At 38.0% G+C, this 69146-nt stretch overlaps 8 protein-coding genes across 10 annotated transcripts in view; 4 read left to right on the top strand and 4 right to left on the bottom strand.

The window, feature by feature from the left end:
- Window positions 1–1186, bottom strand: part of LOC133731191 (alpha-glucosidase-like) — a 10264-nt gene extending 9078 nt beyond the window's left edge. Inside the window, exon 1 of the mRNA XM_062158624.1 lies at window positions 1046–1186. Coding sequence (XP_062014608.1) covers window positions 1046–1186 — 141 coding nt within the window. The remainder of the gene's footprint in view (window positions 1–1045) is intronic.
- Window positions 1187–6791: 5605 nt separating this feature from the next.
- LOC133732682 (vacuolar protein sorting-associated protein 2 homolog 2) lies at window positions 6792–11677 on the top strand. The gene is made up of 11 exons (XM_062160258.1): window positions 6792–6977; window positions 7273–7317; window positions 7747–7781; window positions 7868–7918; window positions 9760–9864; window positions 9948–10019; window positions 10182–10253; window positions 10415–10495; window positions 10586–10621; window positions 10728–10813; window positions 11359–11677. The coding sequence occupies exons 1-11, from the start codon at window positions 6938–6940 to the stop codon at window positions 11417–11419; spliced, it is 684 nt and encodes a 227-aa protein (XP_062016242.1). The 5' UTR covers window positions 6792–6937; the 3' UTR covers window positions 11420–11677.
- A 943-nt stretch (window positions 11678–12620) lies between these two features.
- LOC133728999 (beta-amyrin 28-monooxygenase-like) lies at window positions 12621–14482 on the bottom strand. Its single transcript, XM_062156471.1, has 3 exons — window positions 13471–14482; window positions 13172–13359; window positions 12621–13081 (listed from the first exon to the last, which is right to left on the bottom strand). The coding sequence occupies exons 1-3, from the start codon at window positions 14411–14413 to the stop codon at window positions 12785–12787; spliced, it is 1428 nt and encodes a 475-aa protein (XP_062012455.1). The 5' UTR covers window positions 14414–14482; the 3' UTR covers window positions 12621–12784.
- Window positions 14483–34805: 20323 nt separating this feature from the next.
- LOC133729001 (uncharacterized) lies at window positions 34806–43050 on the bottom strand. Of its 2 annotated transcripts, none has more exons than XM_062156473.1 (4): window positions 42682–43050; window positions 40687–41353; window positions 35419–35537; window positions 34806–35285 (listed from the first exon to the last, which is right to left on the bottom strand). In XM_062156473.1, exons 2-4 carry the CDS (start codon window positions 40739–40741, stop codon window positions 34980–34982), a joined length of 480 nt encoding a protein of 159 aa, XP_062012457.1. In that variant the 5' UTR covers window positions 40742–41353; window positions 42682–43050; the 3' UTR covers window positions 34806–34979. The 2 variants fall into 2 exon arrangements, with proteins under 2 accessions (XP_062012457.1, XP_062012458.1); XM_062156474.1 differs by having other exon boundaries at window positions 40687–41359.
- A 1551-nt stretch (window positions 43051–44601) lies between these two features.
- Window positions 44602–46466, top strand: LOC133729003 (beta-amyrin 28-monooxygenase-like). The gene is made up of 3 exons (XM_062156475.1): window positions 44602–45622; window positions 45720–45907; window positions 46008–46466. Exons 1-3 carry the CDS (start codon window positions 44680–44682, stop codon window positions 46302–46304), a joined length of 1428 nt encoding a protein of 475 aa, XP_062012459.1. The 5' UTR covers window positions 44602–44679; the 3' UTR covers window positions 46305–46466.
- A 1665-nt stretch (window positions 46467–48131) lies between these two features.
- On the bottom strand, window positions 48132–52168 carry LOC133732685 (probable ribose-5-phosphate isomerase 4, chloroplastic). 2 transcript variants are annotated; one of them, XM_062160266.1, is made up of 9 exons: window positions 51937–52168; window positions 51299–51426; window positions 51013–51082; window positions 50556–50660; window positions 50291–50386; window positions 50145–50201; window positions 49381–49498; window positions 49227–49293; window positions 48132–48603 (listed from the first exon to the last, which is right to left on the bottom strand). In XM_062160266.1, the coding sequence occupies exons 1-9, from the start codon at window positions 52129–52131 to the stop codon at window positions 48525–48527; spliced, it is 915 nt and encodes a 304-aa protein (XP_062016250.1). In that variant the 5' UTR covers window positions 52132–52168; the 3' UTR covers window positions 48132–48524. The 2 variants fall into 2 exon arrangements, with proteins under 2 accessions (XP_062016250.1, XP_062016249.1); XM_062160265.1 differs by having other exon boundaries at window positions 51013–51085.
- A 2566-nt stretch (window positions 52169–54734) lies between these two features.
- LOC133729004 (subtilisin-like protease SBT2.3) lies at window positions 54735–60885 on the top strand. The gene is made up of 10 exons (XM_062156476.1): window positions 54735–55320; window positions 55924–56083; window positions 56321–56718; window positions 56952–57047; window positions 57235–57307; window positions 57468–57750; window positions 58951–59282; window positions 59446–59716; window positions 59864–60145; window positions 60274–60885. Exons 1-10 carry the CDS (start codon window positions 55106–55108, stop codon window positions 60702–60704), a joined length of 2541 nt encoding a protein of 846 aa, XP_062012460.1. The 5' UTR covers window positions 54735–55105; the 3' UTR covers window positions 60705–60885.
- A 3771-nt stretch (window positions 60886–64656) lies between these two features.
- Window positions 64657–68741, top strand: LOC133729005 (gamma-soluble NSF attachment protein). The gene is made up of 9 exons (XM_062156477.1): window positions 64657–64822; window positions 65325–65392; window positions 65470–65554; window positions 65636–65794; window positions 66211–66348; window positions 66738–66816; window positions 67617–67696; window positions 68050–68179; window positions 68377–68741. The coding sequence occupies exons 1-9, from the start codon at window positions 64776–64778 to the stop codon at window positions 68479–68481; spliced, it is 891 nt and encodes a 296-aa protein (XP_062012461.1). The 5' UTR covers window positions 64657–64775; the 3' UTR covers window positions 68482–68741.
- The last annotated feature ends 405 nt before the right edge of the window (window positions 68742–69146 follow it).

Here is a 69146-nt window from a genome sequence, read left to right on the forward strand (position 1 = left end):
AGAGAGGCTGAGAATCGAGGGCCCGTGCCAGAGAAAGAGAGAGAGAGAGAGAGAGACGACGTTTCTTTGAAGAGTTTGAGAGGCTCAGAGAAGAGGAGAAGAAGAAGAGAGAGTCCAGAAAGAAGAAAGAAGAAAGAGGAGAGAAGAAGAAGAAAGAGTCCAGAAAGAAGAAGAGAAGAATAAAAAACTAGAAGAAAGTAGAAAGAGAAAGAAGTGAGCGTCCGGAAAGAAGAAGAGAAGAATAAAAAACTAGAAGAAAGAAGAAAGAGAAAGAAGTGAGCGTCCGGAAAGAAGAAGAGAAGAATAAAAAACTAGAAGAAAGAGGAAAGAGAAGAGAGAAAAAGAATAAAAAACTAGAAGAAAGAGGAAAGAGAAGAGAGAAGAAGAAGTGAGCGTCAGAAAGCAGAAGAGAGAAGAATAAAAAACTAGAAGAAAGAAGAAAGAGAAGAGAGGGTCCAGAAAGAAGAAGAGAGAAGAATAAAAAATTAAAAAAATATGAGTAATTAATTAATTATACATGAGTTCGGTACGGTACGGTATACCATGTATATACAAAAATTGAAACCAGTACCGTACCGTGTATGTGGAGTCGGTACGGTTGTACCGTACCAAGAGTTCGGTTACCGACAGTGTCGGTTACCAACTTCTTTGGTTCGGCTCGGATTCGGTTGGTTGGTTTGTCTCGGTTGAAAATGTCAGCCCTATTGGTAGATATGCTGATTGTTTAATTTCATTAGGTGTGACTCTTGTCAAATCTTGTTTTTAGTTTCTTACGATGAAGTTGCCTTGTCATAAACCTTTTGCAAGAGATCATAAGGTCTTAGTTCTCTCTTCTTACTATCAATTAATTTTAGAAGGCATGCATAATCAGCAAAATCATACATGACGATTTACCCACGTTGGGCTTACAAAAAAATCATTACATAAACGATTCCACCTTTTCATAAAACAATTAAGCACATATAAAAAAGTTCTAGTTCATCCATGAAAAATCAAGAGGCACAGATGAAGAGAACGCCACTAGCATCATATCTCAAGCATTAACTAAGGGAGGTGCATTTTTCAAAAGCAAAAGGTCACCACCCTCGGCTATTTCCTCCATAGCATTATTCGTCATTACTCCTACCTCGACTGCATCCTCAATCGCCATTGCAACTTCAACCATAGTCAACTCCTCATTCACCATGACTTCCCCAGTCACTTTAGGAAACCTAGTCTTCCTAAGCTTAGGCCCCTAAGTCTTGTATTTTTTCTTACTGCCTTTTGGTCTACCCCGCTTCTTAATTGGAGAGATACGAATTACTCCATTCACATTTGGCAAATCAAAGTCATCATCAACCACCAATGGCGTGTCACTCTGCATGATATCTAGCTTAGTTCTTTTCCTGGCTTTGATAAGCTTCAATAGAGGCTCTTGCCTCACACCTAGAATACTTGGAACAGGTTCCACAAGTTTCATAGCTTGTGTAGTTGATTCCTCTACAGAGGGTTCCCAACTTGGGATGGCTTGTAGGTCAGATAACGAGTACCGTACCATTTTGAATAATAAAGTCAGAGCAGGAGAAGCAGCATCACCTATACTTGGAATATGTTAGGACCTCAGGGATCCAAGCCCAGAAACGACATCGTTGCAAAAAGGAAAGAAAGGAAAACTAAGAGAAACAAATGAAATAAATTGATTCAATAATTCTTTGATGATTGCCTTCAAGTACATCTCAGTAGCTATATAAGATGGTCATAAAGTCTAATAAGCCAACAATTTATACAATATGGCCCCTAAAACATGTAAGAGTTTGACCTATAAGACAAACGGATCCTAATAATTCCGCCCCCTTAACTCAAGGCATGTCCTCATGCCGTGTAAACTCTCTGCGGAAGTAGTGAGAGAAGTTCCAAGAGAAAAATCAACTTTGCTGATCAGCTGGAAAGCCATCGTATTGTCAAAATTAGCCCCCAATTTGTTATACAAGAAGCAACCATAAATGGAGATAGTAGAGACAAACTCAAGGTAGAAGATGAACAATGTGATACCCCATTGCAGAAGGCCAGAAGATGATGAAAGGAGCCTTGAACCAGTCTATTCTTATACGGAACCCATGATACCATGACATCTTTTATCTTGAAAATAACATCATGCGCCCCAGCTCTATACATTGTACCAACAGAACTCGATCGCTAAACCAAGAACAAGTCTAGCAATACCACAGAAATCTTCTAGAGAGTCATTGCAGTTCTCATTTGACAGCTCCGCACTTGTACTTGTTATCTGCTAGGTGGCCAAAAGTAGAGAAACTATCCAAATTATCAGGAGCCACATAAATGATCTCACTTATCACATATAATAATGTCTTAATTATGTCACCAAGCAAGTCCCTTTCCGATGTCTTAATTATGGCACCATCTTGATAGTGCTCAAAGTTTTGGACCACCATTTCTAAATATTTGTAAACTTCAAGCATGTACCTTGCAAAAACAGAGCCATTTGAATAGGCAAGTGTGTCCAGACTTGAACAATTGATTTTTCTATAGCTATAGGATTGAACAGTAGCTATAGGATTTGCCATAAGACTTACTTCTGCGGATTGGTTTTTAAACATCTGGATCTTGGACTGAGACATATTGGCTTCACCTTCAACAGGCATACTTGTAATCATTGGGTTGCCGCTGCTGACATCCAATCCAAGGCTAGCTTCCCAATCATGCATATCAGAACAGACAACAGTGCCTCCATTTAAATGACAGGAAAATGTTCAAATTCTCATTGAAAATAGCTTGTTTGACAACATTTTCCTTATCACCAAACCCATCACTATGCTCCTTAACATCAAATTCGCCACATCCTTTGGCACAGACACCCAACATACTTGACAAAGAATCTGCACACTCTGTTTGTCCCATCAAAGAATACACACCACACATAATGCATGCAAAATTTTGTGTAATAAATTTATTGACCGCATCATTTAAAGCACCAGAAACGATGGACACAGCATGATAAGGGAGTATGAGCTGCTAATAAAATTCCTCAGAGTTCACATGATATGCACAAAGTGGTTGTTCAATTGTAGCAACCAGATATTTGTAATCAAACATCATTTTCACAATTTTGTCCATTTTCCCCAACTTATCAGTAAGAGGCAAACTCATTTCTCTAATTTATTCTCAAGAGGTAAGCAAAGAGTATTACCATTCAACAAGGCATTCAAAGTAGTTACAATACCAACATTGCCTTGTCGAAGAACCTCCACTCCCAACCTATACCAGTAATCTTGTTCATCAATTGCTGTAGCAAATTCAACAACAATTTGAACATTTCCACTCCCTAATGCCAGATTTAATTGAGTTTTTTTTCATCTTTCACAAAATGGAGAGCAACTTTGGGGAACCCCTTTTGTTGCATATAAACTATCATCGCCTGCCCACAGAGATGTGAGTTTCTTATCATGATCATAACATTGTCATATTTCTTCTGCAACTGGGCCTATTTCTGACGGGTTATGGTGGTGGTATATCTGGCGAGTATTATTGCGATGCGTCTTATCATCTTCAAGGTAACTTTTATACCCAAGCTCATAGAGTGACAAACTTCACACAACCAAACCTTTACCCACCACCACAACAGAACCCTTCTGCAACCATCATTAATGGCCACTTACTCCCTCATTAATTTCCATCAGTCCCTACTTACCAGTCACCTCATTCTAACCCAAATCCCTGGATCTATCCTCTGATTTCACAAAGCCATCCCTATGAACCATCAGTTACCAGTGTTCATTCTCAGTTCATCTTCACCAAAACTATGACTACACCACCTATTTACCATTTTGATCCTTCCCCTCCCGCTTGTGAGCAACCACATACAATTTCATGTCCAAATCCATTCTGTCCCATACCTGAGTACGGCCCTTCACGACTTTCTCTTCAAAATGACTGGATACATAATTGGGAGGTCCCAATTGTTGATTCTGGCGGCTACTCTTTCACACCAGAGCCTATGGTCAAGCTTAAGGGGGCTGAGAAACCACATACACCACCACAAGGTTCCGACGAATTGCAAGTTCACAAACTTCAATATTCTTCAATGATCGTCTTCCAATACATCTCAGTAGCTATATAAGATGGTCATAAAGTCTAATAAACCCACAATATAATATGGCCCATAAAACATGTAAGAGTTTAGTGAAGGAATTGTGTCCTAAAACAATCATTTTGATGTAATTATTATTGTAATTATTATTATTCAAAAGGGCAAGTTTATTGTTCATTGCTTATATTTAATATTTGATTGAACAAGGTCCAAGGAATATGAGTTAAAGAGAAAGTAATCTAAAGAGTTAGATGTGTGAGACCTTTACTCTTTCACACTCTTATCCTAAAAGGTTCCTAGTCATAGGATTATCACTTGGACATTGATAATCCGGAAAGACTAGCACATACTATGTATGCTCAATATGGAGGATGATATGTCTCTTGTCATTTGTGTAGAGACACTAATACAAGTATGTGGGTGCTCTTAACTTAAAGAGTACACTGAACGCGATCGTTAGAGTTCTTGTATGGAGTCTTACTTACATGTCAAACTTGAACTCTAAATTGCAATAATACAAATTAGTCCTTTGACCTGAGACACCATAGTTGTCTTATGAGTGAATGGATTATCTCTTGATGATGCAATAACATTGTGTCCCTTAATGGATATAATAGATGCATTCATTGGTATAATCAATTCGGTCATGGAGACATGTGAGTGTACAATAAGGAATCTCTATCCTTAAGTAAATAAGGTGTATGTTCAAAGATGTGATTCAATGAGTCTTTGGCCAAAGCATTGAATGGGATTAAAAAGGAGTTTTTAATCACATTCTAAGAATCACATAAGAATGAAAATCACATTAGGGGATTGACATATCAATTCCATACCCCGATGATGTGATTTAGAACATAGTGTTAGAGAAGGACCGTATTGTATTGTAATTCCAATTGAATAGGTTTTTTGTCATTCTACATTAACTAGGGTAGTCATGATATGTTGCAAGACGTCACTCATGACTTGTGAAGTCCCCGAGGATTAATAAACATTTATAATCCTAATAACAAGGGAGAATCAAAAATGGAGTTTTTGATTCGTAAACAAAATAGAATGGTTTCTATAAACTTCACTGCCTTGTTAATTAGAACCTAAGAGATCGCACACCATATAAGTGGATCCTTGAGATTGTATATGAAGAAGATTAAACAAGAGTTGGTTATGACCAAATAATTAATTAGATTTATTATTTGGACATAATTAGGTTTTTCGGGTAAAACCGAACCTATTGGGCCTAAACGATTGTCGGGCTTTTCGTGTGGACTTGGGCTTCACTAAATGAGATTTAAATGAAAGCCCAAGACACATTTTTAGTGCCCAATAACAAGTATGGACCAGCCAAAATATTGGCTTTATGAAAGTCAATATTTTCTTTTAGTAATTGGAGTTATTTCCTATTATATAAAAGTGAAAGCATGGACAAAGAGAATAAGTGTGTCTCCACACTATTATTTTCAGATTTGAGATTAGAGAGAGAGAAAGAGAGTTCTCTCTTGGTCCATTTTTCAGAAATTAAAGGAAAGAACAACACTTGCATAATTTCTTCTTTTCTTTCATCTTTCTTCATCTCTTGATTCACTTGGTGAAGTTCCTTAGAGGCCATATATTTTTGTGGCTCTACTTGTTACATCAAGGAGAATATTACAAGCACAAGGAGTACAAGAAGGAGCTCTTAATTCAAGGTGCTTCAAGGTGGAGGAAACACACACAAGGAGAGATCAAGGAGAGGAACTTTGGTGGTTCACTTGGATCGGATTAAAATCACGCTCCAAGGGTGAGTAGAACATAAACTCCCTCTTTGTTCTTCCTTACTATGCATGCTATGTTTATATACATATCACAATAAGCCAAGATCATGGGTTAAAGGAATGGATTTTATGTTTAGTTAGTAGTTTAATGGTTAAACTAATTCCGCACTAATTAAAAAGTTTTGAAATTCATCCATTCCTTCATTTAGCCCATAAGACAAACGGATCCTAACAGAATAATACCCATAGTTATTGAGAGAGTCTCCGCCCTAGAGTTAGGGTTTGCATTTGGGTGCAGTTCTAGACCCGTTCGGATATGGACAACCCCGACCTGCTTCAATTTCCACTTCGACATCCCCACTGCCAGAGAAGTCACTGGCTCCAGAGTCATCAACCCAACCTGTCGTCTTCCCTACAACATCTCCAGTACCCTAAGAGTTGTTGTAACCCTGGCAAGCAGTGAAACCCAAGAAGGCTCTGAAACCCTAGGGCTACTAGAAAGTAGAAACCCTAGGAGCTTTGAGAAGAGCAGTGAACCATGGAGAGACTCCGGTTCCATCATGCTTAAATCTTGATTCTTCATGTGATTTTGAATTACATGCTTATATTTTCATAACAATATGATCTCTCATGAAAAATAAAATATAAGAAATCTAAATCTTATATAAATCATATAATTTCAATCAATTTAAGTCGGATTGTCTCATTTACTCTTGTATCTAATTTATTTTTATTTTGTTCTTCTTATCGTATGTAGTCCAAAAATATGATGGTAAGTATGAATCTTCGAAGCTAAGCTAGGATTATCTTGGATGAAAAAAGGATCCATTACTATATTGGAAGGGCGACCAGATTATCCCAATAAATTTAATTAAGGAAGGGCAATCCAGTCAAAGGCCGAACTCATAACGGCTAGTTGGAAATTTTGCCGTTGTTGGCACGTGCGAACCGGAAACAAAGCAGCACGCTCAACGCAACTCACACTCACACTCACTTTCTGTGTCTCTTTCCTTTGGAAGAAGAAGAAGAAGAAGAACCGAAGACACTGGTTTTGTCTCCTCAGACTCTGAAAGCTTCAACTTTTGAGAGATTCTCAGTCACCATGAACCTGAACATCTTCAAGAAGAAGACCTCCCCTAAAGGTTCAATCTTTTCCTTCTCCTTAGGGTTTTCTGCATTTGGGTTTGTTCTAACTTTACTCAATAGGTCGAGGAACTGTTGAAAAACAAATGGGTTTGTTTCAATTGTTAAAGGGTACACTTTAAGAGTGAAAAGTTGATTCCTTTTGTGATATTTCTCAAAACCCAATGTTTAGAGTTCTTTTTAATCCTCAAATTGAATTGTAAGGTTAATGATTTCCCAGATTTTGAAGCTGTGTGGGTTACCTGTTTGATGAATTGTGAATGAGATTGTTAAATTGGTTGTTTGCTTGAACAGAGGCTCTGAGGTCCAGCAAAAGAGACATGGCTGTTGCTACCAGAGGTATGTGTATGCTCTATAGCATTGAGTGCATTCTTTGGAGAAGTTATTTTCTTTTATCTTGCTTGAACTTGGTTTGGTATGGCTGATGCCTACTAGGTATGTGTACATGAGCACGCTGCTTCGTTTTCGCTTATGGTTTTTTGATATTGCGCATTTTGCATCTTCTTTACTTTTGCCAATTTGATTTCCTGTCATTTCTTTGCTAATGTGACATATCTACACAAATAAACATGTTAGTCCGTTACTTTGATTTGAAGCTTTCGGTTTGCTTCTTTGCTTGTTGAAAATGGTTTAGAACTAAAGAATCAATAATCCAAAGTTCCACATTGTGCTGCTTACTGCTACTAAGATTATATTGCATCTGTTTGCAACTACAATTTTGGGTGTTTAACCTTCCTATTTGTTTTTATGCTCTCTCCCCTTTTGCAGGCATTGAACGCGAGATTTCGTCTCTTCAGTTGGAGGTATATGTACCATTCCAGGAAACCTTTCTGATTGATTATGTTTTCAGGTGCCTTTTTCAATTGTTCTCATTGTTTGTGCATTTCAGGAAAAGAAACTGGTGGCAGAGATCAAGAAAACAGCTAAAACTGGAAATGAGGCAAGTTATTACCTGCTTAAATTTGTTTCCTGTTATAATTCATATGTGCATTAGTTATTACCTGATGGTCAATGCAATAAAGGTAATAATGTTCTGCTACACAGAAAGACTTAATGGCACAGTACCTAATAATGGACACAGACCTTTCTTAGTGTTTGGAAAGGTGTTTAGGTTTTTGATATTCTGAAATTTACAGCAAACAGAAGGTATTCTGCTCTAGTAGTAAGATTTAATGATGGCATGCATACCACATGAGTGGGGAGAGCCAGCATGGAAAAGGAAAATGAACTCTCAAGAAAACATGATAATTGATATCCAACTTTACTTTGTTTCTGCTTTAGTGATTTCATGTGTAGGTTTACCTTACCATGTTTATCTAATTGCAATTTTCTTTTTTTGCAACCACCAGTTGTGAAGACGATTACATGCACATAGGGAAGTCATGTCATGTTTCATTTGAAGTATTACTGGGATTTAGAAGATGAAAATTAGTCAGTCACGGTACCACAGGAAGAGCTAGGCTTGTTTCTTAGTGTGTGATTGAATGATTCTTCAGATATTATGGAAACATAGGAGGAAATTACATATTCCATTACGGTTCACCCTTCTAGGCATGTCATGTTTCATTTGAAGTATTAGTTTAATTTAGAAGATGAAAGCTGGTACCACACCACGGGAAGAGCTAGGCCTGTCTCTTAGTGTATGAGTGAATTATTCTTCAGATATGATGTATTCCATTATGGTTCACCCTTCTAGGCATGTCATGTTTCATTTAAAGTATTAGCTTAATTTAGAAGATGAAAATGAGCTGGTTACTGCACCACGGGAAGAGCTAGGCCTGTTTCATAGTGTATGAGTGAATTATTCGTTAGATTTTATGTATTCCATTATGGTTCACCCTTCTAGGCATGTCATGTTTCATTTAAAGTATTAGCTTAATTTAGAAGATGAAAATGAGCTGGTTACTGCACCACGGGAAGAGCTAGGCCTGTTTCATAGTGTATGAGTGAATTATTCTTTAGATTTTATGTATTCCATTATGGTTCACCCTTCTAGGCATGTCATGTTTCATTTAAAGTATTAGCTTAATTTAGAAGATGAAAATGAGCTGGTTACTGCACCACGGGAAGAGCTAGGCCTGTTTCATAGTGTATGAGTGAATTATTCTTCAGATATTATGTATTCCATTATGGTTCACCCTTCTAGGCATGTCATGTTTCATTTAAAGTATTAGCTTAATTTAGAAGATGAAAATGAGCTGGTTACTGCACCATGGGAAGAGCTAGGCCTGTTTGTTGTTAGTGTGGGAGTGAAAGATCTTCCGATACTATGGAAACATAGGAGGAAGTAACATATTCCATTACTGATAGGTTACTGAATAGAGCTGACTTGTTTTCTACTGGTAATGAAAATGAGCTGGTTACTGCACCATGGGAAGAGCTAGGCCTGTTTGTTGTTAGTGTGGGAGTGAAAGATCTTCAGATACTATGAAAACATAGGAGGAAGTAACATATTCCATTACTGATAGGTTACTGAATAGAGCTGACTTGTTTTCTACTGGTAATGTTTTGAAATTCAATAACTTAAGATGGTGCTTCTTTAACAAATAGACTATAGAAGATATGCAAAAGATTACTCCAAATGTATAAGTTATTTATGTTGGACAAAACATTATGTGTGGTATGATGGATGATTGTTACATTCACATATTGTTTGGCCATATTGTATGGTTTATGTATTAATATAAGCAAACTTTATAGGGTTTCAATCATGTCGCTGAATCCAATTACTTTGTCCTAATATTCTTTATTAGAAATGACATTTCTATATGCTCTATCCAGGCTGCCACAAAAATCCTGGCTCGCCAACTTGTTAGGCTACGTCAACAGATTACCAACTTGCAAGGAAGCCGTGCCCAAATAAGAGGCGTAGCTACTCATACACAGGTTACCATCTTATGCGTTGAAATTCAGTTGAAGGATTATGATAGTATGTGCCTGCAGCTAATTGACTGTTCATCTATTTGCAGGCATTATATGCAAGCACTTCAATTTCCACAGGCATGAAAGGTGCAACTAAAGCAATGGTGGCAATGAACAAGGTATGCATATGAAGAGGATATTTTGGAAGATAAATGTTGGTCAGCTTTACTATTTATTAATACATGATCAATAATGGACCTGTATAGCCATCAAATTTATTATTTCCATCATGGTCCTTGATCGATAAAGTGCTTATTATCATTATCTGTTTTTCATTTCAGGAAATGCAACCTGCAAAACAAATTAAAGTGATCAGAGAATTCCAGAAGCAGTCAGCACAAATGGACATGACGGTAATACCAGAGTTTTTCAAAATAATTTCCATGTCATAAATTTTCATATTCGTTATTCGCATGCTGGTTTATTTTATTCAAATGAACACTTACAATACGAACTAAGACCAAGGGATAGTAATAATCTCATCAAATTTGTACTCATATTATTCTCTATGCAGATTGAAATGATGTCAGAGTCCATTGATGAGACCTTAGACAAAGATGAGGCTGAAGAGGAAACAGAGGAGCTCACTAACCAGGTGGATAGCAGCCTGATTGTACTTTTGTTTTCTTGTATAGGTTGACGCCCTTATCTTATTTGTCTATAATTTGCATGTTTCATTTCTCAGGTTCTCGATGAGATTGGTGTTGATATTGCATCCCAGGTTGGTGTCTTTAAGATAGCTCCTATGAGTTTGCTTGGTTGGTTATTTTTTTTTTCTCCTTTTGAATTAACTATATTTTAATTCTGGTTCTTGTTGTTCCCAACAGTTATCTTCAGCTCCAAAAGGCAAGATTGGATCAAGAAATGGTGAAAATGTTGCACCAAGGAACGCTGCAAATGTTGTTCCCAAGAGGTACGTGCATGATGAAAGGTTTATGGGGCTAAAGCCTTTTTGGAATTGTCTGATTACTAATGCTAACTAATGTAGCAATAACGAATAGTTTTTCCTTGTTTAACCCAAGAACCTCTGGCATGATCACCATTAACTGTAATCTGTTCTGTATTAAAAAATCATGAATAGCCAACATGCTATACGAAACTGTTGCCACGATAAACTAGAATTCTTTGAGTTTTGAGTATAATTTAAAGAACAATTGCTCATGAAGCATGTCACATTAAATTCTTTCACGGAAAGATATAACCTGAGTTACATACACACGATAAACTAGAATTCTTTGAGTTTTGAGTATAATTTAAAGAACAATTGCTCATGAAGCATGTCACATTAAATTCTTTCACGGAAAGATATAACCTGAGTTACATACAATTAACTTTTTTCTCGTTCTGATCTGTGAAGAACCTTGCTCAAGTTTTCCACAAAGAACGTCTTTACTTTTTTCATGTCTCACATCTGTTTACTACTGTATTGGTTCTAACAACTATTTCAACTGTATGCAGTTCTGAATCTCCTGATGTTGAGGATCTTGAGAAGAGATTGGCCTCTCTGCGACGCATATGATCAATCCTATCATGCATGTGGCACATCCTAGTACGCTGTTCATGTAAATTTGTCAAATCAAAGCAAATAACATAAAGAAGAGTATTGTAATAGTAGGGTTCATATATCTGTTTCTAGTACTTGAAGAGTCTGCCTTTTAGTAACCCAGTTAGTAGAGCTTGTGGACGTAATGCTTTTTTCTTAATATTACTAATTAGTTGAAATATAATCCTAGTAACAAAGTTGGTTGTTATTTGAGAACATGCGCCTCCTACCTTTTCTAGTACTAACTGTATTTGAGGGAGTGAACTGTTACTTGATCTCTGAAAATAGCTTTCGCAGAACTTCTGTAAGCGTAAGTTCCTTAAGGCATGAAAAACACAAAACTTTTAGCTTGAAACTTCTTTGGTTTTCGGAAGTGAGGACGGCTTAGACTATCATGTTGGTTTTGGCTTAGACTATCATGTTGGTTTTTCTATATGCAGGATTATAGTGACTTGAAAACACGAAAATTGTAGAATGAAATTTCTTTGATTATTAAACTAAAAAAATAACCAAATTCTTTAATACAGTTTCTTCTGCTTCTCAAATTCGGAGATGACTTTAGATTATTAAACTAAAAAAATCAAATTTGTAATCGAGGGTTCTCGTGATAATCATCACCAAGTTCTTTAGTACACAGTTTCCTCTGTTTCTCATTTTGATTTGTTGGAGAAAAATTGTCCTAGGCTTTGTCATCTAGTTTGTTTCTTTCATCATAAAGATGAACAAGAAAAATCACCAATTTCTTTAAGTTAGGAAATGTTAGTCTTTATACGTGCAGGATATAATTAGCCCCAAAAAAATATATATGCAGATCATAGTGTTGATTCCCAAGTCCCAAAGTGTGAATAATTGGGGTGGTACCATTTGTTCTCTTTCTATTGCTTTCCTCGGCCAGTCGGCCAGTCCTATATTAAAATTATGAGATGGTCAATAAGTGAGCTGACAGTCAACCTTAGTAGGCCCTGGGAGTCAATATCAGCAGGCCAACCTTAGCAACTAGCCAACTACAATTGTTTGGGATGTTTTTACCTTTTAGGACTAGATTGTGAGTTTGTTGCAGAAAAGTTGAAGATACAGTACTAGTGTATCTATGAGATTTGGTTGTAATGAATTTCTGCAGATAGCAATGGCCAACTGAACCATATAATTTCAGTGGAGGAAAAAAAAAGAATACAAATATAAAAAAGGGCTATATAATTTGCTTATGAGGTAATCACATGATATTGCAATTTCATTACTACACCAAAAAAGAAAAAGAAACAAATAAAAAGGCTTTCTGGTGTCACCAGCCACTTATGCTGTGGTAAGCAGTGGAAGCTCAGAACAGAGAAAATTTGATGCCTAGTGACGTGTAAGACGAATGGGAAGTCCTTTTTCTGGTGTTGGCATCATATCACCCGTGATCTTTTCTTTGGGAAATACCACTTCCCACTTGAACCTCTTGACCACATTGTGAACAAAAGTGAGTATTGCAAGCCTAGCGTACTCTTTTCCAGGGCACATTCTTGGTCCTCCTCCAAATGGAACAAATGTGTATGGTGGGAATGTGCTTACATCATCGTATCTCGAGGGGTCGAACTTTTCCGGGTTGGGGAAGTAGTCCGGGTTCATGTTTGTTGTGCTAACAGTCCAATACACCTGCAACAAAAATCGAGACTTACTTAGCTACTTAAGTCGGAAATGAAGGTGATCATGAACAACATTTACTCGTCTGATGTGTATATGTACCTTCCAGCCCTTAGGAATGGTGTAACCGGCATATTCAAAATCCGTCAAGGCCTCTCGGAATGTTCCCTGAAGTGGCGGGGTGAACCTCATCACCTCATATATGACATTCCAGGAGTACTTCATCTTGTTCAAGTCATCCCATTCCAAAAGTTGTCCTGGCTTCTTTGACTCTGCCACCTCCATTTGTTCTGTTTTCATAATCACAACACAAAACCCCAATAAGCATATCGTTGAGGAAAAAAAACAAAAAAAGTATATCAATATGATGAACTGGGTTATGAAGTTGTGAAGGGAATTACCTGCTAGGACCTTGGCATAGATATCAGGCCTCTCTCCTACATATTTCATGAAGAAAGTCATGGCAGTAGCCACAGTACTATACCCAGCAGTCAATAAACCCATCATCTTATCAGCAATCTCAGCCTCAGGCATGTGTTGCCCAGATGGATCACTAGCCACAATCATATGTGTCAGAATATCCATCATGGGAGCTCCTGATGCCATTGCAGCCTTCTTCTCCTGAATCACAGTCTTCAACTCCTTCCTGATTGCATCAGCTGCTTTTGTTGCCTTGTGGAAAATGGTTCCCGGGAAGTTCACAATAAGCGAGTGCATCCCCACAGTCACATCATCAAAGTTCTCCACAAGCCTAGCGATCCTCTCCGGCTCATCAATCCCCAAGAAGAATCTACAGGCAAGACTCAGCGTCAGAGTCTTGGCCAGAGGGTAAGCCAAGACCTGGTTCTTGCCTTCCCAGTAGACCTTCATTTGTTCTTGCGTGATCGAGTCCATTTTCCCCAAGTACCTCATCAATGCTTCCGGCTTAAGAAAACCCGGTGACCTTAGTACTTTCGCCTCTTCGTCGCGAGCAGGCTGTTTCGGAGCAGGAGCAGCAGCTGCAGCAGCCTTGTATGACCTGAACATCTTCTGCATGGAGTGTGGTCGAAATGCAGTGAAGTATTTTTGCTCATTGGTGAAGAGAAATTTGTGTCCATTCGGTCCACAAATGACAGCGGTTTTCTCCCCAAGAATCTTGGTCTTGAAGATGTCAGGGGAGTACCTCTTCATCCTCTTGAACACAAAGTTTTCCGGCTTGCCAAAAAGAAACTCAAGAGTTTCTCCCACAATAGGCCACCCCATGCTTCCTGGTGGGAGGTTCTTGCCATCTTCGGATTTGAATGCGAAGAGGGCAAAGGCGAAGAGTGCAGCACCTAAAGATAGAACAAGGTAAAGGGTCTCCATGGTTGGTGCTTGAATCAGATTTAATTGCTAGCTGAGGCTGAGAAAAGCAGATGGTTAGGCAGCTTGGGTAACTGGGGTTTATAAAGGGTTAAATCCCGGATGGTAGCACGCCAAAACTTAAAGTCGTCAATGTTGAATTTTCAGAAGTGGGGATCAGTTTTCTCATAAAATATTACAAGTTGTAGATACCACGGTTTTGGCTTGTGCTTGTAATCTTATTACTGCACTGCAAACTGATCAATATTGAAAATTGACACTATCTCCGATTTTGAAAATTTATGGGACTCTCGGCTATTGAAACTTCAGAATTAGTTTTATCAAATCGATAACAGAATGTTCAGATCATACTATCATCTCTCCACGCAACGGAATGAGTTACTAGTAGAAGTAGAGAGCCGTGTTATAGTTTTATAGGTGATCTTATTGCACCGTTCGTAACAAATTATTTACACCGAATTTCTCCGTTTCTCTTAACATATAAGCTAATCTAACAACGCTTATCAAGAACTTGTAGAACCTATTGAGAAACAATAAGAGGAAAAAGAAACATGCAATGAAGAACTTGTAGAGTCTATTATACCTATTTAATAGCATAAACCCTGAAAAATTACAAAACAAATATCTCTTCGTCAGGAAGACACATCTATTGAATAGGTAGCAAACACAATGCTCATCAACTGTGCCAATCAGATTTAAGGGATATGCAGTTAAACAAAGGCAACCCACCAACCTCTGATTGTGCGATCCATTTATATCACAATCACAATTTGAAATCAAAAACATAATCGCATGATTGTGGAGATATTGATACCGGCTTTAAATGTAGAGATTAGGCTTTTGAATATGGAGATTACATAACCTCCAACCCAGAGGAAAGTTTTCAATTGTTGGAATCAAGGGTTGAGTAATTCCGGGCAACGTCTATGGGCAGCTATTTCATGACTTCCATCGGCAACAAGACTGGATTTTAATATTAATCCTATTTAATAGGTGAATGGAGAATTTGATAGTGGCAGCTTTAGTAATTTTCAACAACATTGGATTTTAATATTTATCCTATTTAATAGGTTTTTTTTATTTTGAATAAACCTAATTAATTGATTTGGGTGTATATTAAAACACTCTTATATATGAGTTTATTTTAAAATGGGTGTGTGAATTTGGGTGTAGAATCAAATTTCCCGATTTTTTTAGTAATAATGCTGCCATAAAATCTGAAACTCTGTTGAATTTGTTTTGATAATTACTAGGTTTTGATATTTACCCGACAGATGTGGACCTGCTCCAACATTAGTTGATGCCAAGGTTTGTCTTGATCTTATTCGAAGGCGTGTGATTCTCCTCACCCACCAAGTCACAAGTCACACTAATGACCATCAGTATCTTGAAAGTGTTGGGGCTCCTCTCCACACATGTGCTGCCAAATTTTACCATCTTTTTATAGAGATAAACGTAACATCATGATGTTACCAATAATGCTTTCCTTTTAATGTTGATACCATGATGAGTTGTGCCAAATAGTGGAATCTGCCGGTAAAGGACGCAAAATCTGAGAAAATCACATATAAGTGCATATTTGAATGTTTTTTTAGTCATAAGGTCACGTACTAGTTTTTTCCCTCATAAGACTACTAGATTAAAAATTGTGTTATATTTTGGATATTAAAAACTAATATATTTACAGAAATGCCACTAGAGTACAAAATCAACATTCATTCTCTCTCCTCTCCGGCGAGGTCTCTGGTCAACTCCGGCGGGTCTCCGGCGAGGTCACAAAAGTTACTATCACTAACAACAAAAGCTATTGTAGCTAGCAACAAAAGCTACTGTAGCTAGCAACAAAAGCTACGCTCCCCAAAATCAAAAGTTACTATCCCCACCAACAACTATTCGACACCAAAATCTACTCTCATCAATAACAAAAGCTACTCCGGTAAGTTCTCTGGCAAGGAAACAAAAGCTACTGTCAACAACACTAAAATCTACTCTCATCAACACCAAAAGCTACTCCAGTGAGTTCTCCGGTGAGGTAACAAAAGCTACTGTCACCAACACCAAAAGCTACTCTTACCAATAACAAAATCTATTCCGGTTAGGTTTCCAGCGAGATCACAAAAGGTACTGTCACCCACACTAAAAGTTACTGTCACCAACGGAAAAATGTATTCTCACTAACAAGAAAAACTACTGTCACCAACAGCAAAAGCTACACTCACCAACAAGAAAAGATACTGTCCAGATTACTACTATCACCAACAACAAAAGCCACTATAATCAATACCAAAAACTACTCTTACCAGCACCAAAAGGTACTACCAAACTGAACAAAATTACACCCGAAGACTGAGAAAACTATTATTCCTGATTTCAACAAACACAAATCCAAATGCAAATTTTGCCAAATCGTCCGAAATCAATAACAAACCAGTCAATAGATATTCACATGCCACACTCCACAACACCTACTAACTAAGAAAATAACATTATAGGCTCAAGGTGAATTCTTTGATTAAGCCATGTCTTGGGCTCAAAACTTGAATCCAAATATCAAACTGACAAATTAACACAAATACCATAGCATCCAAATTGAACAATGAGGCATACAATTAAGATTCAATTTCATTCAAAAGAAGTCTGATAACACACTAAATTATGTCTACAGTAGCATCATATTATAAACTCTCAATTGCTCAACATGTTTTGAAATGGTACTGTACTTGCAGATTATAAAGCAACTGTAGTCCTCGGTGTAGACAGATATAAACAATTTCAGCCTCTCTCTATTCTCCAGCATCTGATAGTTCTATTCCACCTCATGGTCTTAGAACTTAAGAAACTAATCCATTAAAATCACAAAATTAACTAATGATCCTAGACATATTAAGAGAACAAATGCACAAATCAAACGTCTACTGAAATCGTAATTCTGGAATTGGTGCTCTGTTACCGTCCATCTCTTTCTCCGACACTGTCGCTTCGTCCGAGCACAATTGCATGTCGGAACTGAGTGAAAGGAGCTCTTGCAACTTTCTAATCGGAGAGATATAAGTAGAGTAGGGAATCAGATAAGAGTACAGATCTGAGTTCGCCTCTATTAAGGTAGCTCCCAATCCGAGCTTCTTCGTCGCCGTCGTCTTCTGTATGACCTGAAATTCAGCGGTGGAGCAGAGTCCTTTTGAGGCCAAATTGTTCGAAATAACCCAATCCAATTCCGGTCGCTGGAGCTGCGTCCTCCCGGTCATCAATCGACATAAGGCGGTGGAATTAGAGTGGAGCAGCACCATCACGCCGGCGCCACGAAGATCCGTGATCGATGAAAGTGAGAGATAGAGAGCACCGCGTCGGTCGTCTCCGGAATTGGAGGTGCATACCAAGATGTGATCTGTGATAGAGGAGAGAGAGGGACCGAGAGAGCGTCGTGCCGGTGGTCGCTGGAATCGGAGGCGGAGATTGAAGAGAGAGAGAGAGACTGTGATCGAGGGGGGAGAGAGAGAGATGGATTTGTGATCGATGTAAAACTGATGGGACTGGGCTTAGATAGAAGGGTAAAATTGTCAGAAATGAAGTAATTTGTGAATGCAAGTGGCTTTATGTGTACAAAAAAAATTAGGTGGCCTTATGGCTAATTAAAGTTTCAAAATGACACTTGTGTGTAATTTTCTAAAAAACAAATTACTTATTTTGTTCGGTAATATTTAACTATCTAAGCCCCCTGCATTTGTATCAAGGAATAAAATTTCAAAAATATCAGCGATATTATCGCCGGTATTTTCGTTTTTGGGAGGGTCCGAAATTATCGTGATATACCGGCTACATTTCGGTCGATATTTGCGGAATTTCTCGAAATATCGAGATTTTCCCAATATTTTGGTGAAATCAGAGATGATTCTGGAAAATTCCAACAGCCTCTCTCACATGTAGAGTCAAGGAAATGACCCCCACCATGTGCTGACTAATTCAATCAAAAAGCCACAAAGTCACCAAGGTACGAACCTTGGTCACCAAGTTGCCATTTGAGAGCCTTAGCCAACTATGCTGCACACTTATATGCGTAATGGTTCCGACATTGTAATATATATTTCATTTTGGCTACGAATCTGAAACTTTGGTCCATATCCAATCAATAACTAACTTTGAATAATCATTTACATATTGAATAAATTTTACCAAATGTTCAAAAAAATTTACACCACCATTTCAAATTTTAATCTTATAAATAGTTCAAAATTCCCTTCACTCTTTGCACCAAAGGAAACTACAAGTTTCTTTCTTTACTTCTTTCTCCTACTACTTCTTCACTCTAAAATTTTGATAAGTATAACTTAAGTATAGATGTTTATTTCTAAAATTTTCAGAGTTGTCGACGATTCAGCATTTACCATTTCATCTTAGATTATTACAAATTACTATATAACAATGTTTATTCAAGGTTTTCTTTTCATATATAGTAGACAATTGATTAAATAAACATATCTAAAAGTTTCATTTAAAATTTCCATGTTTTTCTTCAAATTTCCATCATTTTTCTTGATTATTTACCGAAATCGATGTATCCTCGATATTTCCGTCGAAATTTCCATTTCCGGTACCATCGATATTTTCTCGAAACTCGATATTTTGGTCATTGCTTTGTATACCTCATTCTCATGCTTTCCCATATGGAGGCCTAGACATACCGAAGTTTAGGCCAACCGAGGCCAAGTTAGACACCGAGGTGGGTTGACACCCCAGAAGTTAGGGCATAATGAGGTGACACGTACCCTAGATCTTGGGGTTAAAGCTAGGATTAGGAGATCGAGCTTGATCTCCCCTCGCATTTCTATAAACACTAGCCTTCACCATGGTTGAAGGTAAGCACTATTCTTTTCTTCAAAACTCCATTCAACTGCTCAAACAGTCTTCTAATTAACTCATACATTTAAGCTAGCGTGTTTGCCGACATTCCGCCTAGCACTCTGAAAACCTCTCGATCTGTTTCTTACTCTTGTAGGTTGTTGCCATGAAACCTCTCCGGTTTGAGGAAGAAGATCACCGAGGTCAGACTCCCAGTCTCACTCAAGCAGAAAATGCGTAGCTCCACACCACAAGCTTTACACAGCACATGATCCATCATTGACTGATTGATGCCGAAATTTTTCATCACCTCTTGAAACAAATGTTTAAAGGCCAGGGCATTTTTATACGTGAAAGAGCTTGGCCACCAAAAGATAGAAATCCGCCAAAGCATGGAACTAGATTAAACCCTCAACGAGAAGCTTTCAAGTCACCTTCTATATAGAATTCGGAGAAACCATTTGCAAAAGCAAGAGAGAACTACCATTCTATTGGAAGTACTTCGACGTCTTCCATCATTTTTATTGTACAAATAAAGAATGCTTGATCGCCTTGTGAAGCATGCCTAACAAAGAAGAAATGTTTAGGTACATATCCATCAAATGAAGTAATCTCACTTCTATTATACACATCAAATCAGCAAGAGATTTCGAGGTTAATTATTTGTTTAAGTGAAGAGTGGAACACGCCCCCTATTTTCTATGGCATGGTCAAAAAACAAAAGGCTAGGAAAGAAAGTGAAAGGATTTCGAAGTTTGGACTCACGTAGATATATGCCTAAAAAAAATATAAAGAAACGAGTAGTTGAGGTAGTCCTGCAGCTAAATTGGATTCAAGTAGTATTTAAACTTTTAAAGAGCTTATTATTTACTCGATGAAAATTTGATGAATAAAACTATATGGTGGGAATCTATGGAATTTGTTGTACTATATAGAAAGCATACCATTAGGACCTAAAACACGAGAAATTATTTTCTTTAAGTAAAATATTTCATACGATTCCATTTGTTAGTAACTTAATTTCTCAAATTACAAACTCACATAAAATTAATATGCATGCATATAAGTTGCATACGTACATATATTGTATTGTCAAACATTTAACATGTTATGTTGTTTCAAATAGGGAAAATTTCGCAAACAGTACACCAAGTAAAGGCTACTAATAATTCTTATACATAATGTTTGGCTCCAATTTTGTTGTAGCTGGTCAACAGTCTCTTTTCTGCGCGGGCGTGCCAGCACCGTTCGGGTGCGGTCGTCGGGGGTGTCCCTTGACCTGACTTCTTTCAAGCAATTGTAGACGAGGAGAGCACCAACCTTGTCGTGGGATTCTTTATGCCTCGTGGTGAGGACTTTTGCTGAGCTTCTTGAAAATCACAATCGATACTCGATGTTGTAGATCGAGCAGAGCGAGAACCACTGGGAAGTAGAGAGAACTTGCTAAAGCGTGACTTTAGCTTGGCTGGTTTGCGAGGGCGTTACCTTTGCTTGGCTGGTTCCATAACCGTTGTGGTCGTGGTACTACAATCGGCTCCCGAGGAGACTAGGACCGAAGTACGTTGACAGAGGGTTTGGTGGCACTGAAAGTCGGCTTCTGAGAAGACTAGGACTAGGAGTGTGATCACCGGTAAGAGAAAGAGAAGGAGAGGAGTTGCTCTTAGAGAGATTTGCTCTAGAGAGAACTTAGATCATCTTAGAGATGTTTGTAGAGTGAATTGTGTTGTTGTTTAAGTGTTTCATTGTAACCTCTATTTATAGGCTACCATGCCAAGGTGTTTAGCATTAAACAAATGATAGTGGAGCATTAATTGGAGATAAGAAATGATGAATTTTAGAGATAAGGAAGCATAATTGGAGAATGATGAATTTCGGAGATAAGGAGATAAGGAGGCATAATTGGAGATAAGGAATGATGAATTTTGGAGATAAGGAAGCACTTTCTGCTCCTTTATTCCTTCAATTTTATCTCCATCAAGCACTCAGATTTTGACCATGACTTCTTCATAAGAAATGTTCCACTATGAGTGTAGATCACCCTGGTAAAATTTCAGAGCTTTTTATATAGTGGTTGGGCCGAAAACACTGCTGGACCTCTTACAGGTCCAGTTTTCCAAGCCTTTCTAGACAAGGAAATTGGACTGATTGTTTGAAGGCCTTCCACTCAAAACTAGCTCTGGAACTTTGCATAAGAAATGATCCTTGGGCTTTCTAGATTTAATCTGGAAAGTTTCAGCTCATTTGAATTTCGTTTGGTTAGTCTGCCGCCCCTCCTTCCTTGTTTAGCTCGGTTTCTCCTAACCGAAGTAGGAAAATGTGCTAAAGTTGACTTTTCATGCTTTCATGCTTCCATACTTCCATAGTAGGCTTTATTTAGCCTCTAAATATATATTTCGAACTTGTCGACAATATATAGCTTGAGCCACTGACATTGGCTCAATTTCTCCAAGATGTGCCTTGTCAGGCCAAAATGCTCATTTTGGGTCCAAAACATAAAGTTCCAAACCAAACATTTCGGTACACGAAATCTGAAACTCGACCCACTATCAGTACACGACGTCAATTTTTGACACCAAAATGTCCATTATGCCCTCAGTTTTTTTTTTTAATAATTTTTTTTTCTGTTATTTTTTTCTATTATTTTTTTCCTTCTTTTTTTCTGTTATTTTTTTTCCTTGGTTTTTTCTGTTATTTTTTTCTATTATTTTTTTTCCTTCTTTTTTTTTCTGTTATTTTTTTTTCCTTCGTTTTTTCTGTTATTTTTTTTCCTTCGTTTTTATCTCTTTCTTCTTCCTTCTTCCGGGCTCACTCCCTCGCTTCCAACGCCGCCTTCCTCACCTCCACCCTCACTCCTTCGCTTCCAACGCTGCCCTTGCCCTCCAATTGGTGAGATTTATGGTCCTACAACTTATATTTGTAACTCAGCCAATATTTAGTTATGTGAAAAGAAAGAAAGAGATAAAAACGAAGGAAAAAAAATGATGGAAAAAAAAAATAACAGAAAAAATGAAGGAAAAAAATAATAGAAAAAAATAACAGAAAAAACGAAGGAAAAAAAAAATAACAGAAAAAAAGAAGGAAAAAAAATAATAGAAAAAAATAACAGAAAAAATGAAGGAAAAAAAAAATAACAGAAAAAACGAAGGAAAAAAAAAAGATTAAATTATGTTTAGTCCCTGTACTAAGACTATTTTTTCGTTTCAGTCCCTGACATTCTCAATTAATCTGAAAAGTCCCTAACGTCAAAATTTTCGTCTGATTGGTCCATCCTGCGTCAAATTAGGAGTTGACCTTAGGTGAAATGTCCAATATACCCCTATGTTATTTCTTTTTCCTTTTTTTTATTTCTTTTTCTCCTTTTTTTCTTTTTCCTTTTTAATTTCTTTTTTTCCTTTTTTTCTTTTTTCTTTTTCCTTTTTAATTTCTTTTTTCCTTTTTTATTTTTCATTTTTCCTTTTTAATTTCTTTTTTTTCCTTTTTTCTTTTTCCTCTTTAATGACCATCGTATCCTGCTGCATCGGTAGCGCCACGTCGGCGAACCAATCCAGATCGACCCGAAACCCCAATTCTTGTTCTCCACGCCGGTGGCCCTTTTTTTTTTCTTTTTCCTTTTCCTTTTTTCTTTTTCTTTTTTCTTTTTCCTTTTCCTTTTTTATTTTTCTTTTTTCCTTTTTAATTTCTTTTTTCCTTTTTCTTTTCTTTTTTCTTTTTTCTTTTTCCTTTTTAATGGTCATCGTATCCTGCTGCATCGGTAGCGCCACGTCGGCGAACCAATCCAGATCGACCCGAAACCCCAATTATTGTTCTCCACGCCAGCGGCCATTTTTCTTTTCCATCACTATTCTTCTTCTTCACTTCTGGTTTTGGTCAACTTGGCTATCAAAAACCATCATTTCAACCAGACCCAAAATCCAAATCACCATTTTGAGCAAGACCCAAAAACCTTAAGATCTGAAAAAATGGTAGTTTTCAGTGAAAAATTTCCAAATTGAGGTTTGATGTGGAGAGAGAAAGTGAGATTTGAGTGGGAGAGAGAGAAGTAGGCTGTGAAAACAAGAGGGGAGTGGTTTAGCGGCGAATTTCCGAGCTGATTGGGATCTGCTTGTGTTTGGGAGATGGAGGCGAGGGCGGATCCCAACAAAGGGAGATGGCTTCAGAGAAGGTGAAGAAGTGATCGATCAGCTCCTAACCTCTTGCTTTTGCTCGATGTCCATCTCTGCACCGCCAAGCTAGGTCTTTGCTGGGTTTGGTTTCAATTTGGGGAGAGAAACAGATGAGTTGTGGAGTTTGATCGGAATGGGATTAGTGGGTTGAGGAAGGAGAAAGTAGGCAAAACGAAAAAAAAAAAAAAGGAAAAAAAGAAATTAAAAAGGAACAAGAAAAAAAGAAGAAAAAGCAAAAAAGAAATTAAAAAGAAAAAAGAAAAAAAGAAGAAAAAGCAAAAAAGAAATTAAAAAAGAAAAAAAGAAAAAAAAGGAAAAAAATTAAAAAGGAACAAGAAAAAAAGAAGAAAAAGAAATTAAAAAGAAAAAAGAAAAAAAGGAAAAAAAGAAATTAAAAAGGAAAAAGAAAAGAAAAGGAGAAAAAGAAATTAAAAAGGAAAAAAAAATAACAGAGGGGTATATTGGACATTTCACCTAAGGCCAACTCCTAATTTGACGAGGGAGGGACCAATCAGACAGAAATTTTGACGTTAGGGACTTTTCAGATTAATTGAGAATGTCAGGGACTGAAACGAAAAAAGGGTCATAGTACAGGGACTAAACATAATTTAATCCATAACAGAAAAAAAAATTTATTAAAAAAAAAAAGAACTGAGGGCATAATGGACATTTTGGTGTCAAAAATTGACGTCGTGTACTGATAGTGGGTCGAGTTTCAGATTTCGTGTACCGAAATGTTTGGTTTGGAACTTTATGTATAAGAATTATTAGTGGCTTTTACTTGGTGTATTGTTTGCGAAATTTTCCCTTTCAAATATAATATATAGTCTAAATTAGAAACAGGCATGCACAATAACATAATACATCACACTATTCAATTTACTATTATTTTCCATTTTTCTTGCATTTCAATGCTCCAAAATTTGTACATCTTCCTGGTGTCTTACTCATATTCTCGCTAAAATGTGCATGCTTGAATCAGATTTTGTAGTTTCTATATCAATAAATCGATCCTATTTAAGATATGAGAGTAGTCCAAGGCTTTGAGCTATGAAGTTCAGCATATGTTACACGATGAACACATTTTAGATCTGTTGTAACGGGTAGGTAGGTACGAAACAAAATAGGTACGTATGTAAACGCAAACAAATTACGAAAGCAAACGCATTATTCCCAGGTCACTAGTTGTTAACTTAATGAGTAAACCAAGATCGTTTCACAAAATGCATAAACACAACCAAATGATCAATACAATAAGAACTAGAATACAACAAGAGGAGATGCATCACCTGCTTCATGCACAACAGCCATTCCTTCAAAAGCAGTAGCAGCAACACAGCTATTCAACACAAATAATCTGAGCTCCAAAACTTCAAGCAGCCACACGCAAGAAATCTTCTACTCAACTATGTGTTTAACTTCTCTCTATGGGGCAGGACTGAATGTTTTGTCACACAGTGAATAGGGTCTTCAAGCACGATATGTCTTCCCATAAAAGAATCCTTGATTCTAGCCAATGAGTTATCTAAGGATGCTATAATTATCATATCAACTAATCAGATATTTATCTTTATCAAAATGGATTCCTAACCATATGAGTGACATACCAAAGCTCATTAGGTGTCTAGGTAGATAATTCATATATTTCCTATTTATTGTAATAAGCTTAATCAATAATGAGTTGACAATTCTCTCAAAAAAAAAAATTTGTTATTTACTTAATGTAGATAATATTAGGTCCAAATAATATTTTACACTTGTCACTACCCCACAACGCCTTTTTTTTCTACAATGCAACGATCTGTACGTATGGTAGAATTTTCCTTATATATTATTGTGTTTTAACTTTGCAATCATGAAGCACATATATATATATATATATATATATATATATATATATATATATATATATGTCCCACTTTCTGTATGGTAGAATTTTCCTTATATATTATTGTGTTTTTTCTTTGCAATCATGAAGCACATAGTTATATATATACATGTTCCACTAGCATGTGGCATTCTGTGGGCAAATGTTTCCAACTTCATAAAACCAGAAATTAGCTTATCTAGATTCAGTGAATTTGACATTTTACACAGTCAAAGTTTGCCACCTTAATATTATAGTTTTAATTACATTTTCTCGGCTCTTGTGGACGTGAAGAAGCTAGCTAGGGTTTCATATATTAACGTCTTAGATCAGCTCGAATTAAGTCATAAATATATAGACGTCTTGGACTGGGAGCTTGATATGCACCGAATAATATGATAGAAAGATTGTTCAAAGGGATGCATAAATTATCAGTTCAAATTTTCAGAGGTCGTAGATAATTGACTCAAATACAGGAACAAGTCTCTCCCTTTTTTTTTGTTTTTTTTTTTTGAGAATACAGGAACAAGTCTCTTATGTCATCATGATTTTTGAAGATCTAATTTTTTGTAAGATTTTTTTTAATGATTTTGTGTTTCTGTTTGAAGGTTTTCTTAGGGCCGGATGAGTTTCCATGTAAATAGGCGAAATATTATAAGGTTTCATCGTCACTCTTGTTGAGTGTATAGTCTCTCTGATATACGTTTCTAGTGTGACTCTACACTTAGGAGACAAATCAAAACCACCACACTCCTCCACCAATGAACACTTAATTGACACAACCAATAATTTTGATGCTTTGTTTAGTTTATAATGTCATGCTCTACAAAAGGAATCGTTTTTTTATGGTCTATGTATACATGTATATATTTTGTGTTTTTTATTTTCCTGTATGGTCCGCTGAATACTAATGACAGCAATAACATTTGCAAAATGTTATTGACTCTTAAAGAAATTTCATTCATGAGCCGGGTAGAAATGAGTGACACCGTTAGAACTAAACCATTTTAAAACAGCAGAACGCATGATTATAAATTGAATTGAAAGACCAGCTAGAATAATGATGATGGCTTTCCTGAGTTCCATGCCTAGTGTAAATGTTCCCACTAACATCTTTGTAATATCTTAGGTCAAATGAAACGTCCTTTTCGGCATGCGAGTGTGGACATTTGATACTTGACAATGCTACTACTAGCTTCTCTTGAATATATATATATCATCCATACATGTACGTGTTTTGTGTCTTGCCATTTTCGTTCATCAGTCCCTCTCGATTCCTACAGAAAGGTAAGGCCCTTGCTGGGATTTGCTTGCACAAGTGTTCACATATGAACGCGAGACTAGTATAGATAGATAGATGGCATAACAATCGACATGTGTGGATAGATGTAAGCGTGCAAGTTAAATTATAAATTTGAATCCACTAAAATAAATTCCAATTGTGGTATATTCAAATTGAATTCGAAATTTTGAAAATAGAATTAGCATTGGAATATAGTTTCTGTTTCGAAATTATCTGATTGGCATTGCAAACACCTTATATATAGTGTCTAATCTGTCATCCATAACACACACACCCCGAAGCCCTATACTAGATATCAACTTAAACACAGTATTCTTAAACAAAATTAAAGATCCCAAATTCTCATTAGGTGAGCGAATAGCAAACTCTCTCTCTCAAAACCTTAGGCGTCCTTCGTCAAGACTATAGGACCTGTCGTCATCGGACGGGCTGGAATGGATTGGGTGTTCGATGCTAGATGAATGTGTTCGACACGAAAATCAGTGTGGTACAAACTATCTCTTTTGAGCGTGTGAGTACGCGGGCGTGCCAGCACCGTGGGGTGCAGTCGTCGGGGCGTCCCTTGACCTGACTTCTTCTTCAAGCGTTGTGGACGAGGAGAGCACCAACCTCGTCACAAGGCTCTTTTCTTTGCCTTCCGAAAAAGGATTTTTTGCCTTACGGATAAGGGCTTTGGTTGTGATCTCTTCGCGACACCGAATCGATACTTAGTGTTGTAGACTAAGCAGAGCAATCACTGGGAAGTTTGGAGAAAGCACAGGGTTTGCTAAAGCGTGACTTTAGCTTCGCTGGGTTGCGAGGGCGTTACCCTTGCTTCGCTGGTAGTATCGGTGGCAGTAGCACTAGCAGTCGGCTCTTGGAGAGACTAGGACTGGAAGTATGGTCGCTGGGTTTCAACGAGGTTGAAGGTTTGCTCCTGAGAGGCTTGATAATTTGAGAGATTAGTTGAGTTGAGAGTTGTTGTTGATTTGTCCTTGAAACCTGGTATTTATACCTAGGGTTTCGACTGCTCCTTGCCATGGAAGGATTATTGATTGAAGTTTCCTATTCAATCAGCTACCTGACTCCCATAAGGGCTCGTTTTCCTTATGGGTTTCGAAATGGGTGAACCTGTAACCCAATCCCAAGCAGACTTATTTTTAGGCCGCAGGTATCGGCCTACTATGCTAAATCCACTAAAGGATCTTGCCAAAATTACTTTTGGGCTCAAACAGGATGTCCAGTCGGTGTGACGACGATGTTCTGACTTTGCTGTCCGGATCTCGCGAAAGTCTTGCCGGTGGTGGCCGGGTTCGTCGGTTGGCGAGCAGGGCTGGTGTTGATCTCTCCAAGGGCGGAGTGCCGACGGCGGAAGGTGTGGTCGCCTGGAGGTGACAAGACGGCGGGGGTGATGATAGGATCTGAATAGAGAAGACCGGATTAGACTCCAATCCGATTTGGTTTGTTTGGAGTCGTCAGGTGGAGGGGGGTGGTTGGAGGAGGTGGTGATGCTTGTTGGCGTATTGGCAAAGACGGAGGGATGTCGAGACTGCCAGCGTTTGCTCGGAGCGACGGGTTAGCCGCCGATGGTGCGACGGCGGAGACTCTGCGCTTGCGATGGCAGCACTGTGCTACAGGCGGTCGGCTTTGTCGACTGGGCCTTGTCTGACCTTGTGAAGCGATGTACCATTTACTTGATTAAATGGACTCCTAGTGGCAGGATGAAATTAAGTATCGCCGGATTTATTTCCGTGCGGCAACATAGTGGGAAACCTGTGCTGTTTGCAATGATATTTCTTCGTGATAGAGTTATCTTTCTGGTATGTTACCGCTATGTTAAAACAAATAGAGTAGTCATTCGTGCATTCTTTGCTAATTGGTGCTAGTTAGAATACATAAATTTTGTAGAGAATCTTGGTACTATTTCAGGATATATCTGGGTTCAAGCTCTATGTCCCCCCTTGTATTCTGCAATTTCATTAATCAAGGTTTGAGGGCAACTGCACCAGCCCCATTTAAAAAAAATAAAAAAAATACTAGATATGTTTGGTTCACGGAAAGGAAAGTAATTCCTTTGTCTTTCCCATGGGAAGGGAAGTGAAATTTCTCAACAACTTTCCATTCCGATGTTTGGTAAAGTAAGGAAAGTTATCAGGAAAGTTGTTAAAAAGTTTGTAAATAATGTAATAAAATACTATGTTATGAGTAATAAATGTAAGGAAAGAAGGAGAGAAAGTGATTTCTTTGAGGTTTGGAATGAACCACTTTCTCCCTTATTTTTCCTTCCTTCAGGAAATGATTTCATTTCATTTTGCATCCCAAATGCAGGAAATGAACAAGTTTCCTTTCCTGATGCTTACTTTCCGCGAACCAAACATGACCTTAGTTGAGCTGGATCTGTTTGTTTGCTAAAAGTAAGTGGTCTTTTCTAATTAATCTTGAAATGAACATCTTTCTAATTAATTTGAAATGAAAGAGATTAACGAAACACATGATTATGAGACTCACATGTGCAAATCATTGTTAACTTAGGACGTCTTTCCGCGAACCAAACGTGACCTTAGTTGAGCTGGATCTGTTTGTTTGCTAAAAGTAAGTGGTCTTTTCTAATTAATCTTGAAATGAACGTCTTTCTAATTAATTTGAAATGAAAGAGATTAACGAAACACATGATTATGAGACTCACATGTGCAAATCATTGTTAACTTAGGACAACTTAACTAAGTTGCAACTTGCACTAGCAGCCAGCTACTCATTAAGTAAAATATGCAATTAGCTTAAGGTCAGTTTGTTATTTTATTAAATTTAACCCTAAACGTGCAGATTGATTTACTAATGGCATAGGACCAAATTATAAAATAAATTTGTTAATAGATATTGAATAGAGGTTGATCGATCATTATTGAAAATACTCTTTTATTTATAAATTTTTCGCACATCGTGTGGATTACCATCTATAAGTTATCTATGATACAATCTCTGGGAGATTATGGGGAGATTGTGGCCGATATCACGGACAGATTTAGCCGGATACCGTTTAACTAAGATATATTAATTACTGATTAGACCGCAAGATTATAATATCAGCACTTGCTTGATATTGCACATGCAAGTGTAATGTAATATTTTATATCGCATAGAAGACGGACGATTCTAAATGACTCATGAATTATGTTTACTAGATAGATTTTTTTTTTTTTGACGAAACAAGAGAGACTTTATTCATCAAACACGATTGAGATCGTACAAGAGGGCATCCGATAAGAAATCCGGAGCATGATTGAACCATTCAGTTTTGATATCAGAATCAAAACTAATGTTTGCCAGCCTATGAGCTACCCTATTAGCTTATCTACTGACATGAACTAAAATAAATAAGGGCCAAGTTTGCAGTATATCTTTGATGTCTACTATCAAATTACTCAAATCCAAGGTTCTAAAAATCGCTAGGCGCTAGTCGGGCGGTGGCTAGGGGACTAGCGCCCAGACGCCCAGACGGGTGCCTAGGCGGCGCCTAGGCGGTTTTGTATATTTTAATTTTAATTTTATTTTATAGCATTTGTTTATATATTTAATTATCATATATAGACTTAAAAAAAAGGAAGGCATCGATTAACCCAAAATAAAAAATCAGAACTTTAGCTAATGGGTTGCAAGAAGAAGAAAAATAATTTAATATGTTAAGCTTGTCAAAATGGAGCAGCATGTGGAATAAAAAATAAGTGCTAGTTAACTTCACCAAAAAAACTCTCTCTAAGCCCTAGTGCCGCAAGAGCGACCCAACTCCTCCAAATTTCTTGTCCGGCGGCGGCCATGGATAGCGTCGGCTTTGCCTCGCTGTTCTTGTTGCTGGCTGCCGGACGGGTACTGCATTGGCTAGGGCTTTTGGTCTGAAGAGAAAGGGGTGGGCTTGAGGTTTTTGGCAGGATGATTGGCGGTGAGTCTTGGCCAGCGTTTCTTGGCGTTTTGATGTCGTTCCTGTGCGGATCCGGTCTGGGGCTCGAGCGTCTGGGCGCGCTCATTATGGATTTCCTTATCCAGCGGTGCGGGCTTCATGGAGCTCGGGGTTGAACTCGACAGCGGTGGGGCTGCGTGGGGCTTGAGGCAGAGCTCGACGTCGATACAGGCTACGTGGAGTTTCGGCGTTTCTAGTTTTTCTCGTGGGCGGCGCGGCTCGTGGCGGAATGGGTGATTCTGGTTCGTGGCGGGGCTTGTCGGCGACGGAAAAGTACTGGTGCTGTAGAGGCAGCTGTAGGCGTGGTGGTGACGTGGTCTGGGCTTGGGTCCATATTCCTTGTTGGGCCTTGAGTTTGGTCCTCCTTCTCTTAGGGCGGCCCGGGTTTCTAAGTTAGGCTGGGGTTTTGCCCTAAGCCCATTTATGCTTTATCTAGTTTTTGTCTAAATTTTATTATGAGTTAATTACTATTTACTCCTTATACTTATAGGGTTTCATCGTTTCAGTCCCTGACCTTCGAATTTCACCTAAAAAGTCCCTGAACTCTCAATTTCCTCCCAATTCGTCCCTGCCGTCAAACTCTGTCCAAATTATCCGTTAATTTGCTGATGTGGCACCCATTTTATGCCAAAATGTCCATTTTACCCTCACTTAAAAAAAAATCTTTTTTTTTTTACTTACAAAAAAATTCTCTCTTTTTTTTTAATTTTTTCTTTTTTCTCTTTACATCCTCTTCTAACAGAGCCCCAGTATCGGAGCTGCCCTCCATCACCCAGATTTCATTTCTCTTCTTCCTCACCTACTCAAAACCCCCGATTTCATTTCTCTCTCTAGACATGACGGCGACTCTGTGTCTCAAGGCCACTCCCTCTTCCATTCTCTCGCTCTCTCTCACCTCCCAAACAACACCACCACCTCTCTTTCCCCAAAACCCGCATCCCCACATTCGCCACCATCACCATGTCGTCCTTCCCCGTCGTCGAGCACATCGTCCTCTTCAAGGTCAAAGACAACACCAATCCCTCCAAGATCAACGGCTGCTCAGATCCGCCGCGTCCCTCCATCGTTTTGTCGCATCTGGGTTTTGGGTCGGATAAAGAGAATCTCAGCCTCTTTATTCGGGACCTCTTCACTCGGCTGCACAGGCGCAGGAAAAGCCGGGTCCGATCTGGAGAAGCAGGTCCGATCTGGTACGGTGGGAATTTGGGTCGAACATCGATGGTCAGAGCGCCGGTGGTTTGCATAGAGGAACGACGACAGGAGAAGACGTTGTGGTGGTCTTTGAGCATCAGGTCTGCAGCTCGGCGACTGGTCTGGTACGGTTCTGAGTACGGATCAACCACTGGTTTGGAGACATTGGGTAAAAGATTGATGCTTTGAGCTCCATTTGCTACAGATTTTGCTCACTTGGGCTATTTTGGTGTTTCTGGGTCTCTTATTTCAGAGAGATCGCTCACTTGTGTCCCTTTAAATTTCTGCAGGGCTTGTTTCGATGATGATGTCAAGGAGGGGGGCAAAGTTTGCTTGCAGTGTGGCACTACTTATGATGGTATCTCTTTTACTTGGATTTCTCTATTCTATGTTCATGTTTTAGAAGTTCAAATCTGCTTGAGAGGGGTTGATGTGTTTTGTATGAAATAAATGCAATCGATGTTTAAATCTTCTTTGAAGAAGATGGGTCCGGTAATAATTGAGGCTTGGTGTTGCTCAGTTCCCCGTCTAATTGGGTTAGATCTCGTTTTTTTTTTTTTTTTTTTTTTTTTTTTTGTTTTTTTTGTAACTTGATTTGCCAAAAAAAGGGATTCTGGTTGTGAATTTTGCTGTGCGTGAATGTGGAATTGTATATGAATTGTTGAATTATCAAGTTTAACTGATTCTTGATTCGTTGAGATTATGATCTGTTTTGGTTTAATCAATAATTGAACTGAGTAGTGAATCTGTGATTAGGTTGGATTTATGATATTATCTCTGATCCCAATGGTGTTGATTGGAGTTGATCAGTGGTTTGTTTGTTGTTATGGTAATTTTTGGATGATTCTGGTCATGGGTATGCACATTCTCGGTCCAGCGAGAAAGATGTCGGAGAATGAGAGCTTCCGGATAATAGACTGAGATAAACAAAGGAGAGGAGAGGAGAGATGTGGAAGAAGAAGAGGTTAAAAAAAAAAAAAAACAAAAGAGAGAGAGAAAAAAAAATTAATTAAAAAAAAAAAGAGTAAGTGAGGGTATAATAGACTTTTAGCATGGAAATGACCGCCACGTCAGCGAGATAACGGAGTCTTGGACGGAGGCTTGACGGCAAGGACGAATTTGGAGGAAATTGAGAGTTCAGGGACTTTTTAGGTGAAATTCGAAGGTCAGGGACTGAAACGATGAAACCCTATAAGTATAGGGAGTAAGCAGTATTTAATCCTTTTATTATTGTTCCGCTTTCAGGGACAGTCTAGGCACCTTTGTGCATCTAGTTTTTTTTTTGCATTTGGTCTGGTCTTGTGGACTTAATTCTCAGTGGATCTAGTTGTACACTAATTGAGGTCTCTAGGCAATTAGATTTATTGGTTAAGAGTTAGGTTGGGAGGGCCAGATCTTTCTAGCGCCTCCGGTGTAGTACCAAAGGGGGATCCCGCTATGTCTATGTATTGATTGTACAATGAGTGGGTCTATTTTCTATGTACCATTGTGGGTACTACCACTATCTTCTTGTCTGTCTAATTGGCAGCGGAAGGGTATGTAACGGTCTATTCTGGCTTTTGATGAATATATATTCGCCCTACTGGCTCTTCATTCGAAAATGGAGCAGCATGTGGCTCCTTGACTAACGGAAAAGTTCAAACTTTCTTTTATTTAATTAACCAAAGAGATAAGCTTATTTTTTATTAACCAACTTCATGTTCTCTTCATGTTGCATCACAACTCTTCTAGAGTCCTAGTATTTCCAGTATTTCTTACCTCATTCTCAATAATACTCCCACCATTCTTTTAATCCAAACCAAATCCACCGAGATAAACAACAGTGCTACACGAAGACAGAGAACATCAGTGCGGCGGCTCGTGAGATAAACACAATCAGTGCTAAGATATGAGAGAGAGAGAGACCGAGTATTCGAGTAGAAAGATGTTGAGGAGATAGAGGGATCGTTAGAGTCAGATCGGCGGCCCAGAGTCCTGAATGCCACTAGATTCGCGAAGTAAGGCGTCGAAAATGAGAGGGAGAAGAGAAAGAGGTGGCGAGAGTTGAGGAGAGATAGATAAATTTGTCGATCCACCTAGCTGTCCTACCTGCCCAGAATGCCTAGGCGCCCGTCAAGCACATCCAGGCGTCCGACTAACTTCAAAAATGATTTCTGGATCGACTACCTCTTAATCACGGCGGCCACTTACCTTCTAGCGCCTAGGCGCCGCCTAGAGCGTTTTTTAGAACACTGCTCAAACCTGATAGATCTTCAACTGGAGATGAAATAGCATGAACAGCAACTAAACAATCAATCTCTATTATTGCACTGTTCACTCCCTAACCCAGAAGCAAGAACAGCCCATGTTTTATGGCTAGCAATTCGACATGAAGAGGAGAAGTCACAAAGGATTTCCTGATAGAAAAGGCAGCCAAGAAAGCAGCTTGATCATTACGAAGAACACCCCCTACATATACCCGCAATATTGCGCAGGATATCTATCTAGTATTGGCAGAAGAATCCATGATGATACTGTACACAATTAGTGCAAAAAAGTTGATAAAAATTTCAATAACACTAAAAAAACTGTATACTGAGCAATAATTTGAGACTTAAATCTAACTGATTAAACACTTGGTGGGGTCTGATGCATGTGGTAATTTAGGGAAAATGGCTCAAACAGTGTCCCACCTCTTTCTCATTCTAAACTTTCATACCTCACCCTCTAAAATTATCAGATTGGTATTTGAGGTTTTCACCCTGACCCAATTTTGGCATCTGGAGCCGTTAGCTCCGTTACGTTGCCATCCACGTGGCACATAATGAGGGGTATTTTCGTATCTCCCGGTATTCCCGCCATTTTAATGACATATACATTCCCTCCTTTGTTCCTTTGACCAATTTGTCGCCAATTTTGAAGTCAATGGTTTCCTTTGACCTATTTGCCTCCAATTTGGATGAGAATGGTTATTCTCTCCATCAGAGGACTAAAGTATATATCAGTTTGGTACCTCATGTTTTGACCCCGACCCAAAAAGAGTGCCTCTAAGTTTTGAAGCTCTGTTTATCATACTATGGCACTATGTCACAAACTATGCAACCAAACTGATAAAAATAACATGACCTGAAATAAAGCTTGCATTGCCACAAAGTCTCAAATACAATTGTTGTCTCAAAAGGCACAAATGCATTAAATTTGGAGCAGCAACATACAAAAACAGATGTCATCTGTGTGAACAAGACAAGAAACTGAAATAAAGCAACAGAAATCCATTTTAATCCCATAACTATTCTCTACTCATCTGAAGTAGCTGGTGATGGAGGGGCATTCTTTGGCTTGGGCTTTCTCTGTGCTAGTGATTTGAACCTTGTATGCTTAAATTGGGGCATGGATGAGCCTTCTTGAGTAGTACTGGTTTGGAACTGCTGAGTGGGCAAAAATGCAGGTTGGGACTCTTGCTGTTGTGCAATGTGAGCTTCATGCTGTGTCACATTCACTGTACCCTCTTCTTCTACATGCACAGCTTCCTCATGCTGCACATTCTCTGCACCCTGTTCTTGCACATTCACCTGTTCCTCCTGCTGGACATTATTTTCTTCCTGATATCCCAAAATACAAATCAATATAACTTCACTATGAAGTCAAATGAACATCAATTCAATTCAACAGTACACACAACAATCCAAGTTCAAATCAATTCATTTCAACAGTGACCATATCTTCAAATCATACCTGATTCCTTGATTTGCAAGTCCTCATATTGTGGCCCTTTTTCTTGCAGATTGTGCAAGTAACTTGGGAGTAATACAACTTAGGCAACTTGGTTGTGCCAGGAGGTGGTGCTACCTCACCTACAATTATTTAAAGGCAATATGCCTAACAGTTAGTTACAAATGCAAAGAATCATAAAACATGAGCTAGAAACGAAAGTGAACATTTCATAGGCTAACTTGGTTCTTTGTTTCAAGCCATTTTAGGCCTCCTAGGCTGCCTCTTATATAGAGGAGGGGCAATTGGCCTATGTATCTTCTCCCACTCAATGACTCCAGCAATTGGAAAGAGGATTGGCTCATATGCTTTCATATAAACATCCTTGGTAAAATAGTCATTAACAAAAGGATTAACTACTGCTTACTCCCTATACTTATAGGGTTTCATCGTTTCAGTCCCTGACCTTCGAATTTCACCTAAAAAGTCCCTGAACTTCCAATTTCTTCCCAATTGGTCCCTACCGTCAGACATCCGTCAAACACTCCGTTATCTTGCTGACGTGGCAGTGGTTTCCCCCCTAAAAAGTCTATTATACCCTCACTTACTCTTTTTTTTTTAAATTAATTTTATTCTTTCTTTCTTTCTTTTTTTCTTTTTCTGTTTTTTCTTTTTACCTCTTCTTCTTCCAGGTTTTCTCTCCTCTGTTCATCTCCATCATCTTCTTCCAAAAACAAACCTAGCTCTCTCTCTATCTTCTTCTCCCCGGCGGTCTTGGATGGCGAGACGAGGGGGAATTGGGCGGTGCAACACATAGCCCATGAAAATTGAGGCACAATATACAGTGCAACATTCACATAACTAACCATTAATTCAACCTCCACACTAGTACTGCCCAAAACCGAAAATTCATCATGTAAAGGAATCCAATTCAACCAACAAATATAGACGGGAATCGGTAAAGAAGTCATGTAAAGAACTCACACAGACTGTGGATACGACAGCTAAAGCCACGATAAAATTGCCAATATGGTAGGGGAAAATACGAACTAGTCCTCTTGAAACAAAAGCACAAAACAAGATCACCGGAACCACAATCAGCGACACAGTAAGAAATAAGAATCAATGACTTGGCATCCGGACCAAATATCAGTCTGCCATTGAAGTAAAATTTCTGCACAGAAAAGAAAAATTGCAAAAAAATGAGACACATTGTACCTTTTCGCAAATCCAAACACCAATCCCAGCTTACTTAAGAACCTTAAATCTAAATAGAGAAACTGAAGAGGAATATAGACCTACATTGTTTCCTTTCCAAACTTGAAATACTCTGAGGGACGGGCCAGGGGGTTCCATAATCCGCCGGTCGGAGTTGGAATGCTGAGCATGCATAGAACTACCGTGCATTCCTTCCCGCGTTCTGACCAAGTCGTCGTCTTTTCTCATTGGCCCGCACCCTTCAAATTCCCGAGCTCAATGCATTTGATTCTGAATCTCAAAAACAACAGGTCGTCTTCCCTAAACGATCTGCAACACACACAATCACTTGCCCATCGAGAAGGTCATCAAACCCACTACTATCACTTGCCCGCGGCGGCGGGGACGTCACTGTCAAGGAGAAAATATTGTTTGCAGCGGAGCTCTTCAGCCCCGCAACACAGGGCCAGAATCAGCGACCTTGGAGGAGGAATCAGTGGGCCCACCACCACCGTACATGGAATCCAAGTTCAAAGCTTCGAAATTGATGGAGAACCTGGCCGAGCCGCCGAAGATCTTCTCGAAGTCTTGGGCTTTCAGGGCTTCGAAGATCGGGTCGCGATCGTCAGAGAAGGACCCGTCGAAGGAATTGGAGGTGCGAGTTGATCTGGAGGAGGGTCCAGTCGAGCAGGAAGACGACGACGATCGAGTCGCCGGCGAGTTCGCGGTCGAGTTTGCAGGCAAGTTGGAGGAGAGGGACGGTTGGGTAAGTGGGGTGCTGGGGGCGGAGGGGATTCCACTCGGCGTCGAGGGCAATGATGGCGGAGCGAGTCAAGGAGGTGGTTAGGTGAGTGAACTCGGGAGAATCGGTGGAGGAGACGAAGTGGGTTTTCAGGGGCATTGGGTCTTGCGGATCCATGGATGAAGAAGAGGTCAAAAGGAAAAAGAAAAAAAAGAAAAAGAGAGAAAGATAAAAAATAAAAAAATTAAAAGAAAAAAAGTAATTGAGGGTAAAATAGACATTTCAGCATAAAATGGATGCCACGTCAGCAATTTAACAGTCAATTTGGACGGAGTTTGACGGCAGGGCCCAATTAGGAGAAAATTGGGAGTTCAGGGACTTTTTAAGTGAAATTCGAAGGTCAGGGACTGAAACGATGAAACCCTATAATTATAGGGAGTAAACAGTAATTAACTCTTAACAAAATCATCAGGGGACTTTCCTAGTGAGAATATGGCAGCTACTGCATGGCTACATGGTATCCCAGAGACATCCCACCTCATGCAAGTGTAAGTCTTCAAATCCAAAGCTACTGAATAAGCTGTAACCACACTAGTTTGGCAAGCTACACCCCTCCCTTGAATCTCAAACCTTTAAGGACTTGATTGTATAGCTCTGTATTCACCACTCCACTCTACTGCCTTCTTCAATGTCTTTTCCACTCTTGGCCCAACTTTACACCTCTATCTACCCCCAGATGCCCTCCTATTTGCCATCCTCCCCATGGTATGTGTTCGAACTTCTTCCAAACAGCTTAGGATTGGCTTCTTCCTTGCCTGGAGAATACTCTTGTTGAAGCTCTCACTGTGGTTATAGAGCAGCAAGTCACATTTGAATTTGTGATCAAAGTGTGACTTTGACCAGTGGATTACAGGTCTATCCATGCACCATTGCCATGCTGAGACTGAACTCTTCTTCATGTCCTCCATTGCTGTTGTGAATGTGTTTAGGGTACAGCTCCTAACAACTGCCCACATCTTTTGCTTCAACTCTAAACCTTTAAGCAAAGTTATGAAACCAGTTAAAAATTCATATCATTTTCTTAGTTAACCAAGTTAAGCAAGTTATGTAGGGTTAAATGAAAAAAATACATACCTCTGTGTCCATCATTTTTAAAGTTGTTATGCAGGTGTCTCACACAATGCCTATGTGCTGCATCTGGAAACAGCTCTTTGATTGCTTGCTCAAGTCCTTTTTGTTTATGACTCACTTTATTGCCTTGGCCTTTGCTCTATAGCACATTTGGTAGTCCACCTCCATAACAAAGTCCTTGTTGATTCCATTCTGCATGCCTTCTCTGGTCCAATTTGGATTAGTCATGAAAAAATCAGCATACTCCTCTGCTATGAAGAGTGCATGCATCTGAAACACCTTCTTCTTAATACTGGTACACTTGTGCTCAGTTTGAATGCTTCTAATCTAGATTTTTGGATTTGACTTGTCTGTTGTAGATACATATATCCTCCAAGGACACTTTGGAGATGTTACACACTTGGCACAGACCTTGTAAAAAAGCCACAAATGCAATCAAATTATTCACACAAAAAAACATAAACCAATCAAGGTACATAATGTGCTGCTGTATTACAAAAAAACAAAAACCAAGTAAAAAATGACACACCTTGTGTCTTAAATTGGTAGGGAACCTGATCTCCTTCTTTGTCAACACTGAATGCTTCTTAATGGCTGCCTTGAAAACCTTTAAGGTTGCAAATTCCATACCCAATTCAAAAGTTGGGTCCTTCATATCTTCCTTCTGTTTGAACTCTCTCCACCTAGAATATCTTCTCCTGCACTTGACAGGAAAGTTCCCTCTATCCTTCCCATTATCATCTGAAGAACCATTAAGGCTTCTCAAACCATCTGATTCACTTCTACCCTCCACTGATATAATCCCTTCAAATCCCATGTCATCCCACTCATGCACCTTGTTGGTATCTCCATCCACATTGTGATTAAAGTCAATGTCATCATCCTCTGAATTCATATCATAGTCTGAATCAACAATACCCTCAAAGTTGGGGTCATTTGAATCTGTGCTGCTGTCAGAAGACACTTCCAAGTCTTCTTGCTGTCTTGAGGTCTCTCCTCCATATCTGGTTAAGTACCTTCTTTGCACATGATTCTTTGGTCTTGCCTTCTTCTTCTAAGGTGCAGAATCATCATGGTCTTCAATTGGCCTCTTACCCTTCTCAACTTGCCTTTTTCTTCTACTTACTGAAGCTCCCTCTGCCCTATCACTGTGTGGTCCAATATCTTCACTAGCTGGCTCTTCAGGCCCTTGTCCCATAGGCCCATCCTCTGCCCTATGTCCCATTTATGCATTCCCAGGCCCATCCTCATTAACAGCCTCATCAGGACCATCCTCCAAAATCACAACCTCAGGCACAAACTGTGGATCCCAATCTTCCTCACTTGCCTCGTCATCCCATCATAAAATACAACCCCTTATTCAATATCATTAATCCACCACCCTAAAAATCTAGTGTGATCTAGGTTTTTTACAAACATATCCAGCTCATCATCCAAAAATACCCTTCTTTCCCTTGCACACACTATGTACATCTCCAGCATCTTTGTACTTTCAAGAACAAACCTACACATATCCAATGCTTCCTTATCATTGGTTATAGGAAGAAAGCCACTCCCAGGTTCACTACCTGGGATCCTAAACCAAATTGCATTGGTGGGGAAGGGGGGCGCTTCATATCCAATGTCATGAGCCCAGTATATCAAATCAGTCATGGACATCTTGTCCGGGTCTACACCATCAACAAACAAGAACTCCCCCTCTATACTGCCTATTACACCCATTCTCATTGTGAAATCTACCATGGTGGTAGATTTTCATAGTGAACACATTAGGATTTGCATCAACAAAATCAACAACCAATTTATTAAACGTTGTCCACATTAAGCATCTGTTTTGCAGAAAAATTCATAAACCCTATAAACCCTAAACTTGCAGACCCGTTATACCCTCATTTGAAGCCCTAAAATATTGTACCCTAGTTATGACTGTCACCAACCCTAAAGCAATAAAAACCTTAAACCAGAATACCCACAAATCTGCTAGGATTTTTAATACATCACTAACCCAGCTCCAGTCCTTAAATCAATTTCATTTATTGATCCCACCCACACAATCCTGATAGCAAAAAGACACAGAAATAGAAAATTGCAGATGATGACAAAGAAAACCCTTGAAAGCCAACAAAAAGATAAACTTTCTACCCCAAATTTCACTCTATTCTATTCCCCTTGAGTAAAGGAACAAGGATAATGTATCAAAACAAAAAGGGGGACAATTTTACCTGAATAAGCTGGTACATCTCCTGCCACGCGAAAATACCTCCACTTTTGGGCCATTGCTTGGAATCTTATGGAGTCGTTCTCAGAGAATCTCAGACAAAAGGGAAGTAAATCTCTAGGCCAAGATATACTCTACTTCAGAGAGAGAGAGAGATTCGTTTTAGAGAGAGGGGGGGGGGGGGGGTAACTCCGTTTCTAATTTCGATTTCAATTTGAGAATGGGGAATAACGGGATAGAGAGATAGTTACAGACATAAGGCTAAAAAGACCAGATTGCCCTTGCACATTTGGATGGCACTGTAATGGAGCTAACGGCTCCAGATACCAAAATTGGGTCGGGGTGAAAACCTCAGATACCAATCTGATAATTTTAGAAGGTGAGGTACGAAAGTTTAGAATAGGAAAAAGGTGGGACACTATTTGGGCCCTTTTCCCGGTAATTTATGCTAGAGTTTCTTCTGGATTCAATACCCCTCCTAAACTGATGGATTTTTATGTGGTTTAAATATGAGGGAGGATTATCAAGCATAATGATCAAAACTTTTTACCACTACCCAGATGAAAAAAGTTACCTTCTTGGCTGGTGGAAGCTTCTTGATCCAAGTAAATTGACTTATGATTGAGGAACTTTTCTAGCAGTCAAGATGAGATGCCTCTCAAACACGGTAACTGTTTCTTCTCATAAATTGGATCAAAACATGCAAATTACAGCAAAGAAAATAATGAGAAGAGCATTTTGGTCATGCTCATGTATAACTTCTCCTAATACAGGGCAACAAATGTGAATCTCCAACTTTAGTAAGCCAATACCTACTATAATATTGCCTTCCTTTCAAAAATTGAAGTTTGCCCAAAAACCAATATGATAGAATTTTTTAGAACAAAAAAATTCAGCCAAAAGAAAAATTACACAAACTACTATCTAATATAGTATCTTGAACTTTAGTTATTCTATTTCTATGATTTTCTGTTGTTTTTTTTTTCTCCCTAATCCCTTGCCCACCAAAAGCAAAGCTATATGTTTTTCCAAGGCTTCAGCAACAATAAATCAATCTCTATTAACAACTTATGAAGAAGGGGGAGTGTTAGGCTCACACTCAACCTAAGTGTGGATGAGCCACACTCCTATCCTTAGCTTCCCACGTGTCTAAAGAAAAGCTCATAGAAAGTATGATATTTTTATTTCCATTCATTACCCCTCTTTAAATTAAAAAGTAAAAAACCATTGTGTTTTCTCTCACCCTAGCGCCCTCTACTCCAACTTCGACCTTTCCAGGGTCTTGGCCGCCGCATTTTCCACCATAGCCGTCTCCTCACTGCCTCTACCTAAACCGCCATCGACGCTATCCACGACCAAGAGTACTCCATCGCTGAAATCACCTACGACCATGATCGGAGTATGCATAAGCGAGGTTTGATTTGGGGCTGCCGTTGCCAGACTACTTCACCACGATGTTCCGATTCAAGATTCGGTCGAACTTGACCCGGAGGGATCTGCTGCTGAGGAGGATGAAGGTCAGGGGAGACGAACTCATCGCTACTACAAAGCTCTGAGCTTGAAGCATCTCAATGTTTTCGATTCAGCCAAGAATAATTGCAAATGATTTTAAAATTTAAATATATGAATAATCGAAACTGCTCCTCTTCAGATTCGTACACAAATAAAAGATTTGTGGTGAGATTGTTGGTAATTGGGTCGAAGGTGAACGTGTGGAAATGCTGGAAGCGTTTGGGGCCAAGGACGCGGTGGGAGACAGCCATGGAGGAGGAGGACGAAGAGAATGACGAGGAGGAGAAGGAGAAGATAAAAGAATTTTTAAATTTAAAAAGGGTAAGAAGGGAAATAGAAAACTCCAATTTTTATGAGCTTTTCTTTAGACACGTGGGAAGTTGAGGAAGAGTGTGGCTAATCCACACCTAGGGTGAGTGTGTGCCTAGCACTCCCTTTTGAAGAATTGACGCAGAAAAGTGAGAGAGGGAGGGTTGGGTTGGAGTACCTTTGACGAACTCTTCGAATTGGGAGGGACGAAGAGAAGCGATATTGATTGGGTTCCGAGCATAGAGGTGGTTGTCTTCTCTGTTATCTTCCAACCCTCTTAGGCTTTGGGGAATTAAACTCAAACGACGGAGCGAGAAAAGCCTGAAGGAGATGGAAAAATTGATTTCATCACTGTCGATCTTGATGGAAAATTCAAAACAGTAAAATAGTTGAAGTCGGTGAAAATGGAGGCTTCTCGAAGATCCTGGATCATTTTGATTATACTTATTCACAATAAGCACCATCGAATAACAACGCACTAAATCAGTGGGCAAATGTAATTGACAAAAAAAAATCAGAGGCAAAAACGTCATTCCATTTTGGGCCTGAGTGAACAGTAACTTAGATTTAGTATATAGTAAATATCTTGAAATTAAATGACACGTCAATTAATTTCATTTCTGAATGAAATTGTTCAATTCATGATAAAAAAGAATAATAATAAATAAATAAATAAATAAAAAGAAGGAGAAAACGTACAATTCATTCATAAGAGGGCCGGGAAAACAAATCGATGCCGTACTATTTGGTTCTTGCCACTAAGAGAGAAATTGATCCAGTTTAAAATTTTAAACTGACTAAGTCATAGAATATGACGAAGGAGTGTGTGGAGGTCAATCACAAAATGAACAAAAGTTAAATAATTGAACGACCACCCTAATTGACCAAGACCAACAACAACTCCCATGAGTTCTATATCATGAACTGAGCTTTAAGTTGAGTTGATGACTTTTGACCTTGGCCTAATTAGAGGCTTTAGTGATGACCATATTACGCATACCTGCTGGTAATTAAAAACATGCCTTGGTGCTTTCTTCAGGCCATTTTCGCCTTTCGGACATGAAAATAACTGCATGCATGGATTAATAGGAACCTGAATCAAGAATCCAGTAATCGAAATGAGCTAGGAAGAAACAATTTAACAGTATTACGTGATAAAATGAGTAAGAAAATCTTGCAGTATGCAGTTTCGTCCTTCTCATTTCATCCCGCAGTGGCGTCGAGTTTTGTGATCGGAATTCTTCATTTAACGAGCACAGAAAAAGCTAGTAAGTTTGGCACCAAATATTACAAACTTTTGGAGGACTAGTCCACGTACAGATCATTTCAATGTATTGGATGACCAGTAACTTATTGCAATTGGTTGGTGAGGACCGTGAGGAGAATCAATAAGATGAAGAGATTGAGGCCGACCCTTGGCATCTAATCATCTATACACTGCCGGAGCAAGGCATCATTTGTCAGCAAAAGTTAAACAACTCTCGATCTTAAAAATTGCAAAAGTTTATTTAAAAGTTAAAACCATTGATAATTTCAGAAATATGTCGCAGTATTTACAGCGGGAATCTACAAGATTGCAACTACAAGCCAAGCCTTGGTATCTCTATGTACTCACGGAGCTAGAGTAATCTTGTGCTTGTAAACATCGATACTGTTTCTCGAATATATGTATTGTAGAGGTTGACAAATTTTTGTGTGTCTATTGTTTTTTTTATAAGAAAAGACAACAATAACAAAGTAATACATATAATCTCTTATAAGACATCTCGTGTTAAACAAGTCAAAGTTAAAAGCTGATAGAGCAGATAGTTAGAAGAAACGTCTCTATTGTTCTCTTACTGTATAAAAAATGAACAATTTTAATAACCTGACTAATTTGAAATACTGACTACTGAACATAATTAAAGATGTAACCTGTAAACTGGGTATCAAGTTTATGTAACGCCATGATGTTTGATTAGTTTGCAGGAAAATAATAACAAGTTCGTGACGTCCATTTTATGAACATTCAACATGGAAGAATGGAGACCCAAATAAATTAAGTAGGCAGAAGAATATTCAACATTGACGACTTTTGGCCTTTATAAACCTCTTACTTCCCAAGCTCCATAAACATCACTGCTTCCCAACTTCATTCAGTCTCAGCAAACCATTAACTGAGATCTGAGCTCCAGCCATGGAGACCCTTTACCTTGTTCTCTCTTTGGGTGCTGCTCTTTTCGCCTTTGCCCTCTTCGCATTCAAATCTGAAGATGGCAAGAACCTCCCACCAGGCAGCATGGGGTGGCCTATTGTGGGAGAAACTCTCGAGTTTCTTTTTGGCAAGCCGGAAAACTTTGTGTTCAAGAGGATGAAGAGGTACTCCCCTGACATCTTCAAGACCAAGATTCTTGGGGAGAAAACCGCTGTCATTTGTGGACCTAATGGACACAAATTTCTCTTCACCAATGAGCAAAAATACTTCACTGCATTTCGACCACACTCCATGCAGAAGATGTTCAGGTCATACAAGGCTGCTGCAGCTGCTGCTCCTGCTCCGAAACAGCCTGCTCGCGACGAAGAGGCGAAAGTACTAAGGTCACCGGGGTTCCTTAAGCCAGAAGCATTGATGAGGTACTTGGGGAAAATGGACTCAATCACCCAAGAACAGATGAAGGTCTACTGGGAAGGCAAGAATCAGGTCTTGGCCTACCCTTTGGCCAAGACTTTGACTCTTGGTCTTGCCTGCAGATTCTTCTTGGGGATTGATGAGCCGGAGAGGATTGCTAGGCTTGTGGAGAACTTTGATGATGTGACTGTAGGGATGCACTCACTTATTGTGAACTTCCCGGGAACCATTTTCTACAGAGCAACAAAAGCAGCTGATGCAATCAGAAAGGAGTTAAAGACTGTGATCCAGGAGAAGAAGGCTGCAATGGCATCAGGAGCACCCATGATGGATATTCTGACACATATGATTGTGGCCAGTGACCCATCTGGGCAACACATGCCTGAGGCTGAGATTGCAGATAAGATGATGGGTTTGTTGACTGCTGGGTATAGTACTGTGGCTACTGCTATGACTTTCTTCATGAAGTATGTGGGAGAAAGGCCTGACATCTATGCCAAGGTCCTAGCAGGTAATTCACTTCACAACTTAATAACCCAATTCATCAAATTGATTTGTTTTTTTAATGATATGCTAATTGAGGTTTTGTGTTGTGATTATGAAAACAGAACAAATGGAGGTTGCAGAGTCAAAAAAGCCTGGACAACTTTTGGAATGGGATGACTTGAACAAGATGAAGTACTCATGGAATGTCATCAATGAGGTTATGAGATTCACTCCACCACTTCAGGGAACATTCAGAGAGGCCTTGACCGATTTCGAGTATGCCGGTTACACCATTCCCAAGGGCTGGAAGGTATAAACCTTGTTCATCATCATCTTTATTTGCGACTTAAAATGAGCATCTCTGATAAAAACTAAGTAGCTAACTGACTTTTTTTTTTTTTTGGTATCAGGTATATTGGACTGTCAGCACAACAAACATGAACCCAGAATACTTCCCCAACCCAGAAAAGTTTGACCCCTCAAGATACGATAACATAAGCGCATTCCCACCATTCACATTTGTTCCATTTGGAGGAGGACCAAGAATGTGCCCTGGAAAAGAGTATGCTAGGCTTGCAATACTGACTTTTGTTCACAATGTGGTCAAGAGGTTCAAGTGGGAAGTGGTGTTTCCCAAGGAAAAGATCACAGGTGATATGATGCCTACCCCAGAAAAAGGACTTCCAATTCGCCTTACTTGTCACTAGGCATGATCAGGGACTTTTGTGAAGTTTTCTGGATGGTGAAACTGCAGTATCATAACCAAATTAGATAGCCCTTTTTCAATTTGTAACCTTTTTTTTTTTTTTTTTTGCTTCTGTGAAATTACAAGAGAAAATAAATATTTATTTCAGACACGTTTTCTGGTATATCTGTTGTGCTTAGGCATCAGTCACTTTGTGCAGAATTAGAATAAGTAAAACATGAAAAATGTGCTGTTATAACGTGGAAAGTTAGGGGTGAAAAAGCTCCTTCTACATTTCTCCATGTTCTGCTACAATTGCAAAAGCTACTTTCTCAACTTGTGGGAACAAAGAAAAATTATTTCTTTTATCCTCAATTGATTAATATAGATCTACAGAACATCATTAGCTATTAAACTAAAACTCCTGAATCTACATCTCATGTACTAAAATACGAGTCCCACATAAATCACCTGATTGCTGACTGTAGCAGCTGCCATTCTTGGCCTGCTAAAGTTGACTTCCCACTTTGATGTTGACCAACTAATTTCTTGTCCAAGTTGGTGGTAAGAAAATAGAAACAGAACGATTAGTGATGCTAGAGCAGCTAGACTAATGCAAAGAGTTACAGAAGCTGCTATTACAAAAGGGCATCAAAATTCAAACTTTCACAAGTATTTGAGGGATTACTTTATAAGAGATGCATGTATTAGACCGCTGTCGAGAGGTTCTCGATTCAGATCTCTATTATCTCAAAGGAGGAAATATATGCACCTAAAAAGATTAAATATAATTATGAAAATTAGACTTCTAACTTTAGTAGTTAATAGCATTTATCCTAAACATAAACCATAACTCTAATATAAAACTAAGATGTATAGAGGATATTTAGTATAATAATAATGACAAGATCAGTTCTAATATTCTTTAACATTTTTACATGTCTGTATCATTCACTGAATGGCCGTAATCTCTAAAAAAAAAAAAAAAAAAAATCTAATAGCCTAAACCACGACTAGTCATGTCCTGGATATTTATTATTAAAACCTGATGATAGATCTTGATCAAATGTGACTTCATACCCACTAACAATCGATTTATATATAATCCCTGGATCATAATTATGTGATCCACGCAATAAATATAGAACACCTATCTTTCTGTAGTACCTGTTAGGCAGAATATTAGTTGAGAAGTTAACCTAAACAGTAAATACCTGTATGCTCATTCATCAACCAAATGACCAAAGTAAATGCAACTACAACGAGACCAGACTTAACCCAGCCAATTTAGTCGGACTTTTCAAAGTAGGTCATATCATACACTAGATAGTAGACACACCAGACCAGACTTAACCCAGCAATTTAGTCGTACTTTGGCGCAGGAGTAGGAAGACTAGGCAACAGTCAACCTTGGCGTGCTCTTTGCACATGTGCCTTGTATATTTTAGTCTGCAACTGATGTGAATATTACGGCTATTTAAGAAATAGTCTTATCAAATAGAAAAGACTAATAATTTAGAGTTGTATTGAATGCTCAAGATTTAAGAACTGATGTCTAACTTAACTGTGATCTTCCTTGAAACATCTCGCCTACATCTATGACTCTTTAACATTTTGGCTTCACCTGTTTTAGTCCAACTGTCTAAGCAAACATACCTTGACCCTATCAATCAGTATCACTGGTTTTTAATGTGTATACACGCCAAATAGTCATATACAGGTCCCCCTGCCCCAATAAAAACAGGACATACGAAAATGACAAACCTAAAAGAAAGCATCACGTTTCCATTGCGCCTGAAAAAGCTCAAACACAAACAAGAATTCATAATTGTCCAAACAAAAAAGAAAAGAAAGAAAAACAAGAATTCATAACGTTAACTCTTTTACTCAAACAGAACAAGTTTTGCATAATAAAATAAACATATTATATACTTGATTTTGTCAGACTGAAGATTCCTCTATTTGTATATGCTCAGCTGAATCACATATTATTGACCCAGTTTCTCAAAATGCTGGTTGGTAGGTTCATCTAACACAAGTTCCATACCTATCACCAAACAAACGTGTACTATATACATAGAATGGGTACGATTTTATATGTACTAAAGCCATATGAGAAAGGCACATAATAAAAATGGGAGTTGTCGATAACAGTAAAATCTCTACAGAGGCTTATGTGTGTAGAAAGGGAAAAAAAAAAAAACCGAAGAGCCACGTAAGTATGTGATGCAGGCTCTTGCTATTAAGGTTCCTTTACTGAATTCTTTGGCACATTATCAACAACAGACGGCCCACTTTCCGAAGCAATTACTGCAGTGCATCTGTAATTCAACGCGAGACCAAGAATTAGTTGTTATAGCAATACCTAATTGACATTCCAAGATATCAACATGATACTTATGTAAAATAATACTTTTTTTAAACAAGTATAGGATCTCTGATTGTGAACACAAGAATTTGAGATGTCTATATGGACTCACTAATCACAAGGTGCAACTCAGTAAGTATCAGTTTTTTTTCCCCCCATTTGTTGCAGTTGAATGCACTTCTGGAAACTAAAATATGCTCTATGACTTAAAAATCCCAATAAGATCGACTTATGAAATGTCATTTCATTCTTGTAATTGTTATTGTTACCTTTTCTTGTCCAATAATAATGATATATCATGTTGATCATAATTAGACATTACGTTCTATCCAAAAATTTCATTTATGATCAACATGATATATCATTATTATTGGACAAGAAAAGGTTACAATAACAATTACAAGAATGATAAACTCTTAAACCAATGCGATATTTTACTAAATTGATTAATAGACTACTTAAGCAACATAGTTTAGACTTTAGACCATGCACAAGGATGAAAACATCTCTTAATTGTCACAATTCAAAAGTTTTAAATTCTGAAAAGCAAAAGTGATAGGGATCAAAATACTTAACGGGAACTTGGAAATGATTCCATGCTCTATGACTCCGTCAATATTATCAAGGCTCATTGATACTTCAGCTACAATTCAGAAAGAGACATGCAAACTTGTCATCAACTGCAGAAGCATATAGTAAAACAAGAAAAGACCATGATTGAAAGACCTACCAAGGCTTAGAATTGGAGATGTAAATATGACATCAATAACGTTATGGCCTTCTCTGGTGACTAGAGGGAACGGACCACCATGAGGCCCTGCCAGCCCAACTGAGGGTCTCCTCCATACCTTCAAAAGGATTCAAAGGAGATACCATTAGAAAAGATGAGAGCGGTTCTGCAACATCAATTTATATTGCTAACTCCTTTGTCTCATGAACAATTTCCAATTCTGAAATTGTATTTGCTTCTTAAATGAAACACTGAAAACTAGCAATACTAACAATCTGATAGTGTCTATTCTATCAGTGACCAAGACTTATATTCCAAAAGTATCTCTACAACTTCTTGAACATAATCAGAGAACTTTTGTGGAGACTACCATAATCCACACGATGTTGCAAGTTGCTTCTTCTTTTATGATGCTTCAAAGGTTCATAAGACTAGATCTGTTGAATAAGAGCTTAGTAAAAGAGAAAGCTGGGTTGTGAAGGGTAACACTCTATTTAGAAGAGTAGAGCTACATCTTGTTACTCACAACTATATTCATCTTTAAACTTTTTTCTTTTCTTTCGGTTTGTAAGTATCGCGCACTTCACTTCTTATTCACTATTTATACCTCCTAGGAAACCATACAAAATTCTTATAAAAAGAGATAAGATTTGAGAAATAATCACCCGTTTACTGAGAAAAACAAGTGGCAAGTGCTTTGTTTCTTATGATAAAATGCAAGGAAAATTGATAATTGATATTGACTTCATAGTATAGAAGCAGACCTCTGCATCACCTAAAAACAGGTCATCAATCTCTTCAGCAGTTTCCATCCAGTTGAGCTGAAATTACTTTAACTGTTCAGAAAATCATTCTCTTATTCTGGTACTTGAAATCTTAAGTAAAACAGATGGTGAGCATAGCCGCTTACAGGATTCACCAAAACTGGAATAGAACCATCCATACCACATTTATACTGGTTTTCTCTGACTATGAAGACAACTTTATTGGCTGCGTTTAATATAGTCTGCAAGCAAAAAGACAAAAAATTGCAGGCTTCATCTTAAGAAGCATAACTTTGATATATCAATTCTTGCAAGTTGAATAAATGTGAAAAATATAATAATATTACACAAAAATTTACATGGCTAGAGAAATTTGCTATGCTAGGGACAGACAATATTATCTTAACTCACCTTCTCTTGGATGATTGACTCCTCACCCTGAGATCTTGTTCTCCCAATGACAGCAATAAGTGTCCTTTCTTCTATAATATCAGCATCATCAAATGCAAAATCAATCTACAAAGGAGCAAGTTAAAAATGATATCCTACTGAGGATCATTCTAGGGGGTATCTTATATTGATCACACTGAATGGGGTACATAGCACATTGGGTCAAGAAAATGTCTAATAATATCTGTACAACCTAGCTAGCATATCATTTTCAGTTCTCATGTCGTGACAAATTCAGAGTTGTTCGATACAGGTGTAACTTTTTCTTTTGTGGAATCAAAAAGGGAATGCATAGACATGGCAATTACTGGTGTGTTTTCTGGACTTAGAGACAAGGATAACCCTCTAAAGCATATAAAATATAAAATAAAAACTCAATGAAAAAGGAAACTTTCAGATGTTTAGAATATGTACACACTTGAGAACTATCCTCATAGTGACCCAATGGAATTCCTGCCTTTGCTGCCTCACTTGCAGATGCTACAGACCTGCTTAAGAGAAAAGCAATACTCCTTTTCCTCAACTTGTCTCAGTTCCACCAGTTAAGATATACCAAGTTCAATAAATATTAGGAATCCAGGACATCACTGGCTTGCATAGTCACTTAGAGGGATTTTGGAGCCCAAGAATTATAGGCATAACAAAAGAAAGAAAAAAATGACTGTAAATTCCTAATCAGACAAGATGAAAGAATGCATACTTACGTCGGTATCCCCACTATATCCTTTAAAGCACCTGCTCCAAGTTGCAGACCTATATACTGCATGGCCATACCAGAAGCTATACCAGACCCCAACCCAATCACCATACCACTTTTAATGTAGGTATCCACCTAGAAAGTCAAATATGAATCTTCCTTCGATTAGTTCCTACATATACAAAGCATCCAGATATCACTAGAGCAATACACAAGTAGATAGACATAACTATTGTCAGCTTTTCATAATTTCGATATTCAAGTTTCTTCCTTGCTAAACTAGTGAGCTACAGTTCAACTACTTCAGCCAAAATGACAAGACATACCTCCAATTTCCACTAGGAAGCTATATATACTGTGATCCCATATGAGAAATGTCCTAATTATGTCATATATGTTATATTCCACAACCAAATAGCATAAACCTTCACCATTTTAACATAAAAATCACAAAGTTTCCTGCTTTCTGTTTCTCCATATACTAATTGCAAGCAAATTTGTAAACTTCATTCACAAATCACAATAAAGATCACTCCTTTAACTCTTTTAAGAGTGCTACACATCCCTAAAAATTATTCATAATATTTAAGCTCAAAGATTGATTGAACCAAAATGATAACAAAGCAGAAGTAATGAAACCCATACAGTGTAATGGGCTGCTTGAAAAAGAGCAGAGCCATCAGCAAGACTGGACCCAGTAATCTTCATCAGAGAATGGGTTCTTCTTCTTCTTCTTGGTCTTGTGCAGAAGGCTCTTCTGCCTCTGGCATTTGATAAAGTTAGAGATGAATGCAGGGGATTTGGTGAAGCTATTGCTATGGCTGCCATTGCCAGTGCCATCCTCACTGTCTCAAATACTGGATAACTGATCTCTCAATTGGCGCCCTAAACTTTGATCAATTTAGATATACCTATCATTTTCAATTCAGCACCAGTGGAAATGTGGGCCTGGGCCAATGTGGCATTTGTGGGTTTCTGGAAAATCCAAATGGTGGGCTGAAACTCGAATCCAAAGGACAAAGACTTATTGGGCTCATAATAAGTCTTTTTTGTGTAGAACCCACAGGATGTATCAGGCTTAATACTTGGATGAGAAAAAAGTTTTTTTTTTTTTTTTTTGAGAAAAAGGGCGGTGTGGCAGGCCTCAAGCCTTTATGGAGGAGGGAAAATTGGCCACACAAATAAAATGAAAATGGATAAAGGTCTTCGAACAATTTGTTGAAGATTTTGACATACCTTTAACGACCGGACATTTGTCCACTAAAGTCTATCATACAAATAAAAAAATAAAATAAAAATAGGTATTTGTCGACGAAATGTTCGTCAATAAAAGTCACTCATAAAGAATAAAACAAAAAGGAACATACCTTTGACGATAATTCAATCATATTCAAAAGTCTCTCATAGAAAAATAAATAAATAAATAAAACACGTATGATGATAAATGTTCGTCGGTAAAAGTCTCTAACAAAAATAAAAACAGCAAGGAAAATTCTGATAACAAATTTAAATTAAAGACACAATCCGATAGTTTTTTTTCGTCTTTGCACCAAGGATTAGATTTGTTAGTCCTACTTCGAATAAATTGAGGAGTAGATTCCAAGTGTTTCTGTCCACTTTTCTGCCGAATGTGTGATTGTGTATACATGAAATGAAAGACGGTTGCAAAAGTTAGATATGGCATCAGTCTTTCTTTGTAGTACGATAGTACTCTACCACAATCATTTACATCCCCCCATATAGATGGAATCAAGGAGCAACGGTAGTGTGGTAGACAGGTTCTTTTTCCTTTTGATATTGTCACATGGAGAAGGTCATGATTTAGGCTCAAAAGGAGAGTGATCCTAATGATTGTAGGAATCAGGTTCTTTTGGCAAAGTGAAGGGCACCAAGAACTCCCAACGACTATTAAATTAGGACCATCATGGTTTCGAAAAGCAGACAATGGGTGCATGTAACATGGTAGCCTACCTTATGGGAAGACACAGAAATGTATTGGACACCAGAAGCTCTGTATTTTTCATTTTTTTCGTTTGTTATAGCTAGCAACATAAGGGAGGATAATACAATGGTCAGTTTGAATGAAATGTTGATGGTATCGGAATTCAGATTGGATCCGCCGTAGCCCTTGGTGTTCTAAGGACTGAGAATTACTTGTGGATAAAGGTTTTCATGGTCAATGTAGGCACTAGAGAGGTCCTACAAGCTTAGTTGAGTCCATCTTTCATGTATTTGGAGTTCTCTTATTAGGGAGGAACTTTAATTGTGAAGACAATGTATTCGATCATTTCTTTTATGCAGATAGGAAAAAAGCATTTAAACGTACAATTCGGCATAATTGTTTTCACATTTTGCTCTATGATTCTTACATCCAATATTATGAAGAGAGAAATTTTAAGTAGGTCGGTCGCGTCACGTGACACGTCTAATTTATAAATTAAAATTTAATTACTGAAATTTGAACTCAAAACATCTTTACATCTCATTGCATTTAGAATCGATACAAGTAACATCACTTGAATGCGGATCAGAATAAATTCAATGGTCCGAGTTCAACGGCCTGACTGAAGAACTTCACGTCGGTGAGACAGAGAAATCATGGGGAAGAAGACAATTGCCAACATGGTATGCGAATCCATTAGAAGTCGCACTCAGTTTCGTGCTCCTTTTCACATGGTACTCATTCACCCAATTGTACTCAATACAGCACCGTCCCACAACACCCCCACCCAACCAACAAAACCAAAGGAGTCTCTCTCCCATTTGTGCACTGTCACGGGTGACCTTAAAAAATTAGAACGTTGGAACAAGTAGACAATCCAAAGCAAAGTTCCAAACCAAAGAAGGTTTGACCCATCAAGACCACATCATTCCAGGTAAGAAAAATCGAAAGTAGACAATGAAGCTTGAAGATCCTATTTTTATCGACCACAAAATTCAGAATCTGTTTATTTGCAGTTTTCCACATACACTGATATTATATCCTAATCAATAAAATTAATAATTAGATACTTACCAAAAATGTTAGAAATTTAAAACAAAAATTTATTTACAGTACATAAATATTTCAATATATTAAGTAAACTACTTCCACACAGTAGCATACTTATTTCTCCAGTGGTACATCAAGTCCTACAATAAGATACCGATCTATGTACCGTCGACGTCTCTCCAAATCGGATGAATTTGTCGACAAATATTTAGATGTCACTAGTCACTATGTCCAAAAATGGTGCAAGGATATATGTGCTAAGAGTCTAAGACCTATAACAGTCGATAGAATAAGAACAAAAGAAAACGTTCATATTTCTCAAAGAAGCCTTTGTTTTTTCCACTTTGCTTAATAAACTAACCGTTCCAATACACATCACCCAAGAAAGTGTGCGCAGATTCTCGGTGCTCCAGCTATTAATACTGCCTCTACTTCACTCTGCTTCTCGACTCTCTCTCTCTCTCTCTCTGCACCAAACAAACAAACAAAAAAAAGAAAAAAGAAAGAAAGAAAAAACCCACAAAAGTGAACAAAAGGGTTCATTTTCACCGAAAAGAAGGCTGCTTTCTCAGTCAGATCACTTCTTATCTGTGAAGACTTTGGTGCCCATTTTGCAGTTTCCCTTCACACCCTTTCTCACATTGAACAAAAGGGTCTCTCTGGTTTTTGTGGTTCTTCTTCTTCTTCTTCACAATCTGCAAATGTTGCAGTAAAGAAGCTTGCTTTTTTGAAAATGGAGTACTTGGGTTGTTGAAAGACTTGAGCTTTGAGGCGTTTTTGCTCATCTGGGGAAGTGTTGTTTTCTGGGATTTGGGGTCTGAAATGGGAAGAATTTATGGGGTGCATTTGGTGGTGTTACTTGTTTTGGGGATGGTTGTGAGCTCTTGGTGTCAGGATGATGATGATTATGATAACGACTCTGCTGTGTATATTGTCACTCTTAAACAAGCTCCTGTTGCTCATTACTTGGCTGACCTGAGAAAGAACAGTCTAGGTTTGAATGGGGATACTGAGAGGTTGAGCATTCACAAACCAAGGTACTCTTCTGGTCTTCAATTTCCAAGCTTTACTTAGAGTCTGAAATTACTTTGATTGAATTTTCTTTCTCTGTTTGGTTTGCACCTTGTACTGGTTTTTTTTTAATTGTGATCCAAGTAGAAGTAGTACTGATTGAGGTTTTGAATTTTGTTTTCAATTTGTGATTAGACACCTGAAAACAATTACTCAAATGGGGACAAATAAATTTGGGTTAGGTTTAATATTGCTTTCAACTTTTATAATAGAAGTAAGAACTGGAATTCTACAGGAAATAGAAACAATTTTTCACCAGCTTCAGTGTCTCGCTCATGGGGTCCTTTGTTGTTTCTTTTTCAATATGATGTCTGTACAAATTGTTTCTTATGAACGTGTGGAAAATTGTACCGATCATATTGTCCTTGACCCATGTTCAAAGTTAAATTCTTCTTCTTAATTATTGTGCAAAATTCATATGTTTATTATTATTATTATTTTTCTTTTCTCTAACCTGCCTTAAATTCCTCATTGTTCCCTTTTGTGTCTAATTATTTGATGTTTTCAGGTTGCTTGTATTATTAGGACCTTTAGCTTGATTGATGATGCTTTTAATTGACTTGTTTTAGATCTAAAAATATTTCAAGGACGGATCCTAAGTATGCCTCATACATTGCTCGAGTTCATGATTCATTATTGAGGAGGGCGTTGAAAGGGGAGAAATATCTGAAGCTGTACAGCTACCACTACTTGATTAATGGGTTTGCTGTGCTTGTTACCCCGGATCAGGTATATCCACCAGTAAAATTTCAGTATTATTAAAACAAATATTATCATTTTTTTTCATAATTATTATGATATATACAACTTTGCTGCTCTAATTATGAATTATGAATGTTTACTTTTTTGCTTGATGTGTGTAATTTCAAATTCACATCTTGTAAAATGGAACATCATTTGGTTTGTATGTGAAAAGATGTACTTCAACATAAGTTCCCAATCGGGTGGCATTTGTGAATTTTGTAGGTTAATAAGCTTTCCAGGAGGAGAGAAGTAACAAATGTGGTCCTGGATTTCTCTGTTAGAACTGCAACAACCCATACTCCTCAGTTCTTGGGTTTACCACAGGGAGCATGGGTCCAAGGAGGTGGATTTAAATCAGCCGGAGAAGGGGTTGTGATTGGATTTATTGATACTGGCATTGATCCAACACACAGTAGTTTTGCTGATAATTCATCTAAAAATCCATATCCAGTTCCAGCTCATTTCTCAGGCGTCTGTGAGGTTACTCGAGATTTTCCATCTGGTTCATGCAATAGGAAGCTTATAGCGGCCCGCCATTTTGCAGCATCTGCTATAACCAGGGGTGTTTTCAATATATCCCAGGACTATGCTTCTCCTTTTGATGGTGATGGCCACGGCACGTGAGTTTTCTTGAGTTCCCTGAGAGAAAGTAGTAAACCAGTACAACATGGAAATTTTAAAATTTTTATATGCCTTTAGTTTACATTTTGAGAACTGCCAAAGTAGCTTCTTTTATGATAACAGCAATAAAGGGATCTTGTTAATTGCTATACAAGTATGTAAAAGTTTCTACTTCCATGTGGTTAGCTTCCAATTCAAAAGATGGTTGATGGATCTAATTTTGAATTTACAGGCACACTGCTTCCATTGCTGCAGGAAACCATGGAATTCCAGTGGTTGTTGCTGGGCATCATTTTGGACATGCAAGTGGGATGGCTCCTCGATCACAGTAATTAATCTAGATTTGAGTCTCTGTGTATATTCCTGTCATGTTATTGCTGCTGGTAGAATTAGATACATAGCTGTGTAGCTCTATATAGTCATTGTTTTCCCTTTCCTCTGTGGCCATTTTGGGTATGTTAGAATTGTGAGCATATTCGGTTATGCTGTCTTAATCACATGCCTATTTATTCCAGCATTGCTGTTTACAAGGCATTGTACAAAAGCTTTGGAGGCTTTGCTGCTGATGTTGTTGCCGCAATAGACCAGGTACCTGCAATTTGCTTGGCATTTCTGAAAACTATAACCTATCAAACAGCTGATGAATCTTCAGTGGGGTTTCTTAATCAAATCGAAAACAATTTTATTTATATGTTATCCTTTGCCAGTTTCTAGAATATTTAATTTTGATAATTTATTTGCATTCCAGGCTGCTCAGGATGGGGTTGACATTATAAGCTTATCGATCACTCCCAATAGACGTCCTCCCGGAGTTGCAACATTTTTTAACCCCATAGATATGGCAACACTATCAGCCGTAAAGGTTGGTATATTTGTTGTCCAAGCAGCAGGAAATACTGGACCATCACCAAAAAGCATGTCGTCCTTCAGTCCATGGATCTTCACTGTTGGTTCTGCTTCTCATGACAGAACCTACAGCAACTCTATAACCCTTGGCAACAATGTGACCATTCCTGGAGTTGGACTTGCACGTAAGTTTGTTCCCTGCTGCTTATTGCTCAATTTCTGTTCATTTTTTTCCCTATAGGATCATTTAACAACAGTACTTATACACCTTTCCTTAAGAATTCCTGATACAGACTGGGTCACTATTCTTAATGAAACTAGGTCCACTATATATAAACAATTAAATATATATATATATATTTTTTTCTTTCTGAAATTAAAACACGATCCATCATATTTTGTGAGCATCTATATTTGAATCTTCTGTGGAATGCAATGAGTGATTGATCACTGATATATAAAAGTTTTGAGATTTTCAAGTGATTTTTTATTTTTTTTGTCCAAAGCTTATCTTTTTTGTATTCAAAACTCAGAGTAAGGTAAGAAAGTGGGAGGATGTCTAAAATAATGAATGTGGTAGCTTATATTATATGCTGGTGGCCAATACCAGTGAATCATAGAGCAGAACTTGCTATACATGTAGCAGTATCGAGTGTGTTCTTTAGAATAAAATAAAAGACACAATCAAATAAGAGGCAGAATCTGAGATTAATACAAAAAGGACTGGAAATAGTGAGTGTGTGTGTGTGTGTATCAAATAAGAAGCAGAATCTTCAATATATGTATGTATAATTATATATATAAAGATTGAAGATTGATATGTTCGGTACCTGACGCTGCGTGATATATCTCTGTATGCCTACTTGAATTTGGAGACAAACTTGTTCCTTTCTCCAATTAAATGTCACTACTAGATTTATCCTTACACAAACAGTTTTTACGCTACTTCAATAACAGAGCTGTGATTGTACCCATCTCTTACAGAGTTAAACAAAGTCACTTCAATAATAGACCTGATCCTTAAATAGCCATTTTTATGCATGGAAGCTGTAATTGTACCCATAATCTCTGGCAGAGGTTAACGTTTTAGACATTTGGTTGCCTTCTAAATATGACATTACTAATCTGTTCCTTGTGAATTATCTTCATCGTTAACATTTTTATGTAGGGAAGCTTTAATTGTACTCATAATCTCTGGCAGAGTTTAACGTTTTAGACATGTTGGTTGCCCTCTAAATATGACATTACTAATCTGTTCCTTATGAATTATCTTCATTGTTAACATCTTGATGCATGGCATTGCAACTTGCATGTGAAGTTGTGAACCATGACTGCAACCAGTTAAAATGAAAGATGAACCTGATAAGTTTCTGTTTCTGTTTCAGCTGGTACACATAATGATACAATGTACACGCTGATTTCTGCAATGCATGCTTTGAATAATGACACAACAGTTACAGACGATATGTATGTAAGTGAATGCCAAGACTCGAGCAACTTCAATCAGGATCTGGTCCGTGGAAACCTCTTGATCTGCAGCTACTCAATTCGATTTGTGCTTGGAATGTCCACAATACAGCAAGCCATACAAACAGCGCAAAATTTAAGTGCAGTTGGTGTTGTTTTTTATATGGATGCTTTTGTGATTGGTTATCAACTCAACCCAACTCCAATGAAAATACCTGGCATCATAATTTCTTCCCCGGAGGATTCCAAGGTGCGGATTCCTGTTTATGGATGCACCATTAGTTACTTATATATTTACATTTCTATTCAAAAAGTTTAATCGTCAAAGTGGCTGTTGCCACATGGACATACATTTGGAAGGTTGACTTCTCTCTCTATTGGCATTTGATAAGGCTTTATGATATATGTGGCAGGCTTTTATCCAATACTACAATCGTTCCGTGGAGAGAGATATCATGACGAAGAAAATCATCAAATTTGGGGCAGTTGCAGCCATTTGTGGTGGTACAAAAGCGAACTACAGTAGTACTTCTCCAAAGATCATGTATTACTCTGCTCGAGGGCCAGATCCAGAAGACAATTCTCTTGATATTGCAGACATAATGAAACCCAATTTGGTAGCTCCTGGAAACTCTATATGGGCCGCTTGGAGTTCTATGGGCACAGACTCGGTTGAATTTCAAGGTAAAACTTAGAAGTGCAGAGAATTGGTAACAGTAATAGTGATTTAAATTTACATTATAACTTTGTTTGGTTCATAAATGACATAGTTCTCCTTTGTGTTCTGAACAATAGTATATAACTTTTACTTTTGTATTGACCACCTTTCAGGTGAGAGCTTTGCAATGATGTCTGGGACAAGCATGGCTGCTCCTCATGTTGCTGGTCTTGCTGCACTGGTTAAGCAGAAGTTTCCCAATTTCAGTCCTTCAGCCGTTGCATCTGCGCTTTCAACAACGGCTTCTCTATATGACAAGTCTGGTGGGTCAATAATGGCTCAGCGTGCTTATGCCTTTCCAGATCAAAACCAGTCTCCAGCAACGCCGTTTGACATGGGCAGTGGTTTTGTAAATGCTACAGGAGCACTAAATCCAGGATTGATTTTTGATTCCAGTAAGTTATACAATCTCTTCTCATAAATTATAATACCATCATATCTCAGAAACTTAAGGAAACTATTTTAAGTAGCAATTTATTTGTTTGACATTATCATGTCTGAAATGCATGTTCTCGTGTTGTAGGTTATGACAATTATATGTCATTTCTTTGTGGCATTAATGGATCCGCTCCTGTGGTTTTGAATTACACTGGTCAGAGCTGTTGGGTTTATAACTCTACCATCAATGCCGGAGACCTGAATTTACCATCAATAACAATAGCAAACCTCAACCAGTCTAGAACTGTTCTAAGAACCGTGATCAACGTTGCTGGAAATGAGACTTATAGTATCGGCTGGAGTGCGCCTTTTGGAGTTTCGCTAAAAGTGTCTCCATCACATTTTTACATTGCTCGTGGGGAGACACAGGTCTTGAGTGTATTCTTCAATGCTACGAGCAACAGCACTGCTGCTAGCTATGGAAGGATAGGACTATTTGGAAATCAAGGTCATGTTGTCAACATTCCTTTGTCTGTCATTGTCAAAATCACATATAATACTACCATTAACAGCTAAGGCTTGAGGATGAAGTGCTTTGTTTATTTCTTTTTGGTTGGCTTTTGTTTTTGCTTGCAAGATGTGATTAACCAATTTTTTGATTCATTATATTGTAAATGTACGATCATGTAAGATCCTGACGTATCTGTAGTATAGATACAGTGGTAAATTGTATTAAACAACATTTACTCTCTCTCTCACTCTCTCTCTACACCGTAAAAAAATATTACAGATGTAGAGCCCTGCTCCAACTCATTTCCCTGCAACTAAATACTACAAATTTCTTCTTATTTTCCTGCAAAGCGTGCTCATTTACTTTCTCAGAATTTGACCCTGTAAAGTTTTGTGCAGCATGCAGTAAGTCAGTAGCATATAGTAACTAAAAACTGGTAAAATTTAATGGCTTGCTCAAATACCAAGTTTGTTTGGGAATATATGTTAGACACTTGCAAACGCGCATGCAGGAAAACGTGCATTTTCTTCATACAAGTGTTGAGGAGATATTGATGGAAGAAAAGGTTATATATCTTCAGACGTTTAATTAACACCAACTGATGCATAGAGATAGAGGCGGCACTCATTTCAAGCCCTCTACAGTCTACTACTGCATCTGCCATTCACAGCCTCTAAAACTCTGCGTTTCTTGTCTTCTCAATTACTCCTCTTCTCTAATGGTAATAGGGCACGACCATCAAGGGCCATGCACATTCATTGGCATTCATTCTAGTAGCTTCCCACTTTCAATACATATCCAAGTGTTCTTCATACATATCTTTCTCTATATAACTACTCAAGCTTTGCGCTTGAGCTCTACATCACCATGTCTACTTTCAAAATGGGGTACTTGGGTCTCATTGTCATGTTGAGCTTAATTTTCGCCTCCGATATTCTTCATGTTCAAGCACGTTGGTTACTGGCCGAGGCACCAAAACCAACCCAAGAGGAAAATGGAAGAGCTGCTGGAAATGGAAAGGTGACGATGAAGGAGCAGTCAACAAAGGCAAAGATGGAGTTGGGTGAGATGAAGAATGTGCCACCTATTCCTGAGATTCCATTAACACCACAAACTTCTGGAAACCTTCCATTTACACCCTCATTACCAATTCCCCAAATACCATATACACCACAAATTCCAGGCAATATTCCATTTCTTCCTCCCCCACTTCCAATTCCACAAATCCCATTTACACCTCCACTTGAGATCCCTAATTTCCCACCACTACCTCCATTTCCATTCCCATCAATTCCTAACTTCCCACCATTTCCTCCTTTCAACATCCCTAACAATCCCTTCTTTTCTCCTCCTCCTGCATAAGTTTCCAAGTTAAAATGAATCTGGTTTTATGTACTTTGTCAGTTTCATTGTGTGTGTGTTCAAGTTAAGTATGCATGTAGTTCTTCTGTTTTGTAACTTTGAGTAGTTGAATGAAGTTGAACAGTGTGCTACTATTATTGTCCATTTGTCCCTATGTATCAAAATTAACCTTGCACTAGTTGTTAAATCTTGAATCTTTTGTTTTCTTGAGTTGGGTAGTTTCAATGGTGGTCACATTAGATCAATAGATCCTTCTAGCTAACCCACATCTTATTTTGATTTCAGGACTGTTTATCTACTAACTTGAGTAGTTGCTTGCAGTTAAAAACTGCGCTATTAAATGGCTATTATATCCAAATCAACCTCGCAGTTGTTACAATCTTGAATCATTAGCAAGTTAGGTCCTTTGAAATTTTGAATCATCCTTATGTAAAGGAACAATGAGCAACAAAAACAGCTGAAAAGATGACTATTGTTTATTGTTAAAACTTTAAAGTATTACAAGCAACTCGGTAGATGTAATAAGTTTACATCTTCATCAATAAAAATCTAAACCAGACTGCTGTTTTGAGTACTAAAACACAAACAGGCATGTATGCAAACAAAGGTTACTTATGGGGTTGCTGTGATTGCCTCATCTGTTGAAACCGCTGAGTCTGCAGATTTCTTTGCAGAGCCTGGTATTGGTGGTATAGGATGAAGATAAGGATTATAGGGAGGAATGGTTGGGATGAAAGGGAATGTGGGAATTGGAGGTATTGGAGGAAGTTTGGGAAGTGCTGGCAGACCAGGGAATGGGAATGCAGGGTTTGGATTTGGAATTAGCATGTTGTCTTGGAATGTTGGCAATGCTGAGTTTGGATTTGGAATCAGCATGTGGTTTTGGAATGTTGGCAATGCTGGATGACTTGGCTGGAAAAGTGAGGAAGAGTCAAGTCCTAAGTCTTTTGCTGATGACTTCTTTGACTCCGGCAATAGGCGGGACGCCAAGCTTGAGTGAAAGCTGCAGAGCAATGGAGCAATGAAGAGCAAGCACATGAGTGTGCTACTGAGACTGAAAGCCATTACAGTATTAGGAGATGAGGGTAAGTGATATTGATGGTGATCACAGGATGATGATTTAAGTAGTTTATATAGGTTTAGAAAAGCGAGAGTGAAGTATAATTTGGGTTCATGGTAGTTGGTGCTCATTGCTTTCATGTTATTTCTACCATGAACCTAATACTTGAGTCATGCATATTCCCAATTCCAGACTGCAAAGACAAAGGTGTTTGACTTTTGACTTTGAAGAAGCAGGAGATGTGTTGGATTAGAAGTTTAGAAGCTTATTAGGTGAATCGTTACTACAACTGTTAAAATATGTAGTGGTTATACTAAATCATGATCATTAGCTTGTGTATGATGCAATTGACAGGATATTTGAATTTTTTTAAAGTAATTTTGTCGCTATACGTTTTATTTAGTGACATTAGTGTTAAAATGATTTTTTTTCTCTTCATTTCTCATGAACTTTCTCTAATGAGTATTTTATAAAAAAGATTCAGTGAAAATTTTCAACTCAACGGTTAGATGACTAAAACTTGGTAAGGCTTTTTCGTTTCCATTCATATACATCTCAAAAGTACTTATTCAAAGGTTGGGTGTTTTATTTTGATTTGATGGTCAAAAGCTAAAGATAAAAAATAAAAATCGGTACAACTCTTGGCTCTAGGGATCGATTTTATGCGGACTTGATATGGGACTTCAAAAAAATGATATTTAGGAGGTTAATGTGATGCATTCTAAAACAAAGAAACATTGCTCGTACCAACTGTGGGATAGATCTGGGTGCCCAGAGAAATTTTGGGTGCCCAACTGTGGGTTTGGGCTACTCAAGATGAGCCTTTGTTTGGGCCTTGTTTTCTGTTTGGATTCGCATCTGGGATCCAGTAGACTTTTTGTGGACTTCTTTTTCTGCTACACTATTCTGGAATTTCGGCTACTTAGGTAGAAGATTGCTCTCTACTCGATGTATTAATTTGCGTGGAGTGGGTAAGGTTGGTCACACTACCGCCGGTTATCTTGATAGAAGGTTACCCTCTACTCGACGCATATTGTTCTGTGGAAGCATGGTTGACCATACTATTGGTACCTTTACATAGCCCGGGGTCTGCCCAGTGCCTCATCAAATGCTTTTTAGCATCCCTTTTTATCCTTGCTAGGTTTTATTTCCAATGCCTTTTGCATCTAGTATTGTTTTTGTTATTTTTTATTTTGATGTAGTCTCTACATCTACAAGTTGTAATCGTTCTTATTATTATTATTAATAAAATGATTGACTATTACTCTCAAAAAAAAAAAAAAAAACATTGCTCGTACCAACTGCTATGATCCCAACCGTTGACCTGTATCGTCTCTCTTTTGCGAAAAGCCAATACGATCCATAATTCTTCAAGGCAAAAGAATGGTCTCAAAATCATATCATTCTAATAATTTCCCTCTCCGAGCTATCAATTTGTAATGAATCCTTGCATGCTAGTAAAAGAAAACAAAAAAATTAAATAATTAAATACTAGTAAAATAGGAAAACAATTTGATGGATGAGGGTGTGAAAAGGAATTATATTGGGTGGCAATAGTGGAAAACCAACCCCAGTTGCAACGAGATTAAAGAAAACCGAGTTAACAGCGTAAACCAGCTTGAAAAAGCTATCAAACTATCAAGGATTCAAAAGTTCGCTGTACAACTAGAAAAAAAAAAAACATAAACAGTGAGAGAGAGTAGGCAATTCGATCATGGCGGGTTCCGATCCAAACAAGCTGATGGCCAAAGCCGATAAGCTGTCAGTATCTCTCTCTCTCTATCTCTTCCTTTACATACCCACTTTTTATCATTTTTATTTCTTTTCTTGTGCTCTTGTCTATGCATTTGATGCAATTTTCACCACCAACAACTGTCTGTGAAATTCTTCAAACATTGAGACATTATCTAGTGATTTCAATTGGGTTTGTAGAGTAAAGTTTTGGGTAGGATTGGAAAATCGTTTCTCTGATTGATTGCTTCAAGAGTTGTAGATTCAAGGTGGTTTTCTTTATTGCTGTTTTACTTGATCAAGATTGCAACTTTTTTTGGTTATCTGGGGAAGTGTGGAATTGTATGAACTGTACTTAAATTGTTGAGTAACTTAGAATTTTCAGTAATATGGGTATATAAAGTTGGTAAATTTGTAATGGGGAAGAGTAGAAGAGGGCAAAGGTTTTGTCTTTTGTTTCATTGAAGTAATTTTTTGCTCAAGCATAAGACTTTTAGTTCTTCTTCTGAGTTTTTGAATGCCCATCTTTTAGAACGAAGCTCAGTTTTACAAGGTGGAATGCTGATTGGAAAAGCGCTACTCTTCTGTATGAGCAAGCGGGTATGTATCCACTATGTGTATCTCCTAAGCTTGTAATGGTTAATGGGGACGTGTTCTTATTCACTGGTTCTGTGTAGCTAATGGGTTTAGGATTGCCAAGGATTACGAGAAAGCAAAGGACGCACTCGAAAAAGCATCAAAAGGACAAGAGTTGATCTCCTCGTATCCTCATTTATATAAGTGATTTTGTTTGATGATCTGTATGACTGTTCTCTTGCTATATATCCTTCACTATGAAATCAGACCCTGGGATGCTGCAAAGCATATGGAGTCTGCTGCTGCTCTAGCAAAGGAGTTGGGCAAGTGGAATGAAGTTGCTGATTTTTACAGAAGGGCATCGGAATTATACACTGTGTGCGGAAGAGCACAGCCTGCATCAGATGCTCTTGCAAAAGGAGCCCGGTAAAGACAGGGTTCACTCTCTTCTTTCTGTAATTCTTAGTGGTCTCAAAAAGCGTTAGTTTACTTGCAGGGAAAAGATTTGGACTTGTACTTGGGAACTCTTGACAATTGCAGGAATTCTTATTGTTCTTAAATGATGATTCATCTTTTCTTGGCAAAAGAATTTTCAGTTTCCTATATATTGAATTTGCACACACACATGTAGTGGGAGGTACCTGAAAATTTATATTCTAGAAAAACCTTTCTCCATTTGGGAGTTTTCCATGTTTGTTTTTCTCTCATATTGTGCATATACTTGAGGTAGGATTACAGCTTAAGAGGTTTGGCCTCTTTATGTTCTGTACGGGATTGTACATCTTACAGTTTAAATGTGAATGTCTTTCCTAAACCATTTCAAATGTTAAAAATTACTACAGTACCCTTGAAGATCCTGTGCCTGAAGAAGCCATTCAACTTTACATTGAGGCCTGCACTATTCTTGAAGACGACGGCAAAGAGCAAATGGCCTTTGATCTATATCGAGATGTTACTAGTGTTTATATAAAACTTCAAAAGTAAGTTTTGGAATGATATACCATTTGTTGTAAGTTATGGAATTATTCTTTTAATCGATTAAGAAGATGCAGTACATAATGGCTGTTAGCAAATTAATTATGGTAATTACGATTTTGGTGAATGGGTGAGGTCTTGTTGAATCATGTTGTAGGGTTTTCTAACAGCATTGATAATCCAACAATTGAGGCTAAAATTGTGGGAAATTGGGGTTTATAGGTTTTATTTATTAGGGAAAGGGAAAAGGGAATGCTCCGACAGTACGAAGAGGTACACAAAAACATTAGATAGTTGGTATTTTTCGAAAATTAGGGTCACCTGTCACCAGCTTTTATTATGAGTTTAATCATAATCCTGGTGATCTACAAATAATTGCTTCCATTATTTACAGGTATACAGATGCTGCGGCTTTCCTGTTGAGATGGGGCTTAGCAGCTGATAAGTGTAATGCTACCCATAGCCAGTGCAAGGTGCGAAAGGATTGCTTTTTGGCTTTTTGCACATTTATCTTTTAGTTTTACACTATTGTTTATCAAAATGATAACGTTTGGAATTGGTTCCCTTGACACTATTCTTCTTTACCATGTGTTTATATGTAAATGAGATAGATTATTTTGGACTAATTTAGAAGTATTGGTATCTGATATGAGTACAATGTGGAAATGGCTCGCTGTTGAAGTACCTATGCTAATAGAGTGCTAAAGCCTGAAAAAGTGGACTTGAGTTTTCTGAAAAATAGAATCTTCTTAATAGGAAAAAACTTACAACTAAGTATCTAGCATCTTTCTCTCTGCTTTCATTTGCTTGTCATTGGACAAAGAGACTGATGCCCTTTTGCATCTTTACTAATAAAACTTTTATCATTAGAGCTATAATTAGTCTTCTTGTACCTTGTTTTACAGAAACTACCATCCTTGTGGCATCTATTCATGTATCTTGGTTGTTGCACTAAAACTAATTCTACAGATTATTTCATTAGAATGCAAGTATGTGTAAAGGTTCAAAATAGCAATGTTCCCGGTTCTACATTTCTACTTCTGTAGTCTGATAACTCATGTGATGATTGTAACTTGTCCTTCTGTATCTGTGTAGTCAATACTAACTAGCATATGCAATACTAACTAGCATCTGCATATGGGAGATTAAGCTGTTGCATTATTAATGTTCTTATCCTATTGGCTTTCGAGTATCAGTCACTTTTTAATTCCTTAGTATCATGTTTAAATATGTACTTATGAAGAAGTTATTTTTATAACCTTTGTTGAATCAGGCATATCTTAGTGCAATTCTCATATACCTGTATATTCATGATGTCAAGCAAGCAGAAAAATGCTACAACGATTGCTCCCAGTAAGTAAAAGCTCTAACAGAAACTTCTGGTATGAGCAATATATTGAAGTTCTGTAACTTACGTGTTATTACATCAGCTTTATTTACTATATAGTATAGACAATTTATCGAGCCAGAGCCCAAAAATCATGGGATTTTTCTATATTTATAATAAATTTACCAGATGCTAGTTTCTTTTCAAATGACAAGAATTATCATCTGAGGTGAGTTTCATCTATATAAAGATCCTAGAATGATGAAATGAGAGGCTGTGGTTATCTATATTCATATGAAATGCTATTTACTCGCGCTATATATTTGGCTTGTAAGTACTATTTACACGATTATACGCTTACTGCTTTGGATCTGTGTAGGGTCGATGCTTTTTTGGGCAATGATCATGGCCGATGTGCTAGTAAACTTCTTTCCGCATACACAGAAGGTGATATTGAAGAAATCAAACGACTTGCTCAGTCAAGCGCAGTTTCTCATCTTGATCACATGGTAATGCATTAGTTTGCTTCTCTACCATTATTGGTATGAACATTAATCTAGGCTATGATATAGGGATGTTTGGTTAAACCTGTCTTTTTACGAAGAATGGGTGTTGTATGCCAATTTTTATTTTGAATGGTTTTACTTTTCTGTTCTGCAAATATACTTGGTTTCACATTTGTTTCACTAAACTGAAATGGCTGCAGGTCATCAGACTCGCCAGGAAACTGCCTACAGGTGATGTCAGTGGACTAAAGACAAATGCGTCCAAGGAGCAAGAAGAAGAATTGGATGAAGATGACCTCACATAGCCTCAAGAGTGATATTGCCATACATACCCTCTTTCACAATGTGTTGATGTACATTCTTATACTTGGGAATTTTCGAGTGGGTTTTTTCTATGAAAAAGAGCTCATCTTGTAATGTAAAACCACATTTCCTTCGCCTGTTTAATATTATTTCCTGTATATTAACACTCTGTTTAAGGAAAAAGAGATTTGAGAGAAATTGTAGAGAGAATTGTAATCATATTATTGAGAATAGGAGCCCTATATATAGGGATTACAAAGTACTAGTTCTAATGTTACAAGGAATACCAATCCGTGTAGGATTGGGAAATCTAGAACCTTCTCTCCTATTGCTACTCCTAGTTTGATAAGGCACACTAAATCGATATTCCTTCAACACTCCCCATTGTGCCGCTTCAAACTTGGTGGTGACGCTTCATCCGTTGCCTCGTTAAAAACCTTGCCAGGTAACAAAAACCCTGTGGGATAAAAATAACCCTGGTCGAAGGACAAAAAGAGCACAACACGTCCTTCACTCTTCGAGATCGAACATGTAGACATCATATCTCCCCCTGATGTCGATATCTCCCCCTAATTGCTACAATCGTGGGAGTTCGGATAACTTTCTCAATCCGATGCTCTTCACATGTTTCTCGAAGGTGGATTTAGGTAACGACTTAGTGAATAAG

The sequence above is a fragment of the Rosa rugosa genome, chromosome 2 (genome assembly GCF_958449725.1).
Source record: "Rosa rugosa chromosome 2, drRosRugo1.1, whole genome shotgun sequence".
NCBI lineage: Eukaryota > Viridiplantae > Streptophyta > Magnoliopsida > Rosales > Rosaceae > Rosa > Rosa rugosa.

What these genes read in the sequence shown, in the direction of transcription:
- LOC133732682 (XM_062160258.1), top strand. Translation starts at nt 6,938, where the DNA reads ATGAACCTGAACATCTTCAAGAAGAAGACCTCCCCTAAAG. An exon ending in GCGTAGCTACTCATACACAG is followed by an intron (nt 9,865 to 9,947) that starts GTTACCATCTTA and finishes ATCTATTTGCAG; the next exon opens with GCATTATATGCAAGCACTTC. An exon ending in GCAAATGTTGTTCCCAAGAG is followed by an intron (nt 10,814 to 11,358) that starts GTACGTGCATGA and finishes AACTGTATGCAG; the next exon opens with TTCTGAATCTCCTGATGTTG.
- LOC133728999 (XM_062156471.1), bottom strand. Translation starts at nt 14,413, where the DNA reads ATGGAGACCCTTTACCTTGTTCTATCTTTAGGTGCTGCACTCTTCGCC. An exon ending in CTATGCCAAGGTCCTAGCAG is followed by an intron (nt 13,360 to 13,470) that starts GTAATTCCCTTC and finishes TTATGAAAACAG; the next exon opens with AACAAATGGAGGTGGCAGAG. An exon ending in CCATTCCTAAGGGCTGGAAG is followed by an intron (nt 13,082 to 13,171) that starts GTACATATACAC and finishes TTTTTGTTGCAG; the next exon opens with GTGTATTGGACTGTTAGCAC.
- LOC133729001 (XM_062156473.1), bottom strand. Translation starts at nt 40,741, where the DNA reads ATGGCCCAAAAGTGGAGGTATTTTCGCGTGGCAGGAGATGTACCAGCT. An exon ending in AGATGTACCAGCTTATTCAG is followed by an intron (nt 35,538 to 40,686) that starts GTAAAATTGTCC and finishes AAATAATTGTAG; the next exon opens with GTGAGGTAGCACCACCTCCT. An exon ending in CTTGCAAATCAAGGAATCAG is followed by an intron (nt 35,286 to 35,418) that starts GTATGATTTGAA and finishes TTGGGATATCAG; the next exon opens with GAAGAAAATAATGTCCAGCA.
- LOC133729003 (XM_062156475.1), top strand. Translation starts at nt 44,680, where the DNA reads ATGGAGACCCTTTACCTTGTTCTCTCTTTGGGTGCTGCTCTTTTCGCC. An exon ending in CTATGCCAAGGTCCTAGCAG is followed by an intron (nt 45,623 to 45,719) that starts GTAATTCACTTC and finishes TTATGAAAACAG; the next exon opens with AACAAATGGAGGTTGCAGAG. An exon ending in CCATTCCCAAGGGCTGGAAG is followed by an intron (nt 45,908 to 46,007) that starts GTATAAACCTTG and finishes TTTTGGTATCAG; the next exon opens with GTATATTGGACTGTCAGCAC.
- LOC133732685 (XM_062160265.1), bottom strand. Translation starts at nt 52,131, where the DNA reads ATGGCACTGGCAATGGCAGCCATAGCAATAGCTTCACCAAATCCCCTG. An exon ending in ACTATGAGGATAGTTCTCAA is followed by an intron (nt 50,661 to 51,012) that starts GTGTGTACATAT and finishes GCTCCTTTGTAG; the next exon opens with ATTGATTTTGCATTTGATGA. An exon ending in TGTTTTTAGGTGATGCAGAG is followed by an intron (nt 49,499 to 50,144) that starts GTCTGCTTCTAT and finishes ATCCTTTTGAAG; the next exon opens with GTATGGAGGAGACCCTCAGT.
- LOC133729004 (XM_062156476.1), top strand. Translation starts at nt 55,106, where the DNA reads ATGGGAAGAATTTATGGGGTGCATTTGGTGGTGTTACTTGTTTTGGGG. An exon ending in GATGGTGATGGCCACGGCAC is followed by an intron (nt 56,719 to 56,951) that starts GTGAGTTTTCTT and finishes TTGAATTTACAG; the next exon opens with GCACACTGCTTCCATTGCTG. An exon ending in TCCTGGAGTTGGACTTGCAC is followed by an intron (nt 57,751 to 58,950) that starts GTAAGTTTGTTC and finishes TTTCTGTTTCAG; the next exon opens with CTGGTACACATAATGATACA.
- LOC133729005 (XM_062156477.1), top strand. Translation starts at nt 64,776, where the DNA reads ATGGCGGGTTCCGATCCAAACAAGCTGATGGCCAAAGCCGATAAGCT. An exon ending in GGACAAGAGTTGATCTCCTC is followed by an intron (nt 65,555 to 65,635) that starts GTATCCTCATTT and finishes CTATGAAATCAG; the next exon opens with ACCCTGGGATGCTGCAAAGC. An exon ending in TTTCTCATCTTGATCACATG is followed by an intron (nt 68,180 to 68,376) that starts GTAATGCATTAG and finishes AAATGGCTGCAG; the next exon opens with GTCATCAGACTCGCCAGGAA.